Below are 72089 nucleotides of genomic sequence, written 5' to 3' on the forward strand. Positions count from 1 at the left end.
TTCGTTCTCCATAGAAGACCTTCATTTTCCATTCTCTTTTTAGATTTCTTCTTTATTTTTCTTATTTTTCTGTAAGCCATGAACATAGGTGGCTCAGTTTTTAATTTAGTTCAAGGGATTCAAGTTCTTTTGCTTGATTTGTGACACTAGGTTCGTAATTTAATTTATGACTTTTTGAATATCTATTATTTTGTGATTTCATTGTCTTTGATCTATTTAATGATTTGCCAAAAAGGCCTATTAGTTAATTGTTTAATGTGGTCAATTGCTAGTTCATCTTCATAATCCATAATTGTTGTGTAAGACTAAACATGAGTAGCAATTAGGTTTTATTGATTATGATCCAAATTTTCGATAATAACCTAAGGAAACAATATAGTGGATTAAATTATTTATGCTTCATAAATTGTTATTTAGCTTAACTACTTCAAGCAGTTATTAATTTGATGAGGATTGCTTAATACCAACTCAGTTAATAATTAGAGTCAATAAGAGTGCTAAGCTCAAATTGATGAGTATAGGGAAGTCAGGGGTTTACCTCGCTGTTTGGTAAATCTACATTAAGTATTCAATAAGATATAATTGTATTTCTTTTATCTATGATTGAATCAATACATTAGAATGAGAATTACCTTGGACTGAAATTTGTTTAATTTGAGAGTTTCTTATTTAATTTTAGATCTTCATTTTTGATTTTTTTCATTTTAAATCTTAACTGCGAATTACCCCCCCCCCCCAAACTTTGTTTCTTTTTCCATTACACAAGTGCACAAAATTTAATAATTAAATCTCTAGGGTTCTACCTGGACTTACCACTTATTACAAAAAATATTTCACAACTAGTAATTTCAGTTAATTAAATTTCTGGTGGATTCGATAACCATCACAATGTAATGATATGCAAGACATGAAATGCACTTGTACCCCCCCAAACTCAAATCGGACATTGTCCTCAATGTTAACATAATATGCAAAATTAGAGAAAACGTACAAAAATAAGAAAAAATCATATTATTTATTAAGTATGGAAAAGTTTGGGCATAAAGCAAATAAAAGAGACCTGTGAAAACAAGTTTTTGGACTAAGGTATGTAAGATTTTACAATAAAGAACCTATCCTATAGTCCTAATTCTAAAAGGTCTCTGATGGTGATGATGGCGATGTTGGCTCCTCTTCATCAAGCCTTTCCATTAGCATGTCCAACTTGTTGTGAGCTTCCTGGAGGCAGTCCTCGATTGCTCGCATCCTGTTGTTGATGGTGGTCTCCATGCGCTGTAGGTATGCGAGGATCGGGTCTATGGGTGGTGGCGTGTATGGAGGCACTCGAGTGGTGGACTTATGAAATAGTGGCTCTTGGGTTTTCACCTGTGGCTGTGAAGTCTCGCTAGGCCCTTTATGTGCTTCGTCTCTCCGAGGGATGGCATTCCCTTTGGCATCAAGCAGGTAGAAGGTGTTGCCCACCTTATTACATATCCCCATGGATATGCTGTAACATCCTCATTTTTGCTAGTCTGTATGTTCTACTGTTCTGGTGACTAATGTTGGTCCGGGCAGCTAGAATATCTGGAAGTATAATTAAACTAGAGTGAGAAGTTATAAATAAACCAAATAATGATAAGAAAAATTAAGAAAAATTTTTTAGAAATGAAATACACTAAGGTTAAATAAGTCGTAGCCCCAATGATGAGTAACCCTAACGGGAAGTGACGGCGAAAGTCGTTAGTAACCTAAGACCCGGGGAAAACTTCATGAAATAATTTTTGGGATTTCAGGGAAGGATTATTGAGGTTTCAATGACAATAAATTGTTAAGAAAACACAAGGAAAATTAAATTGATCCGTACACACGATTTTAGCTTGTTAAGCCAAAGGGAGGATATTTTGGTCATTTCATCGTCAGATATGATTTTTGACCAACTTATCCAATTAAGTAAATAAATTATATGACATAAAATGTGAATAAATATGATTAAATATTTAATTAAAAATGAATAGAAAGAAGAACAAAAAAAAAAGAAATAAATGGATTTCTTACATAAGAATGATGTCATTAAAAGGGCTCCACCAGTCAAATTATAACAAGCATTATGAAATCAATTTAAAAAGAGTTAAATGGGGTAAAAATCAAAAGAAAAATCTTCTATCTTCTCTCTTCCTTTTTCAGCCGAATTCCTCTCTCTCTCTTATCTCCATTGATGACTTTCCTTCTTTCTAAATTTTCTTTATAAACACCCCCCTAAAATCACTTACTCCTTTCACTAAAACTCCTCCTTCCGACTAGAGCAAGCTTGAGGCAGCAAAAAGAAAGAAAAATCAAGAAGTTTTGTAAGCTAGGGAAACTCTCCAACAAAGGTAAGTGTCAATTAATCCTTTCAACTTTGTATATGCATCATTGGGAGTATGAATTGATCAATCGATTGTATGTGTTTGAAGAATTAAAATGGTAGAGTTAGGGTTTGGGCACAAATTTGAGATTTTGCTCATATATTGGTGAAAGGAAGTTCTAATGCTCAATTAGTGACCATTTGGCTATGTGTGATTAGGAAGTGAAGTGATTTGTGCCATGGGAATTAAAGTTAGGTATGTTGCCCTTGGTGATCTGTAGGACTGGGTGTGAGTCCAGCAGGTTTGGGTAGCTATACCTGGAGTTGTGTAGGTTTAATTGGTGCAAGGCCAATTGGACATGAAACTAGACACATAATTGCACAACTATGGTGAAGAAACTATGCCTAGAAAACCAAACCAAGTTGACCTAAAAACTATCCTAATCCGGGTGACCAACATGCTGTCCCTGGAAGATGACTAAATGAACAGTGTTTGTTCAAATGGTCATAACTCAGTGTAGAAAAGTTCAATTGACCTGAATTGTTACCAGTGGAAAGTTGAGACATAGGCCTACAACTTTCATGAGGAAAATAAACCTAAATTTTGACTATAACATATCCAAAAATTGACCTGCATTCAGTGTACAAAAACTGTAGAACCATTTCTGCCCAGAAATTTTGGGTAGATGCTAATCTGGCCAGTCCTAAAGAAAGTAGCATAACTTGAGCTAGAAAACTCCAAATGGGGTGATTCAAAAAGTGAAATGTAACTAGACACCATAAGGAACAACTTTGATGAAGAATATTTGGCCAAATTCTCACTGTAGAATGGCCTAATGGAATAGTAAACTCAAGCACTTAAAACTGAAATTTCTGAATTATTCTCCATTGGTTTTAAGTATTGTTTGGCAACTAATGCCAACACTTTTGTAAATCAAAATGTGGCATTTTGGTGAACTTAGGTTCAACAAATCTATTATAAATTAAAAAGTCAACCTTTGAGTGAAATTAGTCAAGTGAATAGTGACCTCTATATTATAAAAATAAATATTGAATCATTAACCGTGTAAAATGCCCTAGTATGCCTAGAATGATTGGTTTGGATAGGTTGGCATGCCAATAAGGTTCTGTTAGCAATACTGCATATGGCTTCATGCCATTCTGTGTTTTATGGCCTTATGTGTCATTCTGTGATATAATAGTCTTTGGCTATTTTGATTGAGTTTATTATACTTGTGTCACACCCTACCCCTCTGTAAGGCATAACATGATCCCGTAGTATACCTAATGAATTACCAACTCCGTCTACTGATAATCCATTAAATACACTACAAGGGATTTTAAAAACTTTTCTTACTTCTTTTACAGTGGTGAGCACTATTTACAGGTGTGAAAGACTTTGGTGAACTAAAGTGAAACAACTAACTCATTTGATTTATTTGGAGTATCTGTAAAAATTTTGGCAAGGTGCGATTTGTATTTTGGACAAAACAGTTCTTCAGAAAACCTGTAAAAAGCACTTCAATATATTTTCAAATCTCAACTCCAACATTTTTATCAACACAACACATTTCTCAAGTCAATTCCATAGAAATTTTTCAAAGTCTGAGATAAGGAAATATAATACAAGTTTTACAAGTCAAATAACTCATAATAAATTTACAACTTCAAGGTACAATTTGAATTTACAACTGCTCAAAACCAAAACAAAATATACATACAGTGAATATACATTACAGTACAAAATGCCAACTGTGATATACTCACTATACCCAAAAATCTCTCGCTGGCGGTACTAGCAGCCTAGTGCTGTCATCTACTGCGGCAATGATAAAAGCTATCATTTGAGACAATGTCTCAGTGGTGCACAACATTAACCAAATACAACTTTAAATCACAATTCATAAACCATATAAATAGTGGATACGTAAAACCATAGTTAAATTCAAGACAATGAATGTCATAAGGAATTTAAACTCCAATTCACAAATTATCAAAATTCATAATAACACAATTTAGTCAAATAGTTTAAGAATACCGTATTGCCAATTCATACCCAATTTGATCAAATTGCTGAATAACACAGTGTTGCCGATCAATATCACAATTTGATCAAATAACTGCAGAATACAGTGTTGCCAATCAATATCACAATTTAAGCCATGACACAATTTTTTTCGTACATGCCGTGTTGTACACCACGACAAGACATACTCACCCCAATAATCGAAATCAATGAGGGAGGAAGCTAGCTGAATAATGAGTACTCATCCACACTCACCTCAGACTGATAAGTCAAAGAGGGAGGAACATAATCATACTCACCCCAGACTGATAAGTCAAAGAGGGAGGAATAATCACACTCACCCCATTAATGGAGGAGGAACATAGTATCAGTGTCATGCCAATTGTGAGTCAAAACAATTCCAAACATTTTATTCAAATGATCCGTAAGAATCCAATAAATTTTCAAAGTTATAATTTCATTCACAAAATGGCAACACAATTCGTAATTCACTTCAATTTCCACAAAAACCATTTACATTGCTTTTCAATCAATAAGTATCCATCAATATCATTCAAACAATTTTTCACAGTTTCAAACCATTCACAATGTTTTTCAATCAATAAGTGTCCATCAAACACATTTCCACAATTTAAAACAATAATATACAAATAGTCAATATTTATTTCAATTGAAAAATTCAAGAGAAATAGTTGTTGTGCACAAACCTCGATGTATCTTTCCAGTCCGGACTCAGTGTTTCCTTCCCTTTCCCTGAGTCTTTAGTAACTGAGAAACACAATTTGAAGTGTTTCAGTACTAATTTATATTGTCTCTATTGATAATGTTTGGTAATTAATTCACTGAAAGCTATTATTTGCTTAATCACCCAATATATCGACCCTCGATGTGTTCTAGGTAAATTAGGTTTTAGTGTCATTAATATGTCACATTTGATAGGGTTTTAGGGTTGGTACGTTTTACCAAACTCGTTTCCTTGTTTAGTGCATTTTAATGCAACTTGCTGGATTCCGGGATACTAGTTTGACCTAGCCGGACGGCCTAGTTCCCTCGATTTTCGGGTTTCGGTCAAAACTACAAACTTGTAGATCTATGTCTTATGGACCGCGGTAAAAAAGTTTAGGTCGTTCCGAGTTAAGTAGACCAAGTTATGGTCATTATAGTATTGCTGGTCAAATGGCATCAAATTAGGTCATTTTTAGGTCAATTTGGTCAACTTTGATTCGGCCAGTTTTTGGACCCGAACTTGTGCAAGCTTTTTGACTTGCTTATGGTCATTTCTGGGCTTTGGTGTCTTCATAAGACTTGTAGGTATGGGTCTTAACTATTCATGGTTAAAATTTCAGGTCAATTGGAGCTGTTTTGAGTGAGTTATGGCCTAAATACTCACTGCTGCCCAAATGGTCAGTTTTTAGGTCTCAAGTGTACATAATCCGAATTGGTCATTTTTCACATCACCTTGCAAGCAGAATTTTGGTATGATTTCTCAATGAAAGTTGGCACATTTTGTGCCTAGTTTCACCTCAAATTGGTCTCATACCAATTGAGGTTACACATTTCAGGTTATGGGCTAAAATGTACACTGCCCTCAATATGCATTTCACACCCCACTTCAAACACACATATACCTTGCAATTTGGTTCACTTCCCTACCATTCTGTTTTGGTACATTAACCACAGTATAATCTACTTTACATTAACATTATTTTGGGCAGATTACCATTACTCTCAACACACCAAATATAATTCACATTTACAATATCTCAATACCATTACATACACACCTAAACACCACTAATTCTCACATACACTTTACACAATAATTTCATACACATATCCTTCATTCCTTAATGCCACAATTCTGCCAACACTCCCATGAATATACACATTTATTCAAGTGTCCCCAAGGCTGCCGAAATTTGTCCTTCAACATCAAAGTGCCCTACAATTTACCAATTCCCATCCAAGTGCATAAATCACCATATATATTTGAAATAATTCATTAGGATATTAAACCACCATGATCAACATTATTCCTCATCAATTATATGCATAATAATTCATCAAATGCATGACCCCATGGCTGTCCAAAATGGCTATTTCAATAACTAGTTAAACTCTAAAATTTCCTTCACAAAACTAACACCCATAACATGCACACAAAATTTAACAAAGGAATTCTCAAAAATGCAAACTTACCTTTAATTGTAACTTGCTAAACCTTCACCAAACTTCTCAAAATTGGTATCAATATCTTCCTTGTGATGTGTAGACTAACTTTGATGAAGGAACTTAGGAAGAAATTGGCTTGGAAGTGGATGGGTGGAGCTTGAACATGGGGCGTCAATGGTGGAATTTGGGAGGTGGTTTCATTCGGCCAAGAAGAAAATCAATGAAGAAGAAGATGAAATGGACGTGCACTTGTCCACTTAAAGAATTTATATACCCCTCCCTAGTGCTCCACTAACTTAGGTTTTTTAATTATTATAATTAAACTTTCCATTATCCCATTTTATATCCCTTTATGTTTTTAATTATACTACCCATGAAATTTCATTTTTTTATGGCATTTTCAAAATTTAATACTATTTATTTTTAAAGGACATTTAGGTCAAAAGTTAACTCGGAGTGTGAATTGACCAAAATGCCCCTATTTGGGTTGTACTCCTGATTTTTCGGTAACACCGATTTTTGTCCGTTTTTCGATTTCTCACTTTTCTTTGTACTAATTATTTAATTTTTCTTTAATCTTTCTAATGAGATTAATTCTTCCATAAGGTTCTATTTATGTCCTAAAATGTTTTTCAGGTTCCCATGATCGAGGCGATCAACGGTCCACGCCGTGACTTCCCGGTGCGGTCACCCATCGCTAGTTTTCCCGGCTCGCTTAACTTGATCACATTTCTTTGCTATTATTTTTCCTTTATTTTTCTTGTATTTTCTTTTCTTGTATTTCATTATTTTATGTCTCCTCCCTCATATCAAGGTGTGGTTCTAGGCATCCTAGCTGTCCGGACAACACTGGTCACCGGAGCAGTAGAACGCACTACCGAACTTTGGGGTGTTACAACTTGGGTTTTATCCCTGATAATTATTACAGCTTATTAGTTGTTCTGATGCACACCGGGAGACACAAAGTGACTGATGGTGTGATCGCTCGAGGTACTTGATACTCAATGCCAGTTTACCCGTTTATCTAGTCCAGTCGACTTTTATAGGTTACTTGGGCAATCAAAATAAATCTTAAAAACTTTTAATTAAATAATACTACAATAATTGCCAAGAATTTAGTTTATATAAAATGTTAGAATAAATTCTGCATATACATTTTATTTTAGCTATTTTATTTTATATTAGTACTACTAAGCAAAATTGCTTAGCGCGTCACTTTTGCCATACGCAGGTACTGGAGACATAACTGGAGAGTCCAGCAGACCACAGACTGGGTGATTTGTCAGATTTGCACAGAGTCCAGAGTCACCTCATATTTGCAGTGCACTTGCTAGGATATTAGGATTTTGGGTCTTATTTTGGTACTTTGCATTTTGTACTAGTTTTTTGTTGTAATTATAAACTCATAAAATCATATGATAATGTAAATCTATGAAATTTCATGTCATTGTAATTATCGGTATATTTTGTTTAAAAATAAAATGTTGAGGAGTTATTCATGAAATTAATTCAAATTGTGATGTGAATAAAAATTTTGAAATTTGTGATGAGAATTGGAGATTGAGAAATTGGAGTTCTGGATTTGAAAACCATATTGGAAGGGTTTTTAACAGATTCAGAAGAATTGTTTTTCCAAATTCCAAATAAATGATATAATTAGTAAAAATTTAGCACTTGGTGAATAATAAATAAATTAAGAAGGATAACTTGTTATGAAATAAGATATGGTGTTCCGGCACACTGTGTGGCATATCTTGCTCGACTACACAGTAGACGGGTAAAGGGTGTCACATTTAGTGGTATCAGAGCAGCGATTTAGGCGTTTCTAGGCCTAGATAGAGTGCATACCATTGCATTGCTTTTGTAAGTGTTGAGGTGACACTGATGTAAATCTGTTTGTTTTCTTATTTTGATTAGGATATGGATCTTGCTTCTTAAAGAGCAGTTAATGAAGAGGTGGAGAGTCGTGCTCCATCAAGGGCTGAATCAGGAGGCAGGGGAGAACCTGCTCCACCAGCAGCTGAGGCACCTGCCCAACCTCAGTTTGTGTTATTTCAGCAAATAATTAAACTTTATTGATAAATGATGGGGGCAATTCCACCACCACAACCACAGCCATAACCTCTGCCACCACCACAGAAGTCCCATCTAGAAAAACTGCGAAAACATGGGGCTGTAGATTTCTTTGGAAAGAAGGAGGATAACCCCATAACAGTTGAAAACTGGCTGGATATGTCACACCTTACCCCTCTGTAAGGCATAACATGATCCCGTAGAATACTTAATGAACTATTGAACTTCACCTACCAATAACTCATTAAGTACCCTACAAGGGATTTTAAACCAATTTTCTTACATTTTGGAAGTGGTGAGCATTTTGGTAGGAATTAAAAACCACTTATTCAAAGTTTAAATACTAGTAAAAATTTTTGTCCATTTTAATTTTGCCGCAAATTTTATAAAAATTTTGACAGAGTTCCATTTGTAATTGGAGAAAATAGTTCTTCAAATACCTGAGAAAAACACTTCCAAAAATTTTTCACAACTCCCAACCTCCAATAAATCTCAATCAACTCAATTCAAATCACTTCAAAGTAATTCCACAACACAAATCAAAATTCATCATCTCAAAATATTTAATACTTCATTCACAAGGCATAAAATATGAAATTCACATGTACAAATATTAAATTTACAGAAGGAAATCTGAAATAATATTATTACAATTTATTTATAACTGCTCAACTTACATTGATACATACAACATTTCTATATTTACATCAAAATTATCTACAAGGGTATAAAATAATACCCGTACAAAATGATCGATGTGGTCCACAATTCGATAGCAGCTCACTCTGCTGCTTTCTCCTTGCTCTTATCTGCGATAGCAAAATAAGCTATCGCTGAGTATAAAAATACTCAGTGGTGCACAATAAAAATTTAAAATGCAATACATAAATTTTTTATTGATGAAACACAATTTGAATACTTCTTAATCACATTTCACAAATATCAAAGCTCATAATAACACCATTTAGTCAAATAATTTATTAAACACAGTGTTGCCAAAATCATATACACTTAAGTCATGACACAAAATTTCCGATCAATGCCATGTTGTATACCATGACAAAGCAATCTACAACCCCATTAATCGAAATCAATGAGGGAGGTGGCTAGCTAGCTAATGAGTACTCATCCGATCTCAACCTCAACTTGCAAGCCAGAGAGGGAGGAAAATAAACTATCTCAACCCCATACATGGAGGAGGAATAATGTGATACTATCATGCAAAGTGTGAACATAAAATCAATTCAAAACAATTCATTCAAATAATTTATTAGAAATCTGGTAAATTTTCAAAGTCATATTCACAATCATAAATGGCAACACAATTCGTAATTAACTCAAGAAAAAATCAATTTTTCAAGAATCATATATTTAAACAACAATTATTGTGCATAGACCTGACGTGAGTCGCCTTTAAGCCTTGACTCAGTCTCTTCGAGTTTCTAAGTCTTTTTCAGCTGAAACACACAATTTCAGAGTGTTTCAGTACCATAACTTAGCATAAATCCAAAAATAAATTTCACTTCATTTTTACCTAGCTTTAATGTGCTAATTTCAACGTTCTCAAAGTTTTTGTGTTTCGGGTTACTATTCACTACACTATTCAAGTCAAATTGTTGACTTTTTAAGGCTTAATAGGTATGGGAACTCCAACTTCACCCCCATACCACATTTTGGTCATTAAATTTGTTGGTTGTGGTCATTTTCTCAAAGCTTAAGTCCTTTTGGCAAAATTGTCAAATTTTCAGTTTTTGTGTCCCTAATTGAACTGTTCCATTGGTCAATCTACTGTTGGAATTTGACAAAACTTCCTTCATAGAAAATGTTCCTTATTATCTTAAGTTTATTCTCATTTTTAGATCACCCCAATTGGAGTTTTGTAGCTCAAGTTATGGCCATTTGAACCAGGGCTGCCGGATGGAAAACAACCCAGATTTTCTGGGCAATTTTGGTGCTGGCAGATTTGGGTCACCAACATGGGGTGGCCAAATGGCTTGGTTGCTGGCAGAATTTGGACTTGTGTTCCTCATACAAGTTTTAGGTCTATATCTCATCTAACCACTGGTAAAATTTCAGATCAATTTGACCTGTCTAGCTCGAGTTATGACCAAATGAACAAACATTATTCATTTGGTCAGTTTGTACAGTGGCAGACTGCACTTATCCAACTTTGGTCAATTTGTTCACTAGGTTTTGGTCAGTTTTTGGGCATGGTTCCGGAATGAAAATTGTGTCATTTTATGTCTATTTTCATCCCCAATTTGTGTCATATCAATTGGACTTATAAAATTTCATTTTTGGTCCTTCAAAGTTGACTTGGTCATGCTGCCAGCAGTATGACTCCGAATTTAACTTCAATTCCAACAATTCAAACACAACTCATTTGGTCACAATTGACCATTTATCACTTCACAATAGGTCAAACACACCATTTACTCATTTCTCCAAATTTTGCCTCAAAACCCTAGGCCTCCAAACCCTAATCACACTAAATTGTTGCATTTAATCACATTTAAGCATTTCAATTTTAACCATTCAACTAAATAAGGTTTTTAAACTCATTCAAATGCATCAAACCATACAAAATCATGCTCCCCTTCAACCTGGCCGAAATTTCAGTTTGGTCCTCCCCCCATATTTTTATTTCATTTCATTAGTTTCTAAGCTCATTTCAATAACTAATTATGCATTTAAAATGGAAAATAACAAGTCAACATACTAACCTCTATTAAAACTTCAAATCTCTATCTTTTGCTCTTCTTTCTTCTTGTAATCTTCTTCTTAAGTTGCAATAACAAGCTCTAGTAAGGATTTTAGGGGAGTTATGAAGGTTGAGTGAAGGAAAATTAAGCTTAAGTGTAAGCTTAAATGAAGAACTTTCATGGAGAAATTTGGGAAGAGTGAGGCAGCAAAGAGAAGTGGAAGATGACTAAATGCTTTTTTTTTTCTTTTCTTTTCTTTTATCTAATTTTGGCTTATGGATGAAGGAATAAAAGCGTGAAAAACACAAGTTTATACCATTGAATTCAAAAATTTTCACCTAGGGTCACATGCATCATGCAAGATTTAATTTTATCTATTTGATTTCAATGATAAACAATATATTAAAACTCTTTTAATATGTTTTTGAATCTGTATTTGCCATTTAAGATTTTAAAATTAATCAGATTAATTTTAGAACCCTAGATTAAATCAAGAACGATTACACTAACCTCTTGATGCATTGCAGCGTGTCTGCGCCTTTGAGATTCGTCTTCAGGACACCAGATGTTGTCCCACTAGCTTGTCCACACCAAGAACACCTATGGCAGCCCTTGAACAGCTTCTAAAGCTTTTTCTATTAATTAGAAATTCAAGTTCTGCCTTTTAAGAGATTAGAGATGTAAACAGGACACTAGAAACAATTTCTAATGTTCTTAATTCAAGACACTCTTTGAATTGATGAGAGATGAAGAAGAATAGATAAAAAGGCCTCAAAGTGGCATGAAAAAGGAGAGGAGTGGCTGCTGGTTATTTTTTCTTTTCATAACGACACTTAAATAGCTAGGTTAACACATTAAACCCTTGCCACATGTCACCCTTTGATTAGCTCTAGGTTTAAGTGACCCAATCACATTGTGCCAAGTGTCAAGCCTATATTTAATCCTGATTTTAATAATCTTACATGATTAAAAACATTTGGCAAGTTTATGTGTAATCCCATGTGTCACCATCTCATGGTGCCATGTGTCACACTGTGAAATGACCAAAATGCCCCTGTGTCTTAATTTTGAGTTCTTAACCGAAAATAATTATGTTTCTTCTTCTAATTAATTTATATCAAATATAAATTAATTAATTAATCTCTATTAATTAATTTCTTATTAATTAAATTCATATTTAAACACTTTAAATATAAATTTAATTTATACTACACATCCAATAATCTAGATTTAGTTTCAAGTCATGCTAGGGACTTTGCAATTTAATTGCAAACCAAACCTATTTAATTAATCAATTAAACTCTTTAATTAATTAATTAATTAATTAAATCATATTTAAATAGGTGATAACTTGTGTATGTGTGTGACTTACTAGGCTCATCACTAATTAGCAATGAGACATGATATCAACTCTTCATATCATTAGAACTCTTTTTTACCATAAATGATTTCTCTAAATCATTTTATGAACCTCATAGACCATGGTTAACACCTAGCATAGCATGCAATGGCCACCCAATTAGTAATAAGGTTTACCTTAAATGAACCTATAATCATATGTTACCATGCACTAGAATCTCTCTATTACAAAATCCCAACTCAAGCTGGAGTCATGGTTTATGTCAAACTCCATTTGCTATGAATATTATGTTCTCTTTTAATTCCAGTTGTTGATTAAAAAGATTTTCTGATCAGAAACTCTTTTCTGCATAAATCTATCTGTCCTGGCCAAGAACTTGAAACATCAAGAACAATTAAATGAACATAGGATTTTATCTCTATTTACTTAGAGGAACAGATTCCATCTTGATCAACACCTACCTCCATATATAACTAGTAGGAGCCAACACATGCCAATATACCCATACATAGTACAAGTATGAAAGCAGTATCGAACTCAAACTACCTATATACAAGATAACTGTGCTATCTCAGGTCTAAAGATTATATGCACTGATATGATTTATGACAAAACATTGACAAGAGTAAACTCCATGTGCTTGTCATAAGTGTCACTTGTTCGGCCTACTTATCATTTATAAGTGCCTATCATGTTTGTTATATGGCATGAGACTCACCATTCCATCTTATTTATATCTCATATAAATAACTTGGGAACAAACATGAATACAATCTTTCTGGATAAGTCATGTCCTTATTATGAAGTATCCTCGATTGTGAACCTATTTATGATACTTTGTGCTAGAAATATTGTCACTCATATTCTTAACAACTTAAGAATAATATTTCTAACAAAATATCAATGGACCTTTTCTATTACACATAAATATATTATGTAAATGGAAAAGTGGAAATGCCTTTTATTAATAAAAATATGTACAAGATACATACTAAATGATATGCTCTAGGGCATACTACTAACAATCTCGCACTAGCACTAGAGCCATTCATTACAATACCTTAGACCTATCTTCTCAAGATGTCGGTCTAACTGAGTCTGTGACATAGTATTAGTGAATGGATCAGCTGGATTTTCAGCTGATGCTATTTTCTGCATGGCTACATCGCCTCGCCCAACTATTTCTCTGATAATATGGTAGCGCCTTTCTATGTGTTTGGATTTCTGGTGAGACCTTGGTTCCTTAGCTTTGTATGTTGCTCCATTATTGTCACAGTGTAGTGGAACTGCTGACTCAATGGAAGGAACTACTGTAAGTTCTGTCACAAACTTCTTTATCCAAACAGCTTCCTTTGCAGCATCTGATGCAGCAATATACTCACCCTCTGTAGTGGAATCTGCAGTCGTGCTCTGTTTGGAACTCTTCCAACTGACTGCACCTCCATTACAAATGAACACATATCCAGAGTTAGACTTTCTATCATCGATATCTGATTGGAAATCAAAATCAGTATAACCATCCAATTGCAAGTCTCCACCTCCATAAATCAAGAATAAATCCTTAGTTCTTCTCAAGTACTTAAGGATATTCTTGACAGCTATCGAGTGTTCAAAACCTGGATTGGATTGATACCTGCTAGTCAAACTAACAGCATATGCGATAACCAGCCTAGTACACAACATTGCATACATTAAACTTCCAATAGTCGAAGCATATGGAATCCTGGCCATCTTATCTCTTTCTTCAGGTGTCTTTGGAGACATCTCTTTAGAAAGGTGGATACCATATCTCACTGGTAACAATCCTCTCTTGGAATCAAGCATGTTAAAACTCTTCAACACCTTTTCCATGTATAGACTTTGGGATAAACCAATTATTCTTTTCGCTCTATCTCTATAGATGCGAATCCCAAGAATATAGGTTGCCTCCCTTAAGTCTTTCATGGAGAATGTATTTGACAACCATACCTTTATAGTCGTCAACATACCTGTGTCATTACCCATCAACAGTATGTCATCCACATATAAGACAAGGAAAGTGATAGCACTGTCACTAACCTTCTTATATACACATGGCTCATCCTCATGTTTGATAAAACCAAAGGATTTAATGGCTTCATCAAAACGGATGTTCCAACTCCTCGAAGCTTGTTTCAACCCATAAATGGATCACTTTAGCTTGCATTCCTTGGAACCATCTTGGGATTCAAAACCCCTAGGTTTTTCCATGAAAATGTTTTCTTCAATGTATCCATTGAGAAAAGCTGTTTTGACATCCATCTACCAAATCTCATAATCATAGTATGCAGCTATTGCTAATAAAATCCTAATTGATTTAAGCATGCCAGCAGGCGAAAAAGTCTCCTCATAGTCGATTCCTTGCCTTTGGCGAAACCCTTTCGCTACTAGCCTTGCCTTATAGGTCTCTACCTTTCCATCAGAACCAATTTTCTTCTTGAAAACCCATTTGTTCCCTATAGGTACAATACCTTCAGGTGGGTCAACAAGATCCCAAACTTGATTCTTATACATGGAATCAATCTCGGATTTCATAGCATCAATCCATTTTGAAGAGTCTATATCTGATATAGCTTCTTCATAAGTAAGTGGATCATCTCCATGATCTACTTCTTCATGAGTAGACAACTCTTGTTCTTCTTCTTGAAGAAAAGCATATCTCACTGGTGGGTGAGATACCCTGGTTGTTCTACGAGGAACAGCTGTAGATGTTTCATCAACGGGTATAGGTTGACTAGATGGATCTATATCCATCTGATTTATTGGTTGGTCAGAATTCTCCAATTCTAACTCTATTTGCCTTCCTTTGCCTCCTTCTTGAACAAACTATTGTTCAAGAAATGTGGCATCTCTGCTTATCACAACCTTTTGTGAAGTAGGCAAATAAAAATAATATCCAAAACTATCTTTTGAATATCCAACAAATCGACCTTTTTCTGATCTGGTCTCCAATTTATCAGTGTTCAGCTTTTTGATATAAGCTGGACAACCCAAAATCTTAACATGCTTAAGACTTGGTTTTCTTCCATGCCATATCTCATAAGGTGTGAAAGAAACTGATTTTGATGGAATCCAATTCAGAATATATAAAGCTGATTCTAATGCAAATCCCCAAAAGAAGATTGGCATATCAGTATAGCTCATCATACTACGTACCATATCCAATAGGGTACGATTTCTCCTTTCAGATAAACCATTCAGTTGTGGCATTCCTGGAGGAGTCAGCTGAGAAACAATGCCATGCTCTCTCAAGTATTCATCAAATTCAGTACTCAAATATTCACCTCCACGATCTGATCGAAGAGCTTTAATACTCTTTCCTGTTTGATTTTCTACTTCAGATTTAAATTCTTTGAACTTTTCAAAAGATTCATGTTTGTATTTCATCAAATACAAATACCCAAACCTTGATTTATCATCAGTAAAGGTAATAAAATAATGAAAACCCCCTCTAGCCATTTCTTTAAATGGACCACATACATCACTATATATAAGCTCCAAAATATTTTCAGCTCTTAGCCCTTGTCCAACAAAGGGTGATCTAGTCATTTTGCCCTGAAGGAAAGATTCACAAGTTGGAGTAGGCTCAGAGCCCAATGAGGATAGAATCCCCATTTTCTCCAGTTTTGCAATCCTATCTTCTGCAACATGACATAACCTTAAGTGCCAAATATATTTTGAACTTGAGTTGGTTTTCACCATGGCATTGCATTCTTTTAGATCACTTGCATTCAATTTGTGTTTGTCATTATTATCCAAATAATAAAGACCATCATTCATATAACCCGAACCAACATATTTATTTCTAAAAGAAATATTGCAAACATCATTTGTGAACTAAAATTCATAGCCATTTCTAGTCTAACATGATATAGAAATGATGTTCTTAAAAGCATCAGGTACATATAAAATATTATCTAAACACAAAACATGTCCAAACATGTAAAAAGATTTGGATCCTATGGCTAAAGCTTCAACAGTTGAGCCATTGCCAATCCAGACTCTAATATCTTGAGAACGCAAGCTGCTACTATTTGCTAGTTCCTGCATATCATTAGAAATGTGAGAAGCGCACGATATCTAAAACCCAAGCTGTAGATGAACTATGAGTATCATCAGAATCTAAATAACAAGATATGGACATACCTTCCGAAGATGTATCCTTCTTATCCTTCAGAGAAGCAAGATACTCTGGGCAATTCCTTTTCCAGTGCCCATCCTTTTGGCAGTGGAAACACTTTCTTTTACCTCCATCAGCTTTAGTCTTCCTTTTCTTTTTAGCTATTTTCTTGGAAGGACCAGGAATCTGAGGTTTCTTTTTCTTATTGCCCTTCTTCTTGCTGGACTTTCTAGCAGAAGAAGATGCAACCAAAGCTACCTCTTTTCCTTTATTGCCTGGCATATTCTTTTGGGCAATAACCAGCATGTTGAGTAAACTAGCTAAGGTGCATTCCTGTTTAGTCATATGGAAATTTGTCACAAAATTCCCAAAAGACTCAAGAAGGGACTGAAGGATCAAATCCGTCTGTAGTTGGAAATCCATGTTGAAATCAAGATGTTCCAACTGCTCAATCAGCCAAATCATCTTATGGACATGATCCCCAACATTCTGTCCCTCAGACATCCCCATACGGAATAGTTGTCTAGATATCTCATACCTAGCATTCCTGCTGTGCTCACCATACAACTCTTGCAGGTGAAGGAGGATCTCACTTGCACTCTGCATGTTCTCATGTTGCTTTTGTAACTCATTACTCATGGAAGCAAGCATGTAACACTTAGCTCTCATATCATGCTCCTTCCACTTGTCCAAAGTTTCATGTTCCTCTTGTGTGGCCTCTGGAGGTAAGGAACCAGGATCATTTAAATCTATAACATATCCTATATGTTTAAGGTTCAGGACAAGTTTCAAATTTCTTAGCCATTCAGACAGATTAGGTCCTGTTAACCTATTGTGATCAAGTATGCTTGCAAGGATATTGGATGGTGGTGGTTGTTTTGTGCTCATTTTTATCAGAAAATTAACTGCAGAAAATAACCAGATTAATTAGTAAATGTATCATGTAATTAACCAAAATGATTATGATCTTTTAATCAAATTGGTCCTCCCACTAACTTAACTAATCCTTCACTTTCAAAGTAGAAAACGGAAATCCTAGTTGGATGGATTTCTAATGGGTGATTGAATTCTTATAATTCTATTGATCATCCTCAGGTACATCCATTATTGGAATTACAATAAACTATAAGTGAGCAACTCCTTGCCCATCACATCTCATGTGAGGTTCAATCCTTTACCTAGCCCCTAATGCTCAAAATCTCAGGTACATCCATTATTGACTTATCTTGCATTAGTTAAGTTGATCCCATTGAGCCAGTAATTATGCAAATAATTTTAATGTCCTCAAGTACATTCAATATTGGCCACTAAACCATTTACATATTTACAACATCTCATGCTTAACAATTATTCTTAAGAAAATCTCTTAAATTAATTGCATCTTATGCAACTATTTAAAATTTCTTAAAATAATTGCCCCAATGGAGGGCCTATGTTATAATTACTTTAATTATAGCATTTCCAACTTAATCATTTATTTGGAAGATTTTGTGGTCATTTTAATTACTATTAAGGTCTCACTTTGCACATTATCCAATTAGCATGCATATATCATATAATAGCATACATTCCCATACATCTCATGCATTAATGGATAAGCAATAAATATGGTATGATCATGGACTTTCTAAGGGATTCAATTCTGAGCCACCAAGAATTGAATCAGGGCATTCCTAGGTGCATTTCATTCATTCATTCATTTTACAAGAGTTGCTGAAGGAGTACATAATCAACACTTGATCTTGAATTCGTCCCACTGGTCCTACCAATGCTCTTGACCTCCTTGAACTTCTTGCAATCCAATATTACATGGTAATCCTTGGCATACCAAGGCAAATTTACAAGAACTTAAATAAATGAAATTACAACCCAAAAATTATTACAAACTTAGTAATACATGCCCAAAATAAATTAAAATAAATTAATTAATTTACAATCCCAAAGAAACATAAAAGAAATAAATCCAATCACATTGGTCTTTTATAGTCCGTGATCATCCATCATGCATATCACTATTTAACAATTAAATAAAACATACATACTTAAATTAAATTGAATATCTCATATTCAACTTAAAAATCCAGATTTGAATATGATTCAAATAAATTTAAAAATTCAGATTTGAATCTCATTCAAACAAATTTAAAAATTCAAATTTGAATCACATTCAAACAACTTTAAAAATTCAGATTTGAATCACATTCAAACATTTTTTAAAAAATCAAATCTGAATTTTATTCAATCAATTTTAAAAAATCAGATTTAAATATGATTCAAACAACTTTAAAAATTCAGATTTGAATCACATTCAAACAACTTTTAAAATTCATATTTGAATCACATTCAAACAATTTTTAAACTTCTGATTTGAATCATAATTTAATTGTGTGATTGAAATTCTAATTAAACAATTTAATTAGACATAGGATGAGCTTTTAGATCATACAACAATTGTAAATTAAAAAGCAAACCTTGCGCCACCTTGAAGAACCTTTGTTGCCGCCACCAATGGTGGCTTCACCATGTGTGCCGCCACTCATCCATTGCAACCAGCAATGGATCAATTGTAACACACCTAAGTTCGGTAGTGCGTTCTACTGCTCCAGTGACCAGTGTTGTCCGGACAGCTAGGATGCCTAGAACCATACTTCGATATGAGTGAGGAGACATAAAATAATGAAATACAAGAAAAACAAAGGAAAAAATCATAGCAAAGAAATGTAACCAAGTTAAGCGAGCCGGAAACCCTAGCAATGGGTGACCGCACCGGGAAGTCACGGCGTGGACCGTTGGTGCCACTGGGCTGAGGAACCACGGAAAAACATTTTAGGACATAAATAGAACCTTATGGAAGGATTAATCTCATTAGAAAGATTAAAGAAAAATTAAATAATTAGTACAAAGAAAAGTGAGAAATCGAAAAACAGACAAAACCCGGTAATACCGAAAAATCGGGAACGTAACCCGAACAGGGGCATTATGGTCATTTGACACCCCGAATTGTCTTTTGACCTAAATGTCCATTAAAAATAAATAGTATTACACTTAGAAAATAAAATGAAAAATTAATTTGGTGGTACCTAAAGAAAATAGCTAAAATCATGGGTTAAATGTGGAATAAGTGAAAGTTAACTTATAATATGATTTAATTTTAGTTAGTGGACCACTATAGGATTAATTAAACATGAAATATGGCTGATGTAGGTCCACTAACCACCTGAAATCTCATCTTCCTCAAGTCCTCTCAAAATTGCCGAAATGAAGAACCTTGAAACCTCCATTGCCGTTTGGTTTTGAGCTTGATTTCCTCCCTCCATTTCAACTCCAATCCCTTAAGTAGCTTTATGAAAAATGGTCTACACATCACAAGGAAGATATTGATACCAATTTTGAGAAGTTTGGTGAAGGTTTAGCAAGTTACAATTAAAGGTAAGTTTGCATTTTTGAGAATTTCTTTGTTAAAGTTTATGTTCATGTTATGGGTGTTGGTTTGGTGAAGGAAAATTTTGAGTTTGAAGGGTTATTGTTGTTTTCATTTTGGACAGCCATGAGTCACGTTTTTGATGAGATATTTGTGCATATAATTGATGAGAAATGGTGTTGATCATGATGAATTAGTAACCTAGTGAATTATTTCATGTTTATATGGTGATTTATGCACTTGGATGGGAATTGGTAAATTGGATGGCACTTTGATGTTGAAGAATGGTTTGTGGCAGCTTGGGGACACTTGAGTAATGGTATATATTGAAGGAAGTGTGGGCAGAATATTGACCTAGAAGGTTGATGAGATGTATGTAGATTGATATTGTAAAGTGTATGTAAAATTTGTAATGGTTAGGTGTGTTTGTAATGGTAATTAGAAATTGTAATTGTGAATGATATTTGGTGTGTTGAGGGTAATGGTAATCTACCCAAAATAATGTTAATGTAAAGTAGATAATGCTTTTGGTAATGTACCAAAACAGATTGGTAGGGTATGGAAGTAAACTTTGCAAAGTAAATATGTGTTTGAAGTGGGGTGTGAAAGGCATATTGAGGGCAGTGTACATTTTAACCTATAACCTTAAATGTGTAACCTCAATTGGTATGAGACCAATTTGAGGTGAAACTAGGCACAAAATGTGCCAACTTTCATTGAGAAACCATACCAAAATTCTGCTTGCAAGGTGACCTAAAAAAATGACCAATTCGGATTAGGTGCAATTAGGACCTGAAAAATGACCAATTGGGCAGCAGTGAGTGTTTAGGCCATAACTCACTCAAACCAGATCCAATTGACCTGAAATTTTGACCAAGAATATTTAAGACCCATACCTACAAGTCTTATGAAGACACCAAAGCCCAGAAATGACCATAAGCAAGTCAAACAACTTGCACAAGTTCGGGTCCAAAAACTGGCCGAACCAGAGTTGACCAAATTGACCAAAAATTGACCTAAAATGGTACCATTTGACCAGGAAGAGTGTAATGACCATAACTCGGTCTACTTAACTCGGATTGACCTGAAATTTTGCACCGCGTGCAATAAGACCTAGATCTACAAGTTTGTAGTTTCGACCGAGACCCGAAAACCGAGGGAACTAGACCGTCCGGCTAGGTCAAACCAGTATCCCGAAATCCAGCAATTTGCATTAAAATGCACTAAGCAAGGAAATGACTTTGGTAAAACGTACCAAACCTAAAACCCTATCAAATGTGACATATTAACGACACTAAAACCTAATTTACCTAAAACGCAACGAGGGTCGGTATATTAGGTGATTAAGTGAATAATTGAGTTCAGTGCATTATTTACCAAACACCATCGTTAGAGGCAAATTAAATTAGCACTGAAACACTTCAAATTGTGTTTCTCAGTTACTAAAGACTCAGGGAAAGGGAAGGAAATACTGAGTCAGACCAGGGAGACAGTCATCAGAGGTTTGTGCACAACGGCTATTGCTTTTGAATTTTTCAATTGAAATAAATATTGAATATTTGTATATTATTGTTTTAAATTGTGTTTGTGCACAACAACTATTTCTTTTGAATTATTTTCAATTGAAATAAATATTGACTATTTGTATATTATTGTTTTAAATTGTGTAAATGAGTTTGATGGACACTTATTGATTTAGAAATATTGTGAATGATTTGAAACTGTGAAAAATTGGTTGAATGACATTGATGGATACTTATTGATTAAAAAGCATTGTAAATGGTTTGAAATTGTGGGAAAGTTAGTTTAGTGTGATTTGTGAAAATCGAAGTTAATTATGAATTGTGTTGCCATTTTGTGAATGAAATTATGACTTTGGAAATTTATTGGATTCTCACGAATCATTTGAATAAAATGTTTGGAATTGATTTTGTGTTCACACTTAGCATGACAGTATCGTATCATTCCTTCTCCATTTATGGGGTTGTGATCGTTTATTTTCCTTCTCCATTTATGGAGTCGTGATCGTTTATTTTTCCCTCTCTGGTTTACCAGTTGAGGTGATCGGATGAGTACTCATTATATAGCTAGCTCCCCTTCCTCATTGATTTCGATTAGTGAGGTTGTGAGTGCTTTGTCGTGGTGTACAACACGGCATTGATCGGAAATTTGTGTCATGACTTAAGTTGTGAATGAATTGGCAACACTGTATTCTTAAATTATTCGACTAAATTGCATTATTATGTATTGTGAGATTGTGAAATTGATTTAAATTCTCATTGACATATACTGTCTTTTGAATTCAAACATGATCTGACTTATGGAAAATTATTGTGATATTGACAAATGGAGTTTAAATTCTTGTTGACATTTATTGTCTTGAATTTAACTATGATTTTAAGTATCCACTATTTACATGACTTATGAATTGTGATTTAAATTGTATTTGGTTAATGTTATGCACCACTGAGACATTGTCTCAGCGATAGCTATTTAATTGCTGTCGCAGGTAGAGAGACAGACAGGGTAGCATCAGGCCGCATATACCTCCATGAGAGATTTTTCGTATAATGAGTATACCAATATTTTGCATTTTGTCTCAGAATGTATGACACTGTATGTACATATTGTTTTGGTTTTGAGCAGTTGTAAATTAAATGGTACCTTGAAGTTGTAAAATAATTATGAGTTGTTTTGGATTGTAAAAGCTGTATTATATTTCCTTATCTCAGACTTTGAAAAATTGCTATGGAATTGAGTTAATAAATTGTTGTGTTGAGAAATGTATTGGACTTGAGATTTGGAAAATTATGGAAGTGCCTTTTTACAGGTTTTCTGAAGAACTGTTTTGTCCAAAATACAGATGGCACTCTGCCAAAATTTTTACAGAAATTCCAAATAAACCAAATGAGTTAGTTATTTCACTTCAGTTCACCAAAGCCTTTAACACCTGTAAATAGTGCTCACCACTGTAAAAGAAGTAAGAAAAGTTTTTAAAATCCCTTGTAGTGTATTTAATGGGTTATCGTGAGAGAGTTGGTAATTCATTAGGTATACTACGGGATCATGTTATGCCTTACAGAGGGGTAGGGTGTGACATGTTTTAGTGGTATCAGAGCAAAGTTTTTTAATTCTGTTTTCACCTGTTATTTGAATGTTCTTTCTGCATAGTACAACTGCTCAATATCATTGTTTGATACATACAGTACATTACAGTATAAATATGCACTAACGAGAGTAAATATTCTTGTGTTATTTGTTCAGGAAAGCTAAAATCCTTGCGTTGAATATGGAAGAGGGTGATCGTTCAGTCGATCAGTCTATTGAGGCTGAGGTGTAAGGGGATGCCCCAGGCCTACAAAATGTTAGTGGTTCAAAGACCAGACTGATCTGCATGATTTCTGCTCGATTCGCTCCACAGATGGTTGCAATGTTCCAACAAATGGCTCGTAATGTGCCTACTCAAGTCCCAATCTGCACACGATGGTACAACCACAGTCTCCTACTAGGCAGTATGACAAATTGATGAAATATGGGGCTACAGAGTTCAAGGGGACAGTAGATCCTTTAGAGGCTGAACAATGGTTAGAGAGGATGGATAGGGTATTCAAGAAACTGCATTGCACAGAGGAGCTCAGATTTGAATACTCAGTGTCCTTGTTACAGGGGGATGCTTATGACTGGTGGAAAACCATTCCCCACAGTCTGGTAGAACCTACAGTGCTAACATGGAACGACTTCCTCAGGGAATTCAGGCAAAAATATGTCCCTGATACTTATGTAGACCAGAAGCTACAAGAATTCCTAAGTTTATAACAGGGAAGCAAATCAGTGGCTGAGTATGAAAGAGAATTTTCCCGCCTTAGCCATTATGCAGTGAGTCTACTCTCTACCAGCAGGGATAGATGCAAGAGGTTTGAAACTGGCTTGAAGCCCAGTATCAGAGTACAAGTGCTCGGCTTCAAACACACTAACTTCTCTGAACTTGTTTCTCAAGCCCTAGAGTTGGAAAGAGTTGAGTTTGAGACTGCTCCTGAGAAAAAGATCGAGAGAGACGGATGAAGAGGGAAAGTCGGTAGAAACGAGTTCGGTGGTCCCTCTTGGAAAGAGGAAGAACTATGAGGGACACAACAGAGGTGGCAAGAAGTCTGGTAGGGGAGGACATTCAGGACAGAAACCTCCTTTATCTTGTCAGCATAGTACCGGAGGTTCCTACCATTCCCGCCAATGTGAAAATTGTGGAAGATATCATAGTGGGATATGCTATAAGGCTATTGGAGCCTGTTATAACTGTGGAGGCACAGGACACTTTGCCAAGGACTGCACGATGAGTCGCGAGTTGGACCACCTCCTACTACTGCAGAAGGGTCAGATCAAAGCCATGTCACTAGAGGTTCGCAACCACCCAGAGGTAGAGGCGGGTAGAGGTAGCCAGCCAAGGCACGATAAAACACTCGAGAACAAGGCGGTGCTCGATCGAGTCTAGGCGATGAGACAGAGGGAAGAGGCCGAGACATCTGATGTTGTGGCTGGTACCTTCTCAACTTTTAACCAAGATGTGTTTGTGTTATTTGATCCGGGCTCTACCCATTCTTATGTGTGTGCTAGCATCATTGATTACATTGCGGTTCCATGTACAAAAATGGACTTTGAGGTGCTAGTAACAAGTCCGCTAGGACAGGAGGTCAGGGAAATAAATTTTGATGCATTAGTGACTAGTCCTTTAGGATAAGGATTGTGATAACAAGTGAAATTATTTTTGGAAGAGTTTATCGGCGAAAAGTATTTGCTGACACACCATAAAATTATAAGCTAATTGGCGAGCCTACTTAATGTAAGGCAAGAGGACGTAAAAATAAGTTACAGAAATAGAATTGCTCTAGATGAAGGCAGAGATGTTACTGTTAGTAATTGTTAATGGATATTGTAATCAGAATAAGTTCGGATATCAGTGAATTCGAAAAGGATAAAAGATAGGAAAGTTTGATCTATTGAGTAAGCTGCAGATTTCAGTACTAACTTGAGATTATTGTGTAGAGCTACGTACTACCCGATAGTATATCTAGATGAGAATAGTTGCCAACGGCATCTGTTTTGGTATAATTATGCCAGGACAAAATTTAATTGTTAGAAATAAGTTTGAAAATCCTACTTAGGGATCCAAAACTCAAAAGTTAGAATATCAAAAGGTTATAGTTCAGTACCAAAGGAAGTAAGTTATAAAATATTGACAGATAAAAAGAGTTATGGAAGTAGAAATTTGAACAGTTGATTCATATATAACAAAGAAATATTACGAATGTGAGGAAGACTATGGATTAGAATGGTCAGAGGACCCATGACTGATGAATGATTCTAACATGACCTCAAGGGTCATTCAAGAAGCAACGTGAACCAAAATATTAGACAGCATAATAGTAAGAGGAGATTGGTGTTATCCAAACAAATCAAACATTATATTAGATTGTTAAAAGACTTATACAAATTTGAGGAAAAGAAGATTATACGATCATATAGAAAGGAGAAAATAAACGTATGACTATTGTAAGATGACTACTGGGTAAAATTTCGTGGACGAAATTTATTTAAGGGGGGGAGAATTGTAACACCCCTAAGTTCGGTAGTGCGTTCTACTGCTCCAGTGACCAGTGTTGTCCGGACAGCTAGGATGCCTAGAACCATACTTCGATATGAGTGAGGAGACATAAAATAATGAAATACAAGAAAAGAAAATACAAGAAAAACAAAGGAAAAAATCATAGCAAAGAAATGTAACCAAGTTAAGCGAGTCGGAAACCCTAGCAATGGGTGACCGCACCGGGAAGTCACGGCGTGGACCGTTGACTGGCCCTGGACTGCGGGGAACCCTGGAAAAACATTTTAGGACATAAATAGAACCTTATGGAAGGATTAATCTCATTAGAAAGATTAAAGAAAAATTAAATAATTAGTATAAAGAAAAGTGAGAAATCGAAAAACAGACAAAACCCAGAATCTGAAAAATCGAACGAATCTTAACAGGGGCATTATGGTCATTTGACACCCCAAATTGTCTTTTGACCTAAATGTCCATTAAAAATAAATAGTATTACACTTAGAAAATAAAATGAAAAATTAATTTGGTGGTACCTAAAGAAAATAGCTAAAATCATGGGTTAAATGTGGAATAAGTGAAAGTTAACTTATAATATGATTTAATTTTAGTTAGTGGACCACTAGGATTAATTAAACATGAAATATGGCTGATGTAGGTCCACTAACCACCTGAAATCTCATCTTCCTCAAGTGCTCTCAAAATTGCCGAAATGAAGAACCTTGAAACCTCCATTGCCGTTTGGTTTTGAGCTTGATTTCCTCCCTCCATTTCAACTCCAATCCCTTAAGTAGCTTTATGAAAAATGGTCTACACATCACAAGGAAGATATTGATACCAATTTTGAGAAGTTTGGTGAAGGTTTAGCAAGTTACAATTAAAGGTAAGTTTGCATTTTTGAGAATTTCTTTGTTAAAGTTTATGTTCATGTTATGGGTGTTGATTTGGTGAAGGAAAATTTTGAGTTTGAAGGGTTATTGTTGTTTTCATTTTGGACAGCCATGAGTCACGTTTTTGATGAGATATTTGTGCATATAATTGATGAGAAATGGTGTTGATCATGATGAATTAGTAACCTAGTGAATTATTTCATGTTTATATGGTGATTTATGCACTTGGATGGGAATTGGTAAATTGGATGGCACTTTGATGTTGAAGAATGGTTTGAGTCAGCTTGGGGACACTTGAGTAATGGTATATATTGAAGGAAGTGTGGGCAGAATATTGACCTAGAAGGTTGATGAGATGTATGTAGATTGATATTGTAAAGTGTATGTAAAATTTGTAATGGTTAGGTGTGTTTGCAATGGTAATTAGAAATTGTAATTGTGAATGATATTTGGTGTGTTGAGGGTAATGGTAATCTACCCAAAATAATGTTAATGTAAAGTAGATAATGCTTTTGGTAATGTACCAAAACAGATTGGTAGGGTATGGAAGTAAACTTTGCAAAGTAAATATGTGTTTGAAGTGGGGTGTGAAAGGCATATTGAGGGCAGTGTACATTTTAACCTATAACCTTAAATGTGTAACCTCAATTGGTATGAGACCAATTTGAGGTGAAACTAGGCACAAAATGTGCCAACTTTCATTGAGAAACCATACCAAAATTCTGCTTGCAAGGTGACCTAAAAAAATGACCAATTCGGATTAGGTGCAATTAGGACCTGAAAAATGACCAATTGGGCAGCAGTGAGTGTTTAGGCCATAACTCACTCAAACCAGGTCCAATTGACCTGAAATTTTGACCAAGAATAGTTAAGACCCATACCTACAAGTATTATGAAGACACCAAAGCCCAGAAATGACCATAAGCAAGTCAAACAACTTGCACAAGTTCGGGTCAAAAAACTGGCCGAACCAGAGTTGACCAAATTGACCAAAAATTGACCTAAAATGGTACCATTTGACCAGCAAGAGTGTAATGACCGTAACTCGGTCTACTTAACTCGGATTGACCTGAGATTTTGCACCGCGTGCAATAAGACCTAGATCTACAAGTTTTTAGTTTTGACCGAGACCCGAAAACCGAGGGAACTAGACCGTCCGGCTAGGTCAAACCAGTATCCCGAAATCCAGCAATTTGCATTAAAATGCACTAAGCAAGGAAATGACTTTGGTAAAACGTACCAAACCTAAAACCCTATCAAATGTGACATATTAACGACACTAAAACCTAATTTACCTAAAACGCAACGAGGGTCGGTATATTAGGTGATTAAGTGAATAATTGAGTTCAGTGCATTATTTACCAAACACCATCGTTAGAGGCAAATTAAATTAGCACTGAAACACTTCAAATTGTGTTTCTCAGTTACTAAAGACTCAGGGAAAGGGAAGGAAATACTGAGTCAGACCAGGGAGACAGTCATCAGAGGTTTGTGCACAACGGCTATTGCTTTTGAATTTTTCAATTGAAATAAATATTGAATATTTGTATATTATTGTTTTAAATTGTGTTTGTGTACAACAACTGTTTCTTTTGAATTATTTTCAATTGAAATAAATATTGACTATTTGTATATTATTGTTTTAAATTGTGTAAATGAGTTTGATGGACACTTATTGATTTAGAAATATTGTGAATGATTTGAAACTGTGAAAAATTGGTTGAATGACATTGGTGGATACTTATTGATTAAAAAGCATTGTAAATGGTTTGAAATTGTGGGAAAGTTAGTTTAGTGTGATTTGTGAAAATCAAAGTTAATTATGAATTGTGTTGCCATTTTGTGAATGAAATTATGACTTTGGAAATTTATTGGATTCTCACGAATCATTTGAATAAAATGTTTGGAATTGATTTTGTGTTCACACTTAGCATGACAGTATTGTATCATTCCTTCTCCATTTATGGGGTTGTGATCGTTTATTTTCCTTCTCCATTTATGGAGTCGTGATCGTTTATTTTTCTCCCTCTCTGGTTTACCAGTTGAGGTGATCGGATGAGTACTCATTATATAGCTAGCTCCCCTTCCTCATTGATTTCGATTAGTGAGGTTGTGATTGCTTTGTCGTGGTGTACAACACGGCATTGATCAGAAATTTGTGTCATGACTTAAGTTGTGAATGAATTGCCAACACTGTATTCTTAAATTATTCGACTAAATTGCATTATTATGTATTGTGAGATTGTGAAATTGATTTAAATTCTCATTGACATATACTGTCTTTTGAATTCAAACATGATCTGACTTATGGAAAATTATTGTGATATTGACAAATGGAGTTTAAATTCTTGTTGACATTTATTGTCTTGAATTTAACTATGATTTTAAGTATCCACTATTTACATGACTTATGAATTGTGATTTGTAATTGTATTTGGTTAATGTTGTGCACCATCGAGACATTGTCTCGTGATAGCTATTTAATTCTTTCGCAGTAGAGAGAGACAGTATGTGCAGACTAGGCTGCATATACCTCCAGCGAGAGATTTTTCGGGTATAATGAGTATACCAATATTTTGCATTTTGTCTCAGAATGTATGACACTGTATGTACATATTGTTTTGGTTTTGAGCAGTTGTAAATTAAATGGTACCTTGAAGTTGTAAAATAATTATGAGTTGTTTTGGATTGTAAAAGCTGTATTATATTTCCTTATCTCAGACTTTGAAAAATTGCTATGGAATTGAGTTGATAAATTGTTGTGTTGAGAAATGTATTGGACTTGAGATTTGGAAAATTATGGAAGTGCCTTTTACAGTTTTTGAAGAACTGTTTTGTCCAAAATACAGATGGCACTCTGCCAAAATTTTTACAGAAATTCCAAATAAACCAAATGAGTTAGTTATTTCACTTCAGTTCACCAAAGCCTTTAACACCTGTAAATAGTGCTCACCACTGTAAAAGAAGTAAGAAAAGTTTTTAAAATCCCTTGTAGTGTATTTAATGGGTTATCGATGAGACGGAGTTGGTAATTCATTAGGTATACTACGGATCATGTTATGCCTTACAGAGGGTAGGGTGTGACATGTTTTAGTGGTATCGAGCAAAGTTTTTAAATTGCTTTTCACCTGTTATTTGAATGTTCTTTCTGCATAGTACAACTGCTCAATATCATTGTTTGATACATACAGTACATTACAGTATAAATATGCACTAACGAGAGTAAATATTCTTGTGTTATTTGTTCAGGAAAGCTAAAATCCTCGCATTGAATATGGAAGAGGGTGATCGTTCAGTCGATCAGTCTATTAAGGCTGAGGTGCAAGGGGATGCCCCAGGCCTACAAAATGTTAGTGGTTCAAAGAAGACCACCTGCATGATCTAGCTCGATTCGCTCGGCGAGATGGGTGCAATGTTCCAACAAATGGCTGGTAATGTGCCTACTCAAGTCCCACTACAGACACCAGTGGTACAACCACAGTCTCCTACTAGGCAAGATGACAAATTGATGAAATATGGGGCTCAGAGTTCAAGGGGACATGAGATCCTTTAGAGGTGAACAATGGTTAGAGAGGATGGATAGGGTATTCAAGAAAGCGCATTGCAGAGGAGCTCGATTTGAATACTCGGTGTCCTTGTTACTGGGGATGCTTATGGTGGAAAACCATTCCCCACGATGCAGTAGAACCTCTGATGCTAACATGGAACGACTTCCTCAGGGAATTCAGGCAAAAATATGTCCCTGATACTTATGTAGACCAGCAGCTACAAGAATTCCTAAGTTTGTAACAGGGAAGCAAATCAGTGGCTGAGTATGAAAGAGAATTTTCCCGCCTTAGCCATTATGCAGTGAGTCTACTCTCTACCAGCAGGGATAGATGCAAGAGGTTTGAAACTGGCTTGAAGCCCAGTATCAGAGTACAAGTGCTCGGCTTCAAACACACTAACTTCTCTGAACTTGTTTCTCAAGCCCTAGAGTTGGAAAGAGTTGAGTTTGAGACTGCTCCTGAGAAAAAGAGATCAGAGAAGACAGATGAAGAGGGAAAGTCAGTAGAACAGAGTTCCAGTGGTCCTACTGGAAAGAGGAAGAACTATGAGGGACACAACAGAGGTGGCAAGAAGTCATGTCCTTATTATGAAGTATCCTCGATTGTGAACCTATTTATGATACTTTGTGCTAGAAATATTGTCACTCATATTCTTAACAACTTAAGAATAATATTTCTAACAAAATATCAATGGACCTTTTCCATTACACATAAATATATTATGTAAACGAAAAAGTGGAAATGCCTTTTATTAATAAAAATATATACAAGATACATACTAAATGATATGCTCTAGGGCATACTACTAACAATCTCCCACTAGCACTAGAGCCATTCATTTCAATACCTTAGACCCATCTTCTCAAGATGTCAGTCTAACTGAGCTTGTGACAAAGGCTTAGTGCATGGATCAGCTGAATTTTTTCAGCTAATGTTATTTTTCTGCATGGCTATATCGCCTTTGCCCAACTATATGTCTGATAATGTGGTAGTGCCTTTCTATGTGTTTGGATTTTGGGTGAGACCTTAGTTCCTTAGCCTGTATGACTACTCCATTGTTGTCACAAAGGTAATGGAACTGGCGACTCAATGGAAGGAACTACTGTAAGTTCTCACACGCACTTTTTAATCCAAATAGCCTTCCTTTGCAAGATCTCGATGCAAAGAATATACTCGACCTCTGTAGTGGATTCTGCGATCGTGCTCTGCTTGGAACTCTTCCAACCGATCGCACCTCCATTACAAATGAACACATATCCAGAGGTAGACTTTCTATCATCGATATCCGATTGGAAATCGAATCGATAACCATCCAATTGCAAGTCTCCACCTCCATAAATCAAGAATAAATCCTTAGTTCTTCTCAAGTACTTAAGGATATTCTTGACAGCTATCCAGTGTTCCAAACCTAGATTGGATTGATACCTGCTAGTCAAACTAACAGCATATGCGATATCCGGCCTAGTACACAACATTGCATACATTATACTTCCAATAGCCGAAGCATATGGAATCCTGGCCATCTTATCTCTTTCTTCAGGTGTCTTTGGAGACATCTCTTTAGAAAGATGGATACCATGTCTCACTGGTAACAATCCTCTCTTGGAATCAAGCATGTTAAACCTCTTTAACACCTTTTCCAAGTATAGACTTTGGGATAAATCAATTATTCTTTTCGCTCTATCTGTATAGATGCGAATCCCAAGATTATAGGTTGCCTCCCCTAAGTCTTTCATGGAGAATGTATTTGATAACCATACCTTTATAGTCGTCAACATACTTGTGCCATTACCCATCAATAGTATGTCATCCACATATAAAACAAGGAAAGTGATAGCACTGTCACTAACCTTCTTATATGCACATGGCTCATCCTCATTTTTGATAAAACCAAAGGATTTAATGGCTTCATCAAAACGGATGTTCCAACTCCTCGAAGCTTGTTTCAACCCATAAATGGATCGCTTTAGCTTGCATACCTTGGAACCATCTTGGGATTCAAATCCCCTAGGTTGTTCCATGAAAATGTTTTCTTCAATGTATCCATTGAGAAAATCATTATTGACATCCATCCGCCAAATCTCATAATCATAGTACGCAGCTATTGCTAATAAAATCCTAATTGATTTAAGCATGGCAACAGGCGAGAAAGTCTCCTCATAGTCGATTCCTTGCCTTTGGCGAAACCCTTTCGCTACTAGCCTTGCCTTATAGGTCTCTACCTTTCCTTCAGAACCAATTTTCTTCTTGAAAACCCATTTGTTCCCTATAGGTACAATACCTTCAGGTGGGTCAACAAGATCCCAAACTTGATTCTTATACATGGAATCAATCTCGGATTTCATAGCATCAATCCATTTTGAAGAGTCTATATCTGATATAGCTTCTTCATAGGTAAGTGGATCATCTCCATGATCTACTTCTTCATGAGTAGACAACTCTTGTTCTTCTTTATGAAGAAAACCATATCTCACTGGTGGGTGAGATACCCTGGTTGTTCTACGAGGAACAGCTGTAGATGTTTCATCAACGGGTATAGGTTGACTAGATGGATCTATATCCATCTGATATGTTGGTTAGTTAGAATTCTCCAATTCTAACTCTATTTGCCTTCCCTTGCCTCCTTCTTGGACAAACTGTTGTTCAAGAAATGTGGCATCTCTACTTATCACAACTTTTGTGAAGTAGGCAAATAAAATAATATCCAAAACTATCTTTTGGATATCCAACAAATCGACCTTTTTCCGATCTGGTCTCCAATTTATCAGTGTTCAGCTTTTTGAGACAAGCTGAACAACCCCAAATCTTAACATGCTTAAGACTTGGTTTTCTTCCATGCCATATCTTAGAAGGTGTGGAAGAAACTGATTTTGATGGAATCCTATTCAGAATATACAAAGCTGATTCTAATGCAAATCTCCAAAAGGAGATTGGCATATCAGTATAGCTCATCATACTACGTACCATATCCAATAGGGTACGATTTCTCCTTTCAGATACACCATTCAGTTGTGGCGTTCCTGGAGGAGTCAGCTGAGAAACAATGCCATGCTCTCTCAAGTATTCATCAAATTCGATTTCAAATATTCACCTCCACGATCTGATCGAAGAGCTTTAATATTCTTTCCTGTTTGATTTTCTACTTCAGATTTAAATTCTTTGAACTTTTCAAAAGATTCATGTTTGTATTTCATCAAATACAAATACCCAAACCTTGATTTATCATCAGTAAAGGTAAAAAAATAATGAAAGCCCCCTCTAGCCATTTCTTTAAATTGACCACATACATCCCTATGTATTAGCTCCAAAATATTTTCAGCTCTTAGCCCCTGTCCAACAAAGGGTGATCTAGTCATTTTGCCCTGAAGGCAAGATTCACAAGTTGGAGTAGGCTGAGAGTCCAATAAGGATAGAATCCCCATTTTCTCCAATTTTGTAATCCTATCTTCTGCAACATCACATAACCTTAAGTGCCAAATATATTTTGAACTTGAGTTGGTTTTCACCATGGCATTGCATTCTTTTAGATCACTTGCATTCAATTTGTGTTTGTCATTATTATCCAAATAATAAAGACCATCATTCATATAACCCGAACCAACATATTTATTTCCAAAATAAATATTGCAAACATCATCAGTGAACTGAAATTCATAGCCATTTCTAGTCAAACTAGATATAGAAATGATGTTCTTAAAAGCATCAGGTACATATAAAATATTATCCAAACACAAAACATGTCCAAACATGTAAAAAGATTTAGATCCTATGGCTAAAGCTTCAACAGTTGAGCCATTGCCAATCCGGACTCTAATATCTTGAGAACGCAAGCTGCTACTATTTGCTAGTTCCTGCATATCATTAGAAATGTGAGAACGGCACTTGATATCTAAAACCGAAGTCGTAGATGAACTATGAGTATCATCGTAATCTAAATAACAAGATATGGACATACCTTCCAAAGGTGTATCCTTCTTGTCCTTCAGAGAAGCAAGATATTCAGGCGGTTCCTTTTCCAAAGGCCCATCCTTTTGGCAGTGGAAACACTTTCCTTTGCCACCATCAGCTTTAGTCTTCCTTTTCTGTTTAGCTATTTTCTTGGAAGGACCAGGAATATGTGGTTTCTTTTTCTTGTTGTCCTTCTTCTTGTTGGACTTTCCAGCAGAAGAAGATGCAACCAAAGCTACCTCTTTTCCTTTATTGCCTGGCATATTCTTTTGGGCAATAACCAGCATGTTGAGTAAACCAGCTAAGGTGCATTCCTGTTTAGTCATATGGAAATTTGTCACAAAATTCCCAAAAGACTCAGGAAGGGATTGAAGGATCAAATCCGTCTGTAGTTGGAAATCCATGTTGAAGTCAAGATGTTCCAACTGCTCAATCAGTCGAATCATCTTGTGGACATGATCCCCAACATTCTGTCTCTCAGACATCCTCATACGGAATAGCTGTCTAGATATCTCATACCTAGCATTCCTGCTGTACTCACCATACAACTCTTATAGGTGAAGGAGGATCTCACTCGCACTCTGCATGTTCTCATGTTGCTTCTGTAACTCATTACTCATGGAAGCAAGCATGTAACACTTAGCTCTCATATCATGCTCCTTCCACTTGTCCAAAGTTTCATGTTCCTCCTGTGTGGCCTCTGGAGGTAAGGGACCAGGAACATTTGAATCTAGAACATATCCTATATGTTCAAGGTTCCGGACAAGTTTCAAATTTCTTAGCCAATCAGACAGATTAGGTCCTGTCAACCTACTGTGATCAAGTATGCTTGCAAGGATATTGGATGGTGGTGGTTGTTTTGTGATCATTTTTATCAAAAAATTAACTGCAGAAAATAACCAGATTAATTAGTAAATGTATCATGTAATTAACCAAAATGATTTTGGTCTTTTAATCAAATTGGTCCTCCCACTAACTTAGCGAATCCTACACTTCCAAAGTAGAAAACAGAAATCCTAGTTGGATGGATTTCTAGTGAGTGATTGAATTCTTATAATTCTATTGATCATCCTCAGGTACATCCATTATTGGAATTACAATAAACTATAAGTGAGCAACTCTTTGCCCATCACATCTCATGTGAGGTTCAATCCTTTACCTAGCCCCTAATGCTCAAAATCTCAGGTACATCCATTATTGACTTATCTTGCATTAGTTAAGTTGATCCCATTGAGCCAGTAATTATGCAAATAATTTTAATGTCCTCAGGTACATCCAATATTGGCCACTAAACCATTTACATATTTACAACATCTCATGCTTAACAATTATTCTTAAGAAAATCTCTTAAATAAGTTGCATCTTATGCAACTATTTAAAATTTCTTAAAATAATTGCCCCAATGGACGGCCTATGTTATAATTACTTTAATTATAGCATTTCCAACTTAATCATTTGTTTGGAAGATTTTATGGTCATTCTATTTACTATTAAGGTCTCACTTTACACATTATCCATTTAGCATGTATATATCATATAATTGCATACATTCCCATACATCTCATGCATTCATGGATAAGCAGTAAATATGGTATGATCATGGACTTTCTAAGGGATTCAATTCTGAGCCACCAAGAATTGAATCAGGGCATTCCTAGGTGCATTTCATTCATTCATTTTACAAGAGTTGCTGAAGGAGTACATAATCAACACTTGATCTTGAATTCTCCCACTGGTCCCATCAATGCTCTTGACCTCCTTCAATTTCTTGCAATCCAATATTACATAGTAATCCTTGGCATACCAAGGCGAATTTACAAGAACTTAAATAAATGAAATTACAACCCAAAAATTATTACAAACTTAATAATACATGCCCAAAATAAATTAAAATAAATTAATTAATTTACAATCCCAAAGAAACATAAAAGAAATAAATCCAATCACATTGGTCTTTTATAGTCCATGATCATCCATCATGCATATCACTATTTAACAATTAAATAAAACATACATACTTAAATTAAATTGAATATCTCATATTCAACTTAAAAATCCAGATTTGAATATGATTCAAATAAATTTAAAAATTCAGATTTGAATCTCATTCAAACAAATTTAAAAATTCAGATTTGAGTCACATTCAAACATTTTTTAAAAAATCAGATTTGAATCACATTCAAACATTTTTTAAAAAAATCAGATCTGAATTTTATTCAATCAATTTTAAAAAATCAGATTTAAATATGATTCAAACAACTTTAAAAATTCAGATTTGAATCACATTCAAACAACTTTTAAAATTCAGATTTGAATCACATTCAAACAATTTTTTAAAATTCTGATTTGAATCATAATTTAATTGTGTGATAAAAACTACTAATTAAACACTTTAATTAGTCAAAGAATAGGCCTTAGATCATACAACAATTGCAGAATTAAAAGCCAAACCATACACCACCCGTGGAAGCCAAACCATGCGCACCATTGATGGTGTTTTTTCAAATATGCCGCCAACTTGCTTTACAACTAGCAATGAACTTTTGATCTCATGATCAAACACACAATTAAATCTTATAATCAACAATATAAATGGCAAATATAGTGGCTCTGATACCAATTGAAGAAGCGGAAGCGTGAAAAACACAAGTTTATACCATTGAATTCAAAAATTTTCACCTAGGGTCACATGCATCATGCAAGATTTATTTTTATCTATTTTATTTCAATGATAAACAACATATTAAAACTCTTTTAATATGTTTTTGGATCTGTATTTGCCATTTAAGATTTTAAAATTAATCAGATTAATTTTAGAACCCTAGATTAAATCAAGAACGATTACACTAACCTCTTGATGCACCGCAATGTCTGCACCTTTGAGATTCGTCTTCAGGACACCAGATGTTGTCCCTCTAGCTTGTCCACACCAAGAACACCTATGGCAGCCCTTGAACAGCTTCTAAAGCCTTTTCTATTAATTATAAATTCAAGTTCTGCCTTTTAAGAGATTAGATATGTAAACAGGACACTAGAAACAATTCCTAGTGTTCTTAATTCAAGAGATTGATGGCTAATCTCTTTGAATTTATAAGAGATGAAGAAGAAGAGATAAAAACCCTCAAAGTGGCGTGACAAAGGAGTGTGGCTGCTGGTTGTATTTTATTTTCTCATAACAACACTTAAATAGCTAGGTTAACACATTAAACCCATGCCACATGTCACCCTTTGATTAGCTCTAGGTTTAATTGACCCAATCACATTGTGCCAAGTGTCAAACCTATATTTAATCTTGATTTTAATCATCTTACATGATTAAAAAAATATTTGGAAGGCTTATGTGTTATGCCATGTGTCACCATCTCATGGTGCCACGTGTCACACTGCAAAATGACCAAAATGCCCCTGTGTCTTAATTTTGAGTTCTTAACCCAAAATAATTATTTTCTTCTTCTAATCAATTTATATCAAATATAAATTAATTAATTAATCTCTATTAATTAATTTCTCATTAATTAAATTCATATTTAAATACTTTAAATATAAATTTAACTTATATTATACATCCAATAATCTAGATTTGGTTTCAAGTCATGCTAGGGACTTTGCAATCTAATTGCAAACCAAACCTATTTAATTAATCAATTAAACTCTTTAATTAATTAATTAAATCATATTTAAATAAGTGATAACTTGTGTATGTGTGTGACTTACTAGGCTCATCACTAATTGGCAATGAGACATGATATCAAATCTTAATATCATCAGAACTCTTTCTTACCATAAATGATTTCTCTAAATCATTTTATGAACCTCATAGACCATGGTTAACACCTAGCATAGCATGCCATGGCCACCCAATTAGTAATAAGGTTTACCTTAAATGAACCTATAATCATATGTTACCATGCACTAGAATATCTCTACATAAAATCCCAACTCAAGCCGGAGTCATGGTTTATGTCAAACTCCATTTGCTATGAATATTATGTTCTCTTTTAATTCCAGTTCTTGATTAAAAGATTTTCTCATCAAAACTCTTTTCGAATAAATCTATCTGTCTGGCCAGAACTTGAAACATCAAGAACAATTTAATGAACATTGGTTTTTATCTCTATTTTCTTAGTGGAACTGATTCCATCTTGATCTACTCCTACCTCCATATATAACTAGTAGGAGACATCACATGCCCATATACCCATACACATACAAGTATGAAAGCAGATCAAACTCAAACTACCTATATACAAGATAACTGTGCTATCTCAGGTCTAAAGATTATATGCACTGATATGATTTATGACAAAACATTGACAAGAGTAAACTCCATGTGCTTGTCATAAGTGTCACTGGTTCGGCCTACTTATCATTTATAAGTGCCTATCATGTTTGTCATATGGCATGAGACTCACCATTCCATCTTATTTATATCACATATAAATAACTTGGGAACAAACATGAATACAATCTTTCTGGATAAGTCATGTCCTTATTATGAAGTATCCTCGATTGTGAACCTATTTATGATACTTTGTGCTAGAAATATTGTCACTCATATTCTTAACAACTTAAGAATAATATTTCTAACAAAATATCAATGGACCTTTTCTATTACACATAAATATATTATGTAAACGAAAAAGTGGAAATGCCTTTTATTAATAAAAATATGTACAAGATACATACTAAATGATATGCTCTAGGGCATACTACTAACAATGGAAGACCATAAAAATCTAAATTAATAAATTAATTAATTAATTTTTTTATGGCATCATGCATGAGGTCATGCATGATGTCATCACCCTTTTACTTTTTCATTTTCCTCTTTTTTTTTATATTAGTTCTTTAATTTAATTCTCGATTCCAAAATTTTCTTTTCTCTGATTTTATTTGACAGTTAGGTCAGGAGTCAGCTCTCGGGGTCAATTGACCAAATTGCCCCTCGCCGGTTCATCCCGGTTTGTAAATAATTCCATATTTCTTCCGGCTCCCTGACCTAATTATTTGACTGGCTTAATAGTTCTTTTTCATTATTTTCTCTTTTCCACTATGTTCATATGAGTCCTACGGACCGCAGCGTCACATTTTACGGTTCGAAATTTAAGTTTAAAATGACTTCGCAGTCGTTCCCGAGGAGGTCACCCATTGCTGTGACTCTCTGCTCGTTTAACTTCTTATGTTCTGTTTTTCTTATTTATACTAACTAATTGAACATTACTAATTATTTGTGTTTATGGTTTCTCTAGTTGTCTTAAGTATGGTTCTAATCCCCTTAATTGTCCGGACCGACACCGGTCACCGGAACAGTGAAATATACCAGGCTATACAAATAGGGGTGTTACAGGATAGAACTGGAAGAGTGTTGAAACAGCTTCATTGCACCCCCAAGCAGAACTTGGAGGGTGCTGTATCCTTACTTCAAGATGATGCAAACCAGTGGTGGGACACAGTATCCAGTAAGGTGCAACCGGATGAGATTACCTGGGATTTCTTTCTCATAGAGTTTAGGAAGAAGTATGTAATTAAAATGTATCTAGAAGAGAGAAGAAGAGAATTTATCAGTCTAAGACAGAGGCAGCTATCAGTGATAGAATATGAGTGTGAATTCATCAGACTGAGCCAATATGGGAGGGAGATAATCCCTACGAAGCAAAGAGGTGCATAAGGTTTGAAGAAGGGCTCAATGACAATATCAAGGTCATGATAAAAGCATTAGAGATTACGGATTTTGCCAAATTAGTTGATGGTGCTTTGAAAGTGGAAAGAGTCAGAATAAATGAGCAAAACATAAGGGAAAGATAGCAAAAGAGGGGTCTAGGTCAGTCCAGTTCATTCTCTACTCCCAGTAAAAAGTTTAAGGGTCCTCTTGCTTAGAGTTCGGGTTAACCTCAAGGTCAGGGCCAGTCCCAAGGGCCCAGACCACAGTTCACACCTAGGAGAGGCCAGTCCACACCATCAGTGGGCAACTCTCTAGGGATGGTATTTAGGGGACTAGCCCCAACATCTTCTGCCTGTCCATACTGCTAGAAGTGGCATAAGGGGGAGTATTGGTGAGTGACTGGTGCTTGCTTACGGTGCGGGTCTATAGAACATCAGATCAAAAATTACCCAAAGAGGACTACTACAGTTGCCCTAACATAAGCAAATAGGCCTGCCCTTGCACCTCAAAGGGGTAGCAAGTCCGATAAATCTGAGGCAGCTGGTCCATCACTAAGGCCTACATCTGAGTCAGCTGAGAGGCTAGAGGCCAGAGTACGTGCCAGAGCTTATGCCATGAGAGCCCAAGAGGAGCAAGATGCCCTAGATGTTATCAGGAGTACATTCTTTCTCTACACTTTACTAGTGCATGCATTGGTGGATCCAGGATCTACCAATTTATATATCTGCATCAAGTTACCCGTAGAGAGGGGAGTTTTAGTAGAGAAGAGTAACCAAGACATTCTGGTCACAAATCCACTAGGCCACAGTGTGGTAGTGAATAAGCTATATAAAGGTTGCCCGTTGAGGATTCAAGGGTATAAATGAAGGAACGGAAGCGTGAAAAACACAAGTTTATACCATTGAATTCAAAAATTTTCACCTAGGGTCACATGCATCATGCAAGATTTATTTTTATCTATTTGATTTCAATGATAAACAACATATTAAAACTCTTTTAATATGTTTTTGGATCTGTATTTGCCATTTAAGATTTTAAAATTAATCAGATTAATTTTAGAACCCTAGATTAAATCAAGAACGATTACACTAACCTCTTGATGCACTGCAGTGTGTCTGCGCCTTTGAGATTCGTCTTCAGGACACCAGATGTTGTCCCTCTAGCTTGTCCACACCAAAAACACCTATGGCAGCCCTTGAACAGCTTCTAAAGCCTTTTCTATTAATTAGAAATTCAAGTTCTGCCTTTTAAGAGATTAGAGATGTAAACAGGACACTAGAAACAATTCCTAGTGTTCTTAATTCAAGAGATTGATGGCTAATCTCTTTGAATTTATAAGAGATGAAGAAGAAGAGATAAAAACCCTCAAAGTGGCGTGACAAAGGAGTGTGGCTGCTGGTTGTATTTTATTTTCTCATAACAACACTTAAATAGCTAGGTTAACACATTAAACCCTTGCCACATGTCACCCTTTGATTAGCTCTAGGTTTAAGTGACCCAATCACATTGTGCCAAGTGTCAAACCTATATTTAATCTTGATTTTAATCATCTTACATGATTAAAAACATTTGGCAAGCTTATGTGTTATGCCATGTGTCACCATCTCATGGTGCCACGTGTCACACTGCAAAATGACCAAAATGCCCCTGTGTCTTAATTTTGAGTTCTTAACCCAAAATAATTATTTTCTTCTTCTAATTAATTTATATCAAATATAAATTAATTAATTAATCTCTATTAATTAATTTCTCATTAATTAAATTCATATTTAAACACTTTAAATATAAATTTAACTTATATTATACATCCAATAATCTAGATTTGGTTTCAAGTCATGCTAGGGACTTTGCAATCTAATTGCAAACCAAACCTATTTAATTAATCAATTTAAACTCTTTAATTAATTAATTAAATCATATTTAAATAGGTGATAACTTGTGTATGTGTGTGACTTACTAGGCTCATCACTAATTGGCAATGAGACATGATATCAAATCTTAATATCATCAGAACTCTTTCTTACCATAAATGATTTCTCTAAATCATTTTATGAACCTCATAGACCATGGTTAACACCTAGCATAGCATGCCATAGCCACCCAATTAGTAATAAGGTTTACCTTAAATGAACCTATAATCATATGTTACCATCCACTAGAATCTCTCTGTTATAAAATCCCAACTCAAGCTGGAGTCATGGTTTATGTCAAACTCCATTTGCTATGAATATTATGTTCTCTTTTAATTCTAGTTCTTGATTAAAAAGATTTTCTCATCAGAAACTCTTTTCTGAATAAATCTATCTGTCCTGGCCAGGAACTTGAAACATCAAGAACAATTAAATGAACATAGGATTTTAACTCTATTTACTTAGAGGAACAGATTCCATCTTGATCAACACCTACCTCCATATATAACTAGTAGGAGCCAACAGATGCCCATATACCCATACACAGTACAATTAAGAAAGCAGTATCAAACTCAAACTAACTATATACAATATAAATGTGATATCTAACGTCTAAAGATTATATGCACTGATATGATTTATGACAAAACATTGACAAGAATAAACTCCATGTGCTTGTCATAAGTGTCACTGGTTCGGCCTACTTATCATTTATAAGTGCCTATCATGTTTGTTATATGGCATGAGACTCACCATTCCATCTTATTTATATCTCATATAAATAACTTGGGAACAAACATGAATACAATCTTTATTGATAAGTCATGTCCTTATTATGAAGTATCCTCGATTGTGAACCTATTTATGATATTTCGTGCTAGAAATATTGTCACTCATATTCTTAACAACTTAAGAATAATATTTCTAACAAAATATCAATGGACCTTTTCTATTACACATAAATATATTATGTAAACGGAAAAGTGGAAATGCCTTTTATTAATAAAAATATGTACAAGATACATACTAAATGATATGCTCTAGGGCATGCTACTAACAATCTCCCACTAGCACTAGAGCCATTCATTACAATATCTTAGACCTATCTTCTCAAGATGTCGGTCTAGCGAGTGCGTGACATAGGCTTAGTGAATGGATCACCGGATTTTCAGGTGATGCTATTTTCTGCATGGCTACATCACCTCGCCCAACTATTTCTCCGATAATGTGGTAGCGCCTTTCTATGTGTTTGGATTTACGGTGAGACCTTGGTTCCTTAGCTTTGTATCGCTCCATTATTGTCACAGTATAGTGGAACCGCTGACTCAATGGAAGGAACTCTCAGTAAGTTCTGTCATGAACTTCTTTATCCAAAGAACTTCCTTTGCGACATCGATGCGACAATATACTCACTTACGTAGTGGAATCTGCGATGCGTGCTCTGTTTGGAACTCTTCCAACCGATCGCACCTCCATTACAAATGAACACATATCCAGAGGTAGACTTTCTATCATCGATATCTGATTGGAAATCAGAATCAGTATAACCATCCAATTGCAAGTCTCCACCTCCATAAATCAAGAATAAATACTTAGTTCTTCTCAAGTACTTAAGGATATTCTTGACAGCTATCCATTGTTCCAAACCTGGATTGGATTGATACCTGCTAGTCAAACTAACAGCATATGCGATATCCGGCCTAATACACAACATTGCATACATTAAACTTCCAATAGCCGAAGCATATGGAATCCTGGCCATCTTATCTCTTTCTTCAGATGTCTTTGGAGACATCTCTTTAGAAAGATGGATACCATGTCTCACTAGTAACAATCCTCTCTTGGAATCAAGCATGTTAAACCTCTTTAACACCTTTTCCAAGTATAGACTTTGGGATAAACCAATTATTCTTTTCGCTCTATCTCTATAGATGCGAATCCCAAGAATATAGGTTGCCTCCCCTAAGTCTTTCATGGAGAATGTATTTGACAACCATACCTTTATAGTCGTCAACATACCTGTGTCATTACCCATCAACAGTATGTCATCCACATACAAGACAAGGAAAGTGATAGCACTGTCACTAACCTTCTTATATACACATGGCTCATCCTCATTTTTGATAAAACCAAAGGATTTAATGGCTTCATCAAAACGAATGTTCCAACTCCTCGAAGCTTGTTTCAACCCATAAATGGATCGCTTTAGCTTGCATACCTTGGAACCATCTTGGGATTCAAATCCCTTAGGTTGTTCCATGAAAATGTTTTCTTCAATGTATCCATTGAGAAAAGCTGTTTTGACATCCATCTGCTAAATCACATAATCATAGTACGCACCTATTGCTAATAAAATCCTAATTGATTTAAGCATGGCAACAGGCGAGAAAGTCTCCTCATAGTCGATTCCTTGCCCTTGGTGAAACCCTTTCGCTACTAGCCTTGCCTTATAGGTCTCTACCTTTCCATCAGAACCAATTTTCTTCTTCAAAACCCATTTGTTCCCTATAGGTATAATACCTTCAGGTGGGTTAACAAGATCCCAAACTTGATTCTTATACATGGAATCAATCTCGGATTTCATAGCATCAATCCATTTTGAAGAGTCTATATCTGATATAGCTTCTTCATAGGTAAGTGGATCATCTCCATGATCTACTTCTTCATGAGTAGACAACTCTTGTTCTTCTTCATGAAGAAAACCATATCTCATCGGTGGGTGAGATACCACGGTTGTTCTACGAGGAACAGTGTAGATGTTTCATCAACGGGTATTGGTTGACTAGATGGATCTATATCCATCCGATGCATTGGTTGGTCAGAATTCTCCAATTCTAACTCTATTTGCCTTCCTTTGCCTCCTTCTTGAACAAACTGTTGTTCAAGAAATGTGGCATCTCTACTTATCACAACCTTTTGTGAAGTAGGCAAATAAAAATAATATCCAAAACTATCTTTTGGATATCCAACAAATCGACCTTTTTCTGATCTGGTCTCCAATTTATCAGTGTTCAGCTTTTTGATATAAGCTGGACAACCCCAAATCATAACATGCTTAAGACTTGGTTTTTTTCCATGCCATATCTCATAAGGTGTGGAAGAAACTGATTTTGATGGAATCCTATTCAGAATATACAAAGCTGATTCTAATGCAAATCCCCAAAAGGAGATTGGCATATCAGTATAGCTCATCATACTACGTACCATATTCAATAAGGTACGATTTCTCCTTTCAGATACACCATTCAGCTGTGGCGTTCCTGAAGGAGTCAGTTGAGAAACAATGCCATGCTCTCTCAAGTATTCATCAAATTCAGTACTCAAATATTCACCTCCACGATCTGATCGAAGAGCTTTAATATTCTTTCCTGTTTGATTTTCTACTTTAGATTTAAATTCTTTGAACTTTTTAACAGATTCATGTTTGTATTTCATCAAATACAAATACCCAAACCTTGATTTATCATCAGTAAAGGTAATAAAATAATGAAAACCCCCTCTAGCCATTTCTTTAAATGGACCACATACATCACTATGTATTAGCTCCAAAATATTTTCAGCTCTTAGCCTCTGTCCAACAAAGGGTGATCTAGTTATTTTGCCACAAGGCAAGATTCACAAGTTGGAGTAGGCTCAGAGCCCAATGAGGATAGAATCCCCATTTTCTCTAGTTTTGCAATCCTATCTTCTACAACATGACATAACCTTAAGTGCCAAATATATTTTGAACTTGAGTTGGTTTTCACCATGGCATTGCATTCTTTTAGATCACTTGCATTCAATTTGTGTTTGTCATTATTATCCAAATAATAAAGACCATCATTCATATAACCCGAACCAATATATTTATTTCCAAAATAAATATTGCAAACATCATCAGTGAACTAAAATTCATAGCCATTTCTAGTCAAACTAGATATAGAAATGATGTTCTTAAAAGCATCAGGTACATATAAAATATTATCCAAACACAAAACATGTCCAAACATGTAAAAAGATTTAGATCCTATGGCTAAAGCTTCAACAGTTGAGCCATTGCCAATCCGGACTCTAACATCTTGAGAATGCAAGCTGCTACTATTTGCTAGTTCCTGCATATCATTATAAATGTGAGAACTGGCACTAGTATCTAAAACCCAAGCTGTAGATGAACTATGAGTATCATCAGAATCTAAATAACAAGATATGGACATACCTTCCGAAGGTGTATCCTTCTTGTCCTTCAGAGAAGCAAGATACTCTGGGCAGTTCCTTTTCCAGTGCCCATCCTTTTGGCATTGGAAACACTTTCCTTTGCCACCATCAGCTTTAGTCTTCCTTTTCTGTTTAGCTATTTTCTTGGAAGGACCAGGAATCCGAGGTTTCTTTTTCTTATTGCCCTTCTTCTTGTTGGACTTTCCAGTAGAAGAAGATGCAACCAAAGCTACCTCTTTTCCTTTATTGCCTGGCATATTCTTTTGGGCAATAACCAGCATGTTGAGTAAACCAGCTAAGGTGCATTCCTGTTTAGTCATATGGAAATTTGTCACAAAATTTGTCCCCAAAAGGAGATTGGCATATCAGTATAGCTCATCATACTACGTACCATATTCAATAAGGTACGATTTCTCCTTTCAGATACACCATTCAGCTGTGGCGTTCCTGAAGGAGTCAGCTGAGAAACAATGCCATGCTCTCTCAAGTATTCATCAAATTCAGTACTCAAATATTCACCTCCACGATCTGATCGAAGAGCTTTAATATTCTTTCCTGTTTGATTTTCTACTTTAGATTTAAATTCTTTGAACTTTTTAACAGATTCATGTTTGTATTTCATCAAATACAAATACCCAAACCTTGATTTATCATCAGTAAAGGTAATAAAATAATGAAAACCCCCTCTAGCCATTTCTTTAAATGGACCACATACATCACTATGTATTAGCTCCAAAATATTTTCAGCTCTTAGCCCCTGTCCAACAAAGGGTGATCTAGTCATTTTGCCCTGAAGGCAAGATTCACAAGTTGGAGTAGGCTCAGAGCCCAATGAGGATAGAATCCCCATTTTCTCCAGTTTTGCAATCCTATCTTCTGCAACATGACATAACCTTAAGTGCCAAATATATTTTGAACTTGAGTTGGTTTTCACCATGGCATTGCATTCTTTTAGATCACTTGCATTCAATTTGTGTTTGTCATTATTATCCAAATAATAAAGACCATCATTCATATAACCCGAACCAATATATTTATTTCCAAAATAAATATTGCAAACATCATCAGTGAACTAAAATTCATAGCCATTTCTAGTCAAACTAGATATAGAAATGATGTTCTTAAAAGCATCAGGTACATATAAAATATTATCCAAACACAAAACATGTCCAAACATGTAAAAAGATTTAGATCCTATGGCTAAAGCTTCAACAGTTGAGCCATTGCCAATCCGGACTCTAACATCTTGAGAACGCAAGCTGCTACTATTTGCTAGTTCCTGCATATCATTAGAAATGTGAGAACTGGCACCAGTATCTAAAACCCAAGCTGTAGATGAACTATGAGTATCATCAGAATCTAAATAACAAGATATGGACATACCTTCCGAAGGTGTATCCTTCTTGTCCTTCAGAGAAGCAAGATACTCTGGGCAGTTCCTTTTCCAGTGCCCATCCTTTTGGCATTGGAAACACTTTCCTTTGCCACCATCAGCTTTAGTCTTCCTTTTCTGTTTAGCTATTTTCTTGGAAGGACCAGGAATCCGAGGTTTCTTTTTCTTATTACCCTTCTTCTTGTTGGACTTTCCAGTAGAAGAAGATGCAACCAAAGCTACCTCTTTTCCTTTATTGCCTGGCATATTCTTTTGGGCAATAACCAGCATGTTGAGTAAACCAGCTAAGGTGCATTCCTGTTTAGTCATATGGAAATTTGTCACAAAATTCCCAAAAGACTCAGGAAGGGACTGAAGGATCAAATCCGTCTGTAGTTGGAAATCCATGTTAAAGTCAAGATGTTCCAACTGCTCAATCATCCGAATCATCTTGTGGACATGATCCCCAACATTCTGTCCCTCAGACATCCTCATACGGAATAGCTGTCTAGATATCTCATACCTAGCATTCCTGCTATGCTCACCATACAACTCTTGTAGGTGAAGGAGGATCTCACTCGCACTCTGCATGTTCTCTTGTTGCTTCTGTAACTCATTACTCATGGAAGCAAGCATGTAACACTTAGCTCTCATATCATGCTTCTTCCACTTGTCCAAAGTTTCATGTTCCTCTTGTGTGGCCTCTGGAGGTAAGGGACCAGGAACATTTGAATCAAGAACATATCCTATATGTTCAAGGTTCAGGACAAGTTTCAAATTTCTTAGCCAATCAAATAGATTAGGTCCTGTCAACCTATTGTGATCAAGTATGCTTGCAAGGATATTGGATGGTGGTGGTTGTTTTGTGCTCATTTTTATCAGAAAATTAACTGCAGAAAATAACCAGATTAATTAGTAAATGTATCATGTAATTAACCAAAATGATTATGGTCTTTTAATCAAATTGGTCATCCCACTAACTTAGCGAATCCTACACTTCCAAAGTAGAAAACGGAAATCCTAGTTGGATGGATTTCTAGTGGGTGATTGAATTCTTATAATTCTATTGATCATCCTCAGGTACATCCATTATTGGAATTACAATGAACTATAAGTGAGCAACTCTTTGCCCATCACATCTCATGTGAGGTTCAATCCTTTACCTAGCCCCTAATGCTCAAAATCTCAGGTACATCCATTATTGACTTATCTTTGCATTAGTTAAGTTGATCCCATTGAGCCAGTAATTATGCAAATAATTTTAATGTCCTCAGGTACATCCAATATTGGCCACTAAACCATTTATATATTTACAACATCTCATGCTTAACAATTATTCTTAAGAAAATCTCTTAAATAAATTGCATCTTATGCAATTATTTAAAATTTCTTAAAATAATTGCCCCAATGGAGGGCCTATGTTATAATTACTTTAATTATAACATTTCCAACTTAATCATTTGTTTGGAAGATTTTATGGTCATTCTATTTACTATTAAGGTCTCACTTTGCACATTATCCATTTAGCATGCATATATCATATAATTGCATACATTCCCATACATCTCATGCATTCATGGATAAGCAGTAAATATGTTATGATCATGGACTTTCTAAGGGATTCAATTCTGAGCCACCAAGAATTGAATCAGGGCATTCCTAGGTGTATTTCATTCATTCATTTTACAAGAGTTGCTGAAGGAGTACATAATCAACACTTGATCTTGAATTCCTCCCACTAGTCCCACCAATGCTCTTGACCTCCTTGAACTTCTTACAATCCAATATTACATAGTAATCCTTGGCATACCAAGGCGAATTTACAAGAACTTAAATAAATGAAATTACAACCCAAAAATTATTACAAACTTAATAATACATGCCCAAAATAAATTAAAATAAATTAATTAATTTACAATCCCAAAGAAACATAAAAGAAATAAATCCAATCACATTGGTCTTTTATAGTCCATGATCATCCATCATGCATATCACTATTTAACAATTAAATAAAACATACATACTTAAATTAAATTGAATATCTCATATTCAACTTAAAATTCTAGATTTGAATATGATTCAAATAAATTTAAAAATTCAGATTTGAATCCCATTCAAACAAATTTAAAAATTCAGATTTGAATCACATTCAAACAACTTCAAAAATTCAGATTTGAATCGCATTCAAACATTTTTTAAAAAATTAGATTTGAATCACATTCAAACTTTTTTTAAAAAATCATATCTGAATTTTATTCAATCAATTTTAAAAAATCAGATTTAAATATTATTCAAACAACTTTAAAAATTCAGATTTGAATCACATTCAAACAACTTTTAAAATTCAGATTTGAATCACATTCAAACAATTTTTAAAATTCTGATTTGAATCATAATTTAATTGTGTGATAAAAACTACTAATTAAACACTTTAATTAGTCAAAGAATAGGCCTTAGATCATACACCAATTGCAGAATTAAAAGCCAAATCTTAAACCACCCATGGAAGCCAAACCATGCGCACCATTGATGGTGTTTTTTTCAAGTATGCCGCCAACTTGCTTTGCAACTAGCAATGAACATTTGATCTCATGATCAAACACACAATTAAATCATATAATCAACAATCTAAATGGAAAATATAGTGGCTCTGATACTAATTGAAGGAACGGAAGCGTGAAAAACACAAGTTTATACCATTGAATTCAAAAATTTTCACCTAGGGTCACATGCATCATGCAAGATTTATTTTTATCTATTTGATTTCAATGATAAACAACATATTAAAACTCTTTTAATTTGTTTTGGATCTGTATTTGCCATTTAAGATTTTAAAATTAATCAGATTAATTTTAGAACCTAGATTAAATCAAGAACGATTACACTAACCTCTTGATGCAATCGCAGCGTATGCACCTTTGAGATTCGTCTTCAGGACACCAGATGTTGTCCCTCTAGCTTGTCCACACCAAGAACACCTATGGCAGCCCTTGAACAGCTTCTAAAGCCTTTTCCATTAATTAGAAATTCAAGTTCTGCCTTTTAAGAGATTAGAGATGTAAACAGGACACTAGAAACAATTCCTAGTGTTCTTAATTCAAGAGATTGATGGCTAATCTCTTTGAATTGATAAGAGATGAAAAAGAAGAGATAAAAACCCTCAAAGTGGCGTGACAAAGGAGTGTAGCTGCTGGTTGTGTTTTATTTTCTCATAACAACACTTAAATAGCTAGGTTAACACATTAAACCCTTGCCACATGTCACCATTTGATTAGTTCTAGGTTTAAGTGACCCAATCACATTGTGCCAAGTGTCAAACCTATATTTAATCTTGATTTTAATCATCTTACATGATTAAAAAACATTTGGCAAGCTTATGTGTTATGCCATGTGTCACCATCTCATGGTGCCACGTGTCACACAGCAAAATGACCAAAATGCCCCTGTGTCTTAATTTTGAGTTCTTAACCCAAAATAATTATTTTCTTCTTCTAATTAATTTATATCAAATATAAATTAATTAATTAATCTCTATTAATTAATTTATCATTAATTAAATTCATATTTAAACACTTTAAATATAAATTTAACTTATATTATACATCCAATAATCTAGATTTGGTTTCAAGTCATGCTAGGGACTTTGCAATCTAATTGCAAACCAAACATATTTAATTAATCAATTTAAACTCTTTAATTAATTAATTAAATCATATTTAATTAGGTGATAACTTGTGTATGTGTGTGACTTACTAGGCTCATCACTAATTGGCAATGAGACATGATATCAACTCTTAATATCATCAGAACTCTTTCTTACCATAAATGATTTCTCTAAATCATTTTATGAACCTCATAGACCATTGTTAACACCTAGCATAGCATGCCATAGCCACCCAATTAGTAATAAGGTTTACCTTAAATGAACCTATAATCATATGTTACCTTGCACTAGAATCTCTCTGTTACAAAATCCCAACTCAAGCTGGAGTCATGGTTTATATCAAACTCCATTTGCTATGAATATTATGTTCTCTTTTAATTCTAGTTCTTGATTAAAAAGATTTTCTCATCAGAAACTCTTTTCTGCATAAATCTATCTGTCCTGGCCAGGAACTTGAAACATCAAGAACAATTAAATGAACATAGTATTTTAACTCTATTTACTTAGAGGAACAGATTCTATCTTGATCAACACCTACCTCCATATATAACTAGTAGGAGCCAACAGATGCCCATATACCCATACACAGTACAAGTATGAAAGCAGTATCAAACTCAAACTACCTATATACAAGATAACTGTGCTATCTCAGGTCTAAAGATTATATGCACTGATATGATTTATGACAAAACATTGACAAGAATAAACTCCATGTGCTTGTCATAAGTGTCACTGGTTCGGCCTACTTATCATTTATAAGTGCCTATCATGTTTGTTATATGGCATGAGACTCACCATTCCATCTTATTTATATCTCATATAAATAACCTGGGAACAAACATGAATACAATCTTTCTGGATAAGTCATGTACTTATTATGAAGTATCCTCGATTGTGAACCTATTTATGATATTTCGTGCTAGAAATATTGTCACTCATATTCTTAACAACTTAAGAATAATATTTCTAACAAAATATCAATGGACCTTTTCTATTACACATAAATATATTATGTAAACGGAAAAGTGGAAATGCCTTTTATTAATAAAAATATGTACAAGATACATACTAAATGATATGCTCTAGGGCATACTACTAATATTAAATTCTCGGCAGACCTAATTAAATTGCCCTTCCACGAGTTTGACGTGATTTTGGGAATGGATTGGTTATCTCATCATCAGACAATAGTTGATTGTAAACTAAAGAGGATTTCTCTGAAAACTCCTGAGGGTAATGAGATTTCAGTTGTGGGTGAAAGGATAGATTTTTTGTCCAATGTCATCTTAGCCACAATTGCAAGAAGATTGATGATAAAAGGCTGTGGAGCCTACCTAGCACACGTTATTGATACTAGGCAGGCTAAGGTAAACCTTTGTGATATAGCCACAGTAAGAGACTTCCCAGATGTGTTTCCTGAAGAATTGCCTGGTTTACCACTAGAAAGGGAAGTTGAATTTGCTATTGAGGTAATGCCGGGTACAACACCAATTTCTATTGCTCCTTGTAGGATGGCACCCACTGAATTGAAGGAACTAAAAATCCAGTTGCAAAAATTACTAGATAAGGGGTTCATACACCCCAGTGTGTCACCATGGGGAGCTCCTGTGCTATTTGTGAAAAACAAGGATGGAACCTTAAGATTGTGCATTGATTGTTGGCAGTTGAATAAAGTAACTGTGAATAAATATCTGTTGCCTATAATTGACGATCTGTTTGATCAATTAAAGGGAGCCGGTGTATTTTCAAAAATTGATCTCAGATCAGGGTATCATCAGCTAAGGGTAAAGGATGCATATGTGTCTAAAATTGCATTCAGAACCCGGTATGGGCATTATGAATTCCTAGTGATGCCGTTTGGGTTAACAAATGCACCAGTAGCATTCATGGTCCTTATGAACCATATCTTCCATCCATATTTAGATCAGTTTGTAGTGGTCTTTATTAATGATATTCTGGTGTATTCCAAAACTAGGGAAGAACACGATGAACATTTGACTATTATTCTACAAACACTGTGAGAAAAAAAGCTGTATGCTAAGCTGTCCAAGTGTGACTTCTGGATGAGTGAGATCTCCTTCCTTGGACACATAGTATCAGCTGAGGGGATCAGAGTGGATCTCAAGAAGATAAAAGCAGTGATGGAATGGAAGCCTCCCAAAAATACAACTAAGGTCAGAAGTTTCTTGGGGCTAGTTGGGTACTACAGAAGATTTGTGAAGGGGTTCTCTCTCATAGCTGCTCCAATGACCAAGTTGTTACACAAGAATGTGAAATTTAGCTGGAACGATAAGTACCAAGCCAGTTTTGAGAGACTGAAGGCTATGTTGACAGAGGCACCAGTGTTAACACAGCCAGTGACGGGAAAGGACTTTGTGGTCTATAGTGATGCCTCACATAATGGGTTAGGGTGTGTACTGATGCAAGAGGGGAAAGTGGTCGCCTATGCTTCTAGGCAGTTAAGGCCACATGAACAAAACTACCCTACTCATGATTTGGAGCTAGCAGCAATTATCTTCGCACTAAAGATATGGAGGCATTATTTGTATGGTGAAAAGTGCTACATCTATACAGACCATAAAAGTCTAAAATATTTGCCAGCCCAGAAGGAGCTCAACCTTAGACAGAGGCGATGGATTGAGTTCCTAAAGGACTATGACTGTGTAATAGATGACCATCCTGGGAAGGCAATTGTAGTTGCTTATGCCTTGAGCAGAAAGTCCATCACAGCTTTAAGATCACTAAATGCCCATCTGTCTTTAGCTTAAGATGGAGCTATTTTGGCCGAGTTATAAGTGAGGCCAAACCTACTACAATAGATACAAGATGGGCAGAAGGCATATGAAAAATTAATGGCTATTATGGGAAAAATCTCATAGGGGAAGGAAACTGATTATGAGGTAAAAGTAGATGAGTGTCTATACTACAAAGGGAGAGTGTGTGCACCATATGATGGGGAATTGAAGACTAGTATTCTGAAAGAGACACACTAGTGTTTATGCTATGCACCCAGGAAGCAAAAAAATGTATAATGATTTGAAGCCAATTATTGGTGGCCTAGTATGAAGAAGGATATAACTGACTATGTTACTAGGTGCTTGACTGCAACACCACTATGTTCGGTAGTGCGTTCTACTGTTCTGGTGACCAGTGTCTGTCCAGACAGCTAGGATGCCTAGAACTACATTTAAATGTTAGTGAAGAGACATAAAATAATGAAATGCAATAGAGGAAAATACAAGAAAAACAAAGGAAAAATAATAGCAATTAAAATGTAACCAAGTTAAACGAGCCGAAAACTATAGCGATGGGTGACCGCATGGGGAAGTTACAGTGTAGGTAATAGTCAATCCTAGGATTGCAGGGAGCCCTCAGAATTTAGTTTTGAGACAAAATTAAAGACTTATTGAACTATAAGTGACATTAGAAATGCCAAAGAAAAATTAATTAATTAGTACAAAGAAAAATGAGAAATCGAGAAACCGATAAAAATCGATGTTACCGAAAAATCGGGAATACAACCTGAATAGGGGCATTTTGGTAAATTGACACCTCAAGTTGTCTTTTGACTTAAATGTCCATTAAAAATAAATGATATTAAACTTTGAAAATATCATGAAAATTAAAAGAGTGGTACCTAATATAATTAGTGAAAGTGTGGTGGCCAAATTGCAAATTTTGTAAACTTGAAATAAACAACTATATTAAGTTAATTAGTGCTCCACTAAAATTTCATTTGGGACGCCTAAAAACTAAAGTGGGATAGCTGCAGGACCATTTACCTTCTTATTCCTGATCACCTTCACTTGGCCAAATTCCATGCTCCATGAAATCCTCCATTGCCGTCCACCATCAAGCTTAGGTCCACCATGATTTAGCCATAAAAAACCTTAAGTTCCTTCATTAATCTTTGCCTACACACCTTGGGCAAAAATAAGGGAGCAAGAAAGATAAGTTTTGGTGAGTTTTAAAGAAGCTTCAAAGGAGGTAAGTGGGTGTTTTCAATTCTTGTTTCATTAATATTGTAACTAAGGTTGTGGTTGTTTGATTTATGGAAGAAGTTTTGAGGTTTGATGAATTATTGGTGATGTACCATTTTGGCAGCCATGAAAGTTAAAATGTTTAACTTATTGCTTACATGTAAATGATAGGAAAATATGTTGATTAATGATATAAGATGTCGTAGCCAATGTGTATTAAGTGTATGTGGTGATTGAGCAATTGATCTTGAAATTGAAGGAAGTATGGGAAACTTTGGTAAATTGGAGCATTTTGGCAACCTTGAGAAAGTCATGAGGAATGCTTGAATTCATGAAGATTATTTGATGTAATGTGATTTTAGAGTTGCTAAGTATGTATGTAATTTATTAGTGAAATTATATGTAATGATTAGGAATGTTTATGTGCGTACATTGTTGGATTTGGACTTTGTGAATTGTGATTGCATTTGGTGTATTTTGAAGTGGTTATATTCTATCCAAGTTGACCTATAATGTAAAGAATTGAATGGTTTTGGTTAGTGCCAAATGCAGAATGTTATGTGGAAGTGAAGATGTAATTGGTAAATATGTGCTTGATTTGGTGTTTAAGAGGCATGTAGGGGGCAGAGTGCAAATGAGTCTATAACCCTAAGTGTGTGACTCCAATTGGTATGATGCCAATTGGAGGTGAAACTAGGCACAAAATGTGCCAACTTTTATAAAAAATGCCTACCTAAATTCTATCCAGAAAGTGACTTGAGAAATGACCAAATCCAGATTAGTGACTTGAAAGCCTGAAAATTAATCATTTGGGCAGTAGTTAGTGTTTTGGCCATAACTCACTCAAAACAAGTCCAAATGATCTGATATTTTTACCATGAATAGATTAGACATAGAGCTACAACTCTTATGAATACACCAAAACCCAGAAATGACCATAAGCAAGTCAAAATGCTTGCACAAATTCGGATATAAAAACTACAGAGCCAGAAACAACCTAAAAATGTCCTAAAGTTGCCATTTTAGTGCAATCTGTCCAGCTTTAGTAAATTAACCATATCTTGGTCTATACAACTCAGAATGACCTGAAATTTTGCCCAGAGTGCAGTAAGACATAGAGCTACAATTTTGCTTCTTTAACCAGAAGCTAAAAACTAAGAGAAATAGGACTTTAAGCTATACCAATCTAGCACACAAAAATTGAGAACTTGACATTTACATACAATGATGCTTGAAATAATTTGGCAATGAATGCCAACTTGTAAAAATGATAAATTGCACTATATTGTTAACATTAAACCTAATTTATCTAGAGCGCATCAAGGGTCAACATTATAGGTTGACTAAGAAAAATAATAGAATTAAATAAATTAATTATTGAACCTTATTGTTAAAGATAGTTTAAATGAGTAATGAAACACTTAAAATTATGTGTTTCAGTTAGCAAAGACTCAGGGAAGGAGAAGGATACACTGAGTTAGGGCCAAGAGGTTACACTTTAAAGGTTTGTGCACAACATTTATTTCTTTTGAATTTTCAATTGAAATAGATTATGACTATTTATATGTTATTGTTTTAAATTTTGGAAATTTGTTTGAATGGAAATTTGATGGATACTTATTGGTTGAAAAATATTGCAAATGGTTTGAAACCATAGCTATCATGTATAGTTGATTGAATTCCTTGCTAGCTTGTCTAGTGGGATGAATTGATTTTGAATTCCCTCTCTGGCTTAAGTGTTGAGGTGTGTACCTGTTAAGGACGAATAGGATGAGTACTCATTTATTTGCTAGCTAGCTATGTTATTCCTCACTAGCCATCGGCTTTTGGGACGAATTGGACTATGGAATCATGATTAAGCTATGTATGTGATTTATTGATATTTATTGTGATGTTGTGAAATGGAGTTTAAATTCTTTATGACATTCTTTGTCTTTTGAATTTAACTATGATTTTAAGTATCCACAGTTCATATGATTTATGGTTTATGATTTTAAATTGTATTTTCTTAATGTTGTGCACCACTGAGACATTGGCTCAGCGATAGCTTTTCCATTGCTGTCGTAGGTAGACAGACAGACAAAGTAGCAAAGTAGGCTACTTGTGCTACATTTTGAGATTTCACCGGGTATATTGAGTATACCATATTTTGTAGTTTTTTTTATAATGTATGTGCACTGTATATATATATTGTACTTAGTCTTAAGCAGTTGTAAACTAAAATTGTAAATTATTTTGGTCTATAAAAATTTTGTAATATATTCTCTTATCTCAGTTTTGGAAACACTAGAAAATTAATATTGAATTGAGTTGACAAATGTTGAGAAATTTATTGTGTTAAACTATTATTGGAGTTTGGGATTCAAGAGACATATTGAAAGTGCTTTTTACAAGTTTTTGAAAGAACTGTTTTATTCAAAATACAGATGGCACTCTGCCAAAATTTTTACAAAAATCACTGATATTCAGATTTGTTATTTGGTTTCACATTAGTAAAAGAAAATTTTTAATACCTGTCAATAGTGCTCACCACTATAAAAAGAAGTAAGAAAAGGTTTAAAATCCCTTGTAGTGTATTTAATGGGTTATCAGAAGACGAAGTTTGGTAATTCATTAGGTATACTACAGGATCATATTATGCCTTATGGAGAGGTAAGGTGTGACATTGACATGTCAGCAAGTTAAAGTAGAACATCAAGTTCCATTAGGATTGCTACAGCCTATAAGCATACCTGAATGGAAATGGGACCGGATCACTATGGATTTTGTCAGTGGTCTACCTTTCACCCAGAAGAAGCATGATGCAGTGTGGCTGATAGTAGATAGATTGATGAAGTTAGCACATTTTCTGCCAGTTAGGACTGACTACTCATTGGAGAAGCTAGCAGAATTGTATATCAGTGAGATAGTTAGACTGCATGGAATCCCACAGTCCATCATATCTGACCGAGAACCAAGGTTTACATCGAGATTTTGGAAGAAGCTACAAGAAGCCTTGGACACACAACTCCACTTTAGCATGGCTTTTCATCCTCAGACGGATGGACAGTCGGAACGAGTAATCCAGGTAAACTTAAAAAAAGAAAAAAAGAACAATTGAATTCTTACAAATAATAAATTGAAATGATAGTAACAACGTGAATTATGTGATAGGTCCTTGAGGATATGCTGAGGAATTGTGTCATTGAGTTTGAAGGGAGTTGGGATAGGTATCTCCCACTAGCAGAATTCGCATATAACAATAGCTACCAAGCTAGCATTCAAATGGCCCCGTATGAAGCACTGTATGGGAGGAAGTGTAGAACCCCAGTATGTTGGACTAAATTGGATGAAGATAAGCTGGTAAGGTTAAACCTGGTGAAACAGACTGAGGTGAAAGTAAAATTAATCAAAGTCTTTCTGAAGGTTGCCTCAGATATATAAAAATCTTATGCCGACCTGAAGAGAAAAGAAATAGAATATGCAGTTGGAGGCAAAGTGTTTCTCAAAGTCTCACCATGAAAGAAGATACTAAGGTTTGGAAGAAAGGGTAAGTTAAGCCCTAGGTTCATTGGGCCCATATGAAGTCATTGAACGTGTGGGACCAGTGGCCTATCGACTAGCTTTACCACCAGAATTGGATAAGATCCATAATGTATTCCATGTTTCTATGCTAAGAAGATACCGCTCAGACCCTTCACATGTCATCTCCATGGAAGAGATTGAAATTCAACCGGACTTGACATATGCAGAAGAACTCGTACGGATCCTATCTTGAGAAGTGAAGGAACTAAGAAATAAACAAATCCCACTAGTGAAAATACTTTGGAGGCACCATAATACCGAGGAGGTAACTTGGGAAAGTGAAGAGACGATGAGGTAACAGTTTTCTCAACTGTTTATATTAGGCAAATTTCGAGGACGAAATTTTTATTAGAAGGGAAGAGCTGTAACATCCTCATTTTAGCTAGTCCATATGTTCTACTATTTCGGTGACCAATATCGGTCCGGGCAGCTAAAATATCTAGAATTATAATTAGACTAGAGTGAGGAGTTAGAAATAAACCAAATAATGATAAGAAAAATTAAGAAAATTTTTTTGAAATGAAATGCACTAAGGTTAAATGAGGCGTAGCCCCAATGATGAGTGACCCTAACGGGAAGTGACAGCGAAGGCCGTTGGTAACTCTAGACCCAGGGAAAACTTCATAAAATAATTTTTGGGATTTCAGGGAAGGATTATTGAGGTTTCAATGACAATAAATTGTTAAGAAAATACAAGAAAAATTAAATTGATCGATACACACGATTTTAGCTCGTTAACCCAAACGGAGGACATTTTGGTCATTTCGTCTTCAGAGATGATTTTTGACAAACTTGTCCAATTAAGTAAATAAATTATATGACATAAAATGTGAATAAATATGATTAAATATTTAATTAAAAATGAATAGAAAGAAGAACAAAAAAAAAAAGAAATAAATGGATTTATTGCATAAGAATGATGTCATTAAAAAGGCTCCACCAATCAAATTATAACAAGCATTATGAAATCAATTTAAAAAGAGTTAAATGGGGTAAAAATCAAAAGAAAAATCTACTATCTTCTCTCTTCCTTCTTCATTCGAATTCCTCTCTCTCTCCTATCTCCATTGATGACTTTCCTTCTTTCTAAATTTTCTTTATAAACACCCACCTAAAATCACTTGCTCCTTTCACTAAAACTCCCCCTTCCAACTAGAGCAAGCTTGAGGCAGCAAAAAGAAAGAAAAATTAAGAAGTTTTATAAGCTAGGGAAACTCTCCAACAAAGGTTAGTGTCAATTAATCCTTTAAACCTTCTATATGCATCATTGGGAGTATGAATTGATCAATTGATTATATGTGTTTGAAGAATTGAAATGGTAGAGTTAGGGTTTGGGCACAAATTTGAGATTTTGCTCATGTATTGGTGAAAGGAAGTTCTAATGGTCAATTAGTGACAATTTGGCTATGTGTGATTAGGAAGTGAACTGATTTGTGCCATGGGAATTGAAGTTAGGTATGCTGCCCTTGGTGACCTACAGGACTAGGTGTGAGTCTAGCAGGTTTGGACAGCTATAACTAGAGTTATGTAGGTTCAATTGGTGCAAATCTAATTGGACTTGAAACTAGACACATAATGGCACAACTTTGGTGAAGAAACCCTGCCCAGAAAACCAAACCAAGTTGACCTAAAAACTATCCTAATCCGGGTGACCAACATGCTGCCCTTGGAAAATGACCAAATGAACAGTGTTTGTTCAAATGGTCGTAATTCAGTGTAGAAAAGTTCAATTGATCAGAATTTTTACCAGTAGAAAGCTGAGACATAGCCCTACAACTTTGATGAAGAAACTAAACCCAAATTTTGACCATAACTTATCCAAAAACTAACCTGCATTTAGTATACAAAAACTGCAGAACCATTTCTGCCAAGAAATTCTAGGTAGAAGTCCTAAAGAAAGTAGCATAACTTGAGTTAGAAAACTTCAAATGGGGTGATTCAAAAAGGGAAATGTAACTAGACACTATAAGAAACAACTTTGATGAAGAATATTTAGCCAAATTCTCACTGGAGAATGGCTTAATAGAATAGTGAACTCTAGCACTTAAAACTGAAATTTATTAATTATTCTCTATTGGTTTTAAGTATTTTGGCAACTAATGTCAACACTTTTGTAAACCAAAATGTGGTACTTTGGTGAACTTAGGTTCAACAAATCTATTATAAATTAAAAAGTCAACCTTTGAGTGAAATTAGTCAAGTGAATAGTGACCTCTATATTATAAAAATAAATATTGAATCATTAACTGTGTAAAATGCCCTAGTATGCTTAGAATGATTGGTTTGGATAGGTTGGCATGCCAATAGGGTTCTGTTAGTAGTACCGTTAGTAGTATGCCCTAGAGCATATCATTTAGTATGTATCTTGTACATCTTTTATTAACAAAAGGCATTCTCACTTTTTCATTTACATAATATATTTATGTGTAATAAAAAAGGTCCATTGATATTTTGTTAGAAATTCTATTCTTAAGTTGTTAAGAATATGAGTGACGGTATCTCTAGCACAAAGTATCATAAATAGGTTCACAATCGAGGATACTTCACAATAAGGACATAACTTATTCAGAAAGATTGTAATCATGTTTGTTCCCAAGTTATTTATATGAGATGTAAATAAGATGGAATGGTGAGTCTCATGCCATATAACAAACATGATAGGCACTTATACATGATAAGTAGGCTGAACCAGTGACACTTATGACAAGCACATGGAGTTTACTATTGTCAATGCATTGTCATAAATCATATCAGTGCATATAATCTTTAGACCTGAGATAGCAGAGTTATCTTGTGTATAGGTGGTTTGAGTTTAATACTGCTTTCATACTTGTACTGTGTATGGGTATATGGGCATGTGTTAGCTCCTACTAGTTATATATGGAGGTAGGTATTCATTAAGATGGAATCTGTTCCTCTAAGTAAATAGGGATAAAATCCTATGTTTATTTAATTATTCTTGATGTTTCACATTCCTGGCCAGGACAGATAGATTTAATTAGAAAAGAATTTCTGATGAGAAAATCTTTTTAATCAAGAACTGGAATTAAAAGAGAATATAATATTCATAGCAAATGGGGTTTGACATAAACCATGATTCCAGCTCGAATTAGGATTTTGTAATAGAGAGATTCTAGTGCATGGTAACATATGATTATAGGTTCATTTAAGGTAAACCTTATTACTGATTGGGTGGCCATGGCATGCTATGCTAGGCGTTAACCATGGTCTATGAGGTGCATAATATGATTTAGAGAAATCATTTATGATAAGAAAGAGTTCTGATAATATTAAGAGTTGATATTGTAACGATCGGGCTGCAACCACTAGAGGAATTGTCCGCTTTGGCCATAAGCCTCACGGTTTTGTCCCATAGGTGGAATGGAGAACTTTCCAGGAGGTCACCCATCCTATGATTTCTCTCAAGCGAGCACGTTTAACCCTGGAGTTCTTCCAACTCTCCAGGCCATTCCACCAAAGGGCGCCTCTAGTGATTAGTTCCCCCATTTTCTATATCATTACTTTTTGAACCCAAGACCATCTCCGTGCTTTGCCAATGTGAGATTTGCCTAAAAGTTTTTCATTCCACCTATGGGACAAAACCGTGAGACTTATGGCCAAAGCGGACAATTCCTCTAGTGGTTGGAGCCCGATCGTTACATATATCATGTCTCATTGCCAATTAGTGATGAGCCTAGTAAGTCACACACATACACAAGTAATCACCAAATTAAATATTATTTTATTAATTAATTAAAGAGTTTAATTCATTAATTAAATCTGTTTGATTTGCAATTAGATTGCAAAGTCTCTAGCATGAATTAAAACCAAATCTAGATTATTGGATGTATAGTATAAGTTAAATTTATATTTAAAGTGTTTAAATATAAATTTAATTAAAGAGAAATTAATTAATTTATATTTGATATAAATTGATTAGAAGAAGATAAATAATTATTTTGGGTTGAGAACTCAAAATTAAGACACAGGGGTATTTTGGTCATTTCATAGGGTGACATGTGGCACCATGAGATGGTGGCACATGGCACTACACATAAGCTTGCCAAATGTCTTTTAATCATGTAAGATGATTAAAATTAAGATTAAATATAGGTTTGACACTTGGCACAATGTGATAGGGTCAATTAAACCTAGAAGCAATCAGAGGGTGACATGTGGCAAGGGATTAAGTGGTGACCTAGCTATATAATTGTTTTTATGAAAAAGAAAAAACATAACCAGCTGCTGCCTCCCTTGGTGCCACAACCCTTGAGGCTCCCATTCTCTCATCTTCTTCATCTCTCATCTATTCTAAGAGATTAGCAAACAATCTCTTAAATTAAAAATACTATAAATCATTTCTAGTGTCCTGTTTACATCTTTAATCTCTCAAAAGGAAAAACTTGATTTTCTAATTAATAGAAAAAGCTTTAGAAGCTGTTCAAGAGCTTCCATAGGTAATCTTGGTGTGGACAAGCTAGAGGGACAACATCTGGTGTCCTAAAGACGCATCCCAAAGGTGCAAATACACTGCAGTGTATCAAGAGGTTAGTGTGTTTGTTCTTGTTCTAATCTAGGGTTCTAAAATTAATCTAATTAATTCTAAAATCTTAAATTGAAAATACTGATCCAAAAACATATTAAAAGATTTTTAATATGTTGTTTATCATTGAAATCAAATAGATAAAAATAAATATTGCATGATGCATGTGACCCTAGGTGAAAAATTTTTGAATTCAATGATATAAACTTGTGTTTTTCATGCTTCTGCTCCTTCAATTGGCATCAAAGACACTATATTTGCCATTTAGATTGTTGATTATATGATTTAATTGTGTGGAATAATCATGAGGTGATAAATCCATTGCTGGTTGCAAGAAAGGTGGCGGCTTGGATGATGAACACCATCATTGCTGCGCCATCTTTGGGCTTAATGGGTGGCACAAGGTTTGGCTTTTTAATTTACAATTGTTGTATGATCTAAAAGCTTATTCTATGTCTAATTAAAATTTTTAATTAGATTTTTAATCACACAATTAAATTTTGATTCAAATCAGAATTTTAAAAATTGTTTGAATGTGATTCAAATTCGAATTTTAAAAATTGTTTCAATGTGATTCAAATCCGAATTTTAAAAGTTGTTTGAATGTGATTCAAATCTTAATTTTTAAAGTTGTTTGAATCATATTCAAATCTGAATTTTTAAAGATGATTGAATGATATTCAAATCTGAATTTTTAAAATTGTTTTAATATGATTCAAATATAATTTTTATTGCTGGTTGCAAGAAAGGTGGCGGCTTGGATGATGAACACCATCATTGCTGCGCCATCTTTGGGCTTAATGGGTGGCACAAGGTTTGGCTTTTTAATTTACAATTGTTGTATGATCTAAAAGCTTATTCTATGTCTAATTAAAATTTTTAATTAGATTTTTAATCACACAATTAAATTTTGATTCAAATCAGAATTTTAAAAATTGTTTGAATGTGATTCAAATTCGAATTTTAAAAATTGTTTCAATGTGATTCAAATCCGAATTTTAAAAGTTGTTTGAATGTGATTCAAATCTTAATTTTTAAAGTTGTTTGAATCATATTCAAATCTGAATTTTTAAAGATGATTGAATGATATTCAAATCTGAATTTTTAAAATTGTTTTAATATGATTCAAATATGATTTTTAAAAATTGTTTGAATGTGATTCAAATTTGAATTTTTTAAGTTTGTTTGAATGTGATTCAAATCTGAATTTTTAAATTTGTTTGAATCATATTCAAATCTGGATTTTTAATTTTGAATATGAGATATTCGATTTAATTTAAGTATGTATGTTTTATTTAATTATTAAATAGTGATATGCATGATGGATGATCATGGACTATAAAAGACCAATGTGATTAGATTTATTTCTTTTATGTTTCTTTGGGTTGTAATTTAAATTAATTTATTTTAATTTATTTTTGGGCATGTATTATTAAGGTTGTAATAATTTTTTGATTTTAATTTCATTTATTTAAATTCTTGTAAATTTGCCTTGGTATGCCAAGGATTACTATGTAATATTGGATTGCAAGAAGATCAAGGAGGTCAAGAGCATTGGTGGGACCAGTGGGAGGAATTCAATATCAAGTGTTGATTATGTACTCCTTCAGCAACACTTGTAATATGAATGAATGAAATGCACCTAGGAATGCCTTGATTCAATTCTTGGTGGCTCAGAATTGAATCCTTTAGAAAGTCCATGATCATACCATATTTACTGTTTATCCATGAATACATGAGATGTATAGGAATGTGTGCAAGTATATGATATATGCATACTAATTGGATAATGTGCAAAGTGAGACCTTAATAGTAATTACGATGACCACAAAATCTTCCAAACAAATGACTAAGTTGGAAATGCTATAATTAAAGTAATTATAACATGAGCCCTCCATTGGGGCAATTATTTTAAGAAATTTTAAATAATTGCATATGATGCAATTAATTTAAGAGATTTTTTTAAGAATAATTATTAAGCATGAGATATTGTAAATATATAAATGGTTTGGTGGCCAATATTGGATGTATTGGGGACATTAAAATTATTTGCATAATTACTGGCTCAATGGGATCAACTTAACAAATGCAAGATAAGTCAATAATAGATGTACCTGAGATTTTGAGCATTAGGGGCTAGGTCAAGGATTAAACATCATATGAGATGTGATGGGCAATGAGTTGCTCACTTATAGTTTATTGTAATTCCAATAATGGATGTACCTGAGGATGATCAACAGAATTATAGGAATTCAATGACCCACTAGAAATCCATCCAACTAGGATTTCTGTTTTCTACTTTGGAAGTGTAGGATTAGCTAAGTTTTGGGAGGACCAATTTGATTAAAAGACCATAATCATTTTGGTTAACTACATGATAAATTTACTAATTAATCTAGTTATTTTCTGCAATTAATTTTCTGATAATAATGAGCACAGAACAACTACCACCATCCAATATCCTTGCAAGCATACTTTATCGCAATAGGTTAATAGGACCTAATCTGTCTGATTGGCTAAGAAATTTGAAACTTTTCCTAAACCTTGAACATATAGGATATGTTCTAGACTCAAATGTTCCTGGTCCCTTACCTTCAGAGGCCACTCAAGAGGAACATGAAACTTTGGACAAGTGGAAGGAGCATGATATGAGTGCTAAATGTTACATGCTTGCTTCCATGAGTAATGAGTTACAGAAGCAGCATGAGAATATGGATAGTGCAAATGAGATCCTTCTTCACTTATAAGAGTTGTATGGTGAGCACAATAGGAATGCTAGGTATGAGATATCTAGACAGCAATTCCACATGAGGATGTCTAAGGGACAAAATATTGGGGATCATATCCACATGATGATTCGGCTGATTAAGCAGCTGGAACATTTTGACTTTAACATGGATTTCCAACTACAGACGGATTTGATCCTTCAGTCCCTTCCTGAGCCATTTGGGAATTTTATGACAAATTTCCATATGACTAAGTAGAAATGCACTTTGGCTGGTTTACTCAACATGCTGGTTATTGCCCAAAAGAATATGCCGAGCAATAAAGGAAAAGAGGTAGCTTTGATTGCATCTTCTTCTGTTGGAAAGTCCAACAAGAAAAAGAGCAATAAGAAAAAGAAACTTTAGATTCCTAATCCTTCCAAGAAGATAAGCTAAACAGATAGGGAAGACCAAAGCTGACAAAGGCAAAAGAAAATTGTTTCCACTGCCATAATGATGGGAGCAGAAATAGGAACTACCCAGAGTATAGCCAATAATAGAAGCTTGCACTAACGAGATATTAGACTTCGAGTTGGTAAAAGCTCAACTGTTGAAGCTTTAGCCATAGGATCTAAATCTTTATACATATATAGACATGTTTTGTATTTAAACAAGGTTTTGCATACACCTGATACCTTTTAAGAACATCATTTCTATATCTAGTTTGACTAGAGATGGTTATGAATTGCAGTTCATAAATGATGTTTGCAATATTTATTTTGGAAATAAATATGTTGGTTCAGGTTATATGCATGATGAACTTTATTATCTAGATAATAATATTAAATACAAATCTAATGCAAGCAATCTAAAAGAATGCAATGCCATGATGAAAATCAACTCAAGTTCAAAATATATTTGACACCTAAGGTTAGGCCATGTTGCAAAAGATAGGGTTGCAAAGCTTAGGAAAATGAGGATTTTATCCTCATTGGGTTTTGGACCTACTCCAACTTGTGAATCATGCCTTCAGGGCAAAATGACTAAATCACCCTTTGTTGGACAAGGACTAAGAGCTGAAAATATTTTGAAGCTAATACATATTGATGTATGTGGTCCATTTAAAGAAATAACTAGAGGCGGTTTTCATTATTTTATTACCTTTACTAATGATAAATCAAGGTTTGGGTATTTGTGTTTGATGAAATACAAACATGAATCCTTTGAAAAGTTCAAAGAATTTAAATCTGAAGTAGAAAATCAAATAGGAAAAAGTATTAAAGCTCTTCAATCAGATCGTGGAGGTGAATACTTCACTACTGAATTTGATGAATACTTAAGAGAGCATGGCATTGTTTCCCAACTGACTCCTCCAGAAACACCACAGCTGAATAGTGTATCTGAAAGGAGAAATCATACTCTATTGGATATCGTACGTAGTATGATGAGCTATATTGATATGCCAATCTCCTCTTGGGGTTTCGCATTAGAATCAGCTTTGCATATTCTGAATAGGATTCCATCAAAATCAATATCTTCCACACCTTATGAGATATGGCATGGAAGAATACCAAGTCTTAAGCATGTTAAGATTTGGGGTTGTCCAGCTTATATCAAAAAGTTGAACACTAATAAATTGGAAACCAGATATGAAAAGGGTCGATTTGTTGGATATCGAAAAGATAGTTTTGGATTCTATTTTTATTTGCCTACGTCACAAAAAGGTTGTGATAAGTAGAGATGCCACATTTCTTGAACAACAGTTTGTTCAAGAAGGAGGCAAAGAAAGGCAAATAGAGTTAGGATTGGAGAATTCTGACAAACCAACGCATCAGATGGAAATAGATCCATCTAATCAACCTACACCCATTGATGAAACTTCTATAGCTATTCCTCGTAAAACAACCAGGGTATCTCACCCACTAGTGTGATATGGTTTCCTTCATGAAGAAGAACAAAAGTTGTCTACTCATGAAGAAGTTGATCATGGAGATGATCCACTTACCTATGAAAAAGCTATATCAGATATAGACTCTTTAAAATGGATTAATGCTATGAAATCCGAAATTGATTCCATGTATAAGAATCAAGTTTGGGATCTTGTTAACCCACCTGAAAGGTATTGTACCTATAGGGGACAAATGGGTTTTCAAGAAAAAAATTGGTTCTGATGGAAAGGTAGAGACCTATAAAGTAAGGCTACTAGCGAAAGAGTTTTACCAAAGGTAAGGAATCGACTATAAGAAGATTTTCTCGCCTGTTGCCATGCTTAAATCAATTAGGATTCTATTAGCAATAGCTACATACTATGAATCCAAGATGGTTCTAGAATGCGCAAGCTAAAGCGATCCATTTATGGGTTAAAACAACCTCCAAGGAGTTGGAACATCCATTTTGATGAAGCCATTAAGTCATTTGGTTTTATCAAAAATGAGGATGAGCCATGTGTACATAAGAAGGTTAGCGATGGTGCTATCACTTTCCTTATCTTATATGTGGATAACATACTGCTAATGGGTAATGAAGCAGGTATGTTGACAACTGTAAAGGTATGGTTGTCAAATACATTCTCTATAAAAGACTTAAGAGAGGCAACCTATATTCTTGGAGTTTGCATCTATAAAGATAGAGCGAAAAGAATAATTGGTTTATCCCAAAGTCTATACTTGGAAAAGGTGTTAAAGAGGTTTAACATGCTTAATTCCAAGAGAGGATTATTACCAGTGAGACATGGTATCCACCTTTCTAAAGAGATGTCTCCAAAGACACCTAAAGAAAAAGATAAAATGGCTAGGATTCCATATGCTTCGGCCATTGGAAGTTTGATGTATGTAATGTTATATACCAGGCCGGATATCGCATATGCTGTTAGTTTGACTAGCAGGTATCAATACAATCTAGGTTTGGAACACTGGATAGCTGTCAAGAATATCCTTAAGTGCTTGAGAAGAACTAAGGATTTATTCTTGATATGTGGAGGTGGAGACTTGCAATTTCATGGTTATACTGATTCTGATTTCAATCAGATATCAATGATAGAAAGTCTACCTCTGGGTATGTGTTCATTTGTAATGGAGGTGCAGTCAGTTGAAAGAGTTTCAAGCAGAGTACGAATGCAGATTCCACTATAGAGGCCGAGTATATTGCTGCATAAAATGCTACAAAACAAGTTGTTTAGATATAAGAAACCCCGGTCTCACTAGAAATCCAAGCACATAGAAAGGAGCTACCACAATTATCAGAGAAATAGTTGGGCAAGGCGATGTAGCCATGCAAAAAATAACATCGGCTGAAAATCCAGCTGATCCATTCACTAAGCCTTTGTCACAAGCTTAGTTAGATCAACATCTTGAGAAGATAGGTCTAAGATATTGTAATGAATGGCTCTAGTGCTAGTGGGAGATTGTTACTAGTATGCCCTAGAGCATATCATTTAGTATGTATCTTGTACATCTTTTATTGATAAAAAGCATTTTCACTTTTCCATTTATATAATATATTTATCTGTAATAGAAAAGGTCTGTAACACCCCTATTTGTATAGCCTGGTATATTTCACTGTTCCAGTGATCGGAGTTGGTCCGGACAATTAAGGAGATTAGAACCACACTTAAGACAACTAGATAAGCTATAAACACAAATAATTAGTAATTGTCAATTAGTTAAGTATAAATAAGAAAAATAGAATATAAGAAGTTAAACGAGCTGAGAGTCACAGCGATGGGTGACCTTCTCGGGAACGACAGCGAAGTCAATTTAAACTCGAATTTCGAACTATAAAATGTGATGCTGCGGTCCTTAGGACCATTACAAACACAATGGAAAAGAGAAAATGACGAAAAAGAATTGTTAAGCCAGTCAAATAATTAGGTCAGAGAGCTAGAAGAAATATTAAATTATTTGCAAATCAGGTTGAACCGACAAGGGGCAATTTGGTCAATTGACCCCGAGAGCTGACTCCTGACCTAGCAGTCAAATAAAATCAGAGAAAAGAAATTTTTAGAATCGGGAATTAAATTAAAAAACTAATAAAAAAATAAATAAAAAAAAAAGAAAAAGAAAAGTTGAAAAGGTAATGACATCATCATGGTGACATCATACATGAGTTCATAATTAAATTTTAATTACTTGATAATTTGACTAAGTCAATTAAAGGATAAATATACAAAATAAAGAAATAAAAATCATTTTCCTTTCTCTTCTTCAACCTAGCCGAAACACTCTCCTTCACATATCCATAGTTGTCCTCCATTGAAGCTTGCACTCAAGCTTGAATTCCCTCACTTAACCTTAATATTTTCCATAAACATCTCATCAAAGCTTGTTATCTCAACCTAAGAAGAAGATTAAAAGAGGAAAGAAAGGACAAAAGATAGAGAATTGAAGGATTTGAAGTTCTAAGAAAGGTGAGTAAGCAAACTTGACAATTTTAGTTTGATTTCTACATTTTTAACTTGTTGAACTTATAAATAAACTTTAAATAAAAAGAAAATTTTTGTTGAGGGACCATGACTGAATTTCGGCCAGCATGTATGTGGAGGTATCATTGCATGGTTTGATTGATTTGGATGGGAATATAAACCTTAAGTAGTTGAGTGATTATATTTAAAGGCTTAGAATTAGCTAAATACAAAGAATTTGTGAACTAGGGTTTTGGACACTTAAGTTGTAACACCCTCCCTGTAGCAACTCCGTACATTCTACTGTTCCGGTGACCGGTGTCAGTCCGGACAGCTAGAACGTTCGAAAAAATATCTAAACTAAAGTCAGGAACCATAATTAACTCAAATATTAGTAAGCAAAATTTAGTAAAAAAAATTTAGAAATAAAATACAACCAAGTTAAATGAGCCGGTGCCCAAGCGATGGGTAACCCAGAGGGAAGTTGCGGTTCTCACAACTAGGAGCCCTAGACCCGGGGAAAAATTCATAAAATAATTTTTGGGACTTCAGAGAAGGGTCATTGAGGTTTCTATGGCATTAGAATGCCAAGAAAATATTTAGAAAAATTTTTCAATCGGTACAGACAATTTTGACCCGTTAAGCAGAACGGAGGGCATTTTGGTCATTTCGCCTTCAGAGACGATTTTTGGCCGACTTGTCCAGTTGAGTAAATAATTATTATGACATAAAATGTGAATAAATATTGCTAAAAATTAAATTGAAAATAAGTAGAGAAGAAAAGAATAGAAAATGAGAAAAAGGGCTCATTTATGACATCATTATGATGTCATTTGAAGTTCCCTCCAATCACAATTAAACAACCAACTAATTAACTAATAAAAAGAGACAAATGTGACCTAAGGAATTAAAAAAATACAGCTGCCTTCTTCTTCCCCAAATGCAGCCGAAATTCATGCCCTAGACCCAACCTCCATTAAAACCTCAAGCAAGCTCCATTTCTCTCTTCTTTTCACCATAAATCTTCCTACTCTATTCACTAAAAACTTGTCTATACCTCTTGGGAAGTTTTTGGTAGCCTAGAAAAGGAAAGAAAGTGAAGATTAAACTTGGAAAATTCTGCCCTACAAGAGGTTAGTGCCTATTTATATTTATACTTCTTTTATTCCATATTAAGGACTTAAAATAAGTAAGGAATTGTGAATTAAATGAATGAAATTTATGTATATGTACTCCTTGAATTTCGGCAGCCCTAAGGAAGGGATAAGAGTGATTGTTTTGATGGAGTTAGAGTGGACTAAAGATGATGTTTAAGGTATATATACACATGTATAATGAATTGGTGTGCTAACTAAGGTAATTGGTGTAAACCTTGAATTTGAGCTAGGGTTTGAGAGTGAAAATTGGACTTGGCTAATGAAGTTGTTAAAGTACATTCTAATGGTCAATTAGTGACCATTTGGGGTAAGTTGACCATAATTTGGAGTGAGCTATAGCATGGCAAACTGAAATGGGTAGGTTGCCTAGTGACAGCAATAGGGAGGCTGTGAGTCCAGCCTGTTTGGACTGCCATATCTTTGGCTGTGTAGGTTCAATTAGTGTTTGGCCAATTAGACATGAAACTAGACTTATAATGGCACAATTTTGCTGAAGAAACAATGCCTAAAAGACCAAAGCAAGTGGACCAAAAGTTGGCCCCAATCCGGATACCCTGCAAGCAAATTCTGCAGAATGACCAAATGAACAGTAACTGTTCATTTGGCCATAACTCACTGTAGAATGGTCCATTTGACCTGAAATTTTTGCAGCAACAAGATGAGATATAGAAAAACAACTTTCATGAAGAAACCTACCCCAAATTATGACCAGAACCTATTCAACAAGGCAGTGGCAGAGACTGTT

The sequence above is a fragment of the Hevea brasiliensis genome, chromosome 11, assembly GCF_030052815.1.
Source record: "Hevea brasiliensis isolate MT/VB/25A 57/8 chromosome 11, ASM3005281v1, whole genome shotgun sequence".
Lineage (NCBI taxonomy): Eukaryota > Viridiplantae > Streptophyta > Magnoliopsida > Malpighiales > Euphorbiaceae > Hevea > Hevea brasiliensis.